The 60,948-nt window shown below is 48.0% G+C and overlaps 5 protein-coding genes across 5 annotated transcripts; 4 read left to right on the top strand and 1 right to left on the bottom strand.

The window, feature by feature from the left end:
* Window positions 1–1,325: 1,325 nt before the first annotated feature.
* MGAT3 (beta-1,4-mannosyl-glycoprotein 4-beta-N-acetylglucosaminyltransferase) lies at window positions 1,326–2,834 on the top strand (the record flags this gene model as incomplete). The annotated part of the gene is made up of 1 exon (XM_082006765.1): window positions 1,326–2,834. One exon carries the CDS (start codon window positions 1,326–1,328, stop codon window positions 2,832–2,834), a length of 1,509 nt encoding a protein of 502 aa, XP_081862891.1.
* A 13,799-nt stretch (window positions 2,835–16,633) lies between these two features.
* Window positions 16,634–16,846, top strand: MIURF (mitochondrial elongation factor 1 upstream open reading frame; the record flags this gene model as incomplete). Its single annotated transcript, XM_082013145.1, has 1 exon — window positions 16,634–16,846. One exon carries the CDS (start codon window positions 16,634–16,636, stop codon window positions 16,844–16,846), a length of 213 nt encoding a protein of 70 aa, XP_081869271.1.
* A 1,321-nt stretch (window positions 16,847–18,167) lies between these two features.
* Window positions 18,168–22,793, top strand: MIEF1 (mitochondrial elongation factor 1; the record flags this gene model as incomplete). Its single annotated transcript, XM_082002400.1, has 4 exons — window positions 18,168–18,316; window positions 18,470–18,650; window positions 20,638–20,900; window positions 21,987–22,793. The coding sequence occupies exons 1-4, from the start codon at window positions 18,173–18,175 to the stop codon at window positions 22,791–22,793; spliced, it is 1,395 nt and encodes a 464-aa protein (XP_081858526.1). The 5' UTR covers window positions 18,168–18,172.
* A 15,050-nt stretch (window positions 22,794–37,843) lies between these two features.
* On the top strand, window positions 37,844–39,415 carry ATF4 (activating transcription factor 4; the record flags this gene model as incomplete). The annotated part of the gene is made up of 2 exons (XM_082014200.1): window positions 37,844–38,060; window positions 38,568–39,415. 2 exons carry the CDS (start codon window positions 37,844–37,846, stop codon window positions 39,413–39,415), a joined length of 1,065 nt encoding a protein of 354 aa, XP_081870326.1.
* Window positions 39,416–48,941: 9,526 nt separating this feature from the next.
* On the bottom strand, window positions 48,942–50,717 carry RPS19BP1 (ribosomal protein S19 binding protein 1; the record flags this gene model as incomplete). The annotated part of the gene is made up of 4 exons (XM_082014485.1): window positions 48,942–49,076; window positions 50,036–50,133; window positions 50,442–50,582; window positions 50,669–50,717. 4 exons carry the CDS (start codon window positions 50,715–50,717, stop codon window positions 48,942–48,944), a joined length of 423 nt encoding a protein of 140 aa, XP_081870611.1.
* Between the last annotated feature and the right edge of the window lie 10,231 nt (window positions 50,718–60,948).

Here is a 60,948-nt window from a genome sequence, read left to right as displayed (position 1 = left end):
TCAGTGATGGTATGGGGTGTGTGGTGCCTTTCGCGAACTTTGGCCCTGGAAGGGGGACGGTGCCTGGGCGGAGAGCAGTCATGGCGGAGCGTGTCGTGAGGGGGCACAGCGGTGTGTGTTGTGCATGAGGCTCGGAGGGGGTCTCTGCCTCTTCGCCTGCCACTGCATGGAGGGCTCCACGCTCCAGGGAGGAGAGGACAGGACAGCCTCTGCATTGCAAAGGGCTTTTGGGTGACCTTGTTCCCCTGCCCACCTTTGCCCTAGACTGCAGAAGGCCTTTTCTCCTTTTCCTTGGCGAAACATTGGGTGAGCGTAATTTTTTTTCTTTCTTTTTTTTTTTCTTGTTCTGGATTGTAGTCTTCAATCACTTCTCTGCCTGACAGCAGCTCTGCTCCCTGCCTGGGCTGGAGGAGGGGAGATGGTGTAGGGAGAGATGAAGGCAATATTTCATGTTGTTTGGAGGAAAGGGCTCCGCACTGCTGTTTTTTTTTGCTGGCTTGACATGGATCCGTCGTGATGGCACAGTATTACCAGTGGAGACAGATAGATGTTTATTTTAGCCATCTTGATCCAGATGCAAAAAAATCTCAGCATTTGGTCCACAGAAAACAAAAAGCAAAGGGCAACATTTGGAGATACAGTGGACTAAAGAAGGACGGGAGAAGAGTAAAAGTGACAGAATCTTTTTTTTTTTTTCTTTTCTTCTGTTCCCCATGTGAACTTGGGTAGCATTTCCTAGGAGCAAGGGTGTGTGTTGAGCAAACACTGAAAAGATCTGAGGAGCGTAGGTGTTTTCCTGGTTCTGGCAGCCTGGTTAATGATCTCGGTCCTTTAAAACTGCCTCTTACACTGATTGTGTATCAGCTGCGTACCTCTTACTCCCCCTTGTCGCTCCTGCTCTCTGCTCTCTCTTCATCTTCCTTCAACCCTCTGGTGATGCAGGGCCTGAGGAGGCCTACGTTCATTCTGTGTCCATCAAAGAATAGGGACAAATCTGCCAAGTGCGGTGAGTTCACTAGATCATGAATTCCTATTATTCTGGATTTCCCATCTTTCTACCCTGTCAGCAGTGCCTTTTTTGTCTTTGTGAGGTATAAGACTGTGACTGATCTAGAAGAGAATCAGCTTGGTGTAACCCAGCTGAGGCAAAAGGCCCACTGAAGATGGCAGGGGGTGGGGTAGTTCTTGGATTCAAGTCTCGAAAGGTGCATGCTGAATTTGGACCAGCTTTCTGCCATTCACAACCTGTTTTTCTACCAGTGGTAAACTTTTTGCACCTCAGTAACTGTTGAATGTGACTTTCCTTTTCATGGCTTTTCCACAGGATGAAGATGAGACGCCATAAGCTCTTTCTGACTCTCTGCATGGCTGGTCTCTGCCTCATCTCCTTCTTGCACTTCCTCAAGGCCCTTTCCTATGTCACCTTCCCACGGGAGCTGGCTTCACTTAGTCCCAACCTCGTCTCCAGCTTCTTCTGGAACAATGCCCCTGTCACACCTCAGGTCAGCCCTGAGCCGGGGGGTGCAGAGTTCCTCCGCACACCCCTGTATTCCCACTCCCCCTTGCTCCAGCCCCTGCCTCCCAGCAGAGCCAGCGAAGAACTGCACAAAGTGGAGTTTGTGCTACCAGAAGACACAACAGAATATTTTGTGCGTACCAAAGCCGGCGGTGTTTGCTTTAAACCAGGCACCAAGGTGCTGGAGAAGCCACCCGTGGGAGGGAGGCCAGAGGAGCGAGCGGATGGCGCAGCCTCGGGGCGGCCGGCTCGCAAGCCATTGAGCGCCAGCGGGACCAAGCGGCGCAAGTGGGTGGAGTGCGTATGCTTGCCAGGCTGGCACGGCCCCAGCTGTGGGGTCCCCACTGTGGTCCAGTACTCCAACCTGCCCACCAAGGACCGTCTTGTGCCACGGGAGATCCCCCGGCGGGTCATCAATGCTATCAACGTCAACCATGAGTTTGACCTGCTGGATGTCCGCTTCCATGAGCTGGGAGATGTGGTGGACACCTTTGTGGTGTGCGAGTCGAACTTCACAGCCTACGGAGAGCCGCGGCCCCTCAAGTTCCGCGAGATGCTCCTCAATGGTTCTTTCGACTACATCCGCCATAAGGTGCTCTATGTCTTCCTGGACCACTTCCCCCCTGGCGGCCGCCAGGATGGCTGGATTGCTGATGATTACCTGCGCACTTTTCTCACCCGGGATGGCATCTCTCGCCTGCGCAACCTGCGCCCGGATGATGTCTTCATCATCGATGATGCTGATGAGATCCCGGCCCGCGACGGTGTGCTCTTCCTCAAGCTCTATGACGGCTGGACGGAGCCCTTTGCCTTTCACATGCGCAAGTCACTCTATGGCTTCTTCTGGAAGCAACCAGGTACCTTGGAGGTGGTCTCAGGCTGCACCATGGGGATGCTCCAGGCTGTCTATGCTACTGACGGGATCCGTCTGCGGCGCCGTGAGTACTACACCATGCCTGGCTTTCGGCAGTATGAGAACAGCACAGGACACATCCTGGTGCAGTGGTCGCTGGGCAGCCCCCTCCACTTTGCTGGCTGGCACTGCTCCTGGTGTTTCACCCCAGAGGGGATCTACTTTAAACTGGTGTCGGCCCAGAATGGGGACTTCCCCCGCTGGGGTGATTACGAGGATAAACGAGACCTCAATTATATCCGGGAGCTGATCCGGACTGGTGGCTGGTTTGATGGTACTACGCAGGAGTATCCCCCTGCTGACCCCAAGGAGCAGATGTATGCTCCCAAGTACCTTCTCAAGAACTACCAGCGCTTCCGCTACTTGTTGGAGAACCCCTACCGAAAAGCGGAGGGCACTGGGTGAGGCCATGGGGGCTCACGTGGGAAATCAGAACTTCACAACAAAGGGAAAGAGTCGGGTGTTTTTTTCTGTTCCTTTCTTTTTTTGTTTTCTTTGGCTACGGGTGGGGTGTGCCATTTCTCCAGGGTCTTTGCCCTCCCTCCCTTCCTTCTTTTTTTCACTTCATCCCAGGGTGATGCCTGGGGACATGAATTCCTCAGTCATGTGAAGGGAGGCCTGGGCAGGAGGAGGAGAGATGTTGGGGACCTGCTCTGGTAGTACTGTGAAGACTTTCCTGCATCTCCCAGGCCTCTCCTGCTGGCTGGAGAGAATCTCTGCAGCCAGCTGGTGGATTTTCCTCTGGGGGAGGCTGGGAGGGTCTCATTGGGAGAGAGGGCAGCTGTTCCCATCCACTCTCATCCTTTGTGGATCGGAGCAAGCACAGATGCGAGCCTGAGCTATTCAGTGAGCGTGTGAGTCAGCAGGCACAAACCGATGAGAGTGGTGACGTGTGCAGATGTGTGTCATGGGCATTTTTTGGATGGGTGAATGTGCAAAAGCATCTCAGTATGCGTTTATTTTTTGTATACCTCTATATTCAAAGACTATTTTGGGGAAGTGAAATCCTTTGCTTCCAAGGTGTTCTCCCCAGGATGCAGCCTCCTCCTGCAGGCTTAATGCATCTGTCCTGGGCTGTATCTTGCCCTGATGCTCTACCGATTCTGCAGCAGCAGATGGGAAGCAGCGGAGAAAGCTGTTTTCTGTTGTTTTTTTTTTTTTTAACTCCTTTTTTCCCCCTGCCCCCACAACACTGCACTGGCTTGGCCCACAGAAGCTGAAGCACCTTCCCTGCAGTATGTGCTTCTATCCCAGCTTCTACGTGCTGGGATAAGCTGCAGGGGACTTAATCAGATGGTGGGAGTGTATGTTTACAAGTGCATGGTTTCCTATGTGCATGAGTGCTTACATGCATGGTTTTGGTATGCATGTGGGCGTTTGTTACCAGTATTGTGAGGGAAGGGGACATAGTTGGGCTTGGGTGTGTGTGCTTTCAGGAAATGGTTGGGATCCAGAGCCACGGCCTCTGTCGCAGCATGGATGACTTTTTGGGGGATTCATAGGAGAAGGCCAGGGAGAGCATTGGCTCTGCATAGCAGTGCTACACACGCAGGACTGTTGCATGCCTCTCTGGTTGCCTCTGCAACCCTGTGGACTGTGCCTGTTGCAGGGTTGCTGCTTACATGTGCTGGCTATTCCTTCTTGCTTTGAGGTAAAAAGGAGAGGAGAAGGGCAAAGCTCTGAGTCAACATTGGGTGTTGTGGGGGAACACAAAGCCTGTCAAGGCACAGGATCCATCTGTTTGCTCTTAGGGTGTGAGGGAGCTCATGGAGAAATAGGCCATGGGCAGACTCCCCCTGGGGCCAAGAGACTGTTTTGGAACCATCATGCAATGGAGAGACCATGTGCAGCCCACATGTATGGCCTGGGCCATGCAGACAAGACCATGCAGAGGAGGGGGGATCTAGGAAGACACTAGTTGCAGCTGGTTGGGCCAGTGTCTGCTCAGAGTTTGCCCATGATGGGTAGTCAGGATCTGGCCTGTCATCGTATTGGACTGATTGGCTCATGTTCTAAGCAAAGAAGTGAGGATCATATGGAGGAGGAGGAGGAAAATGTTGGTGTAAGGAACAGTGATCCTGACATCAGGCCAGCTGTGCTGAAGCAGGAGGCTTTCCATTGCTGTTAACTCACTCCATCAGGGCTCCATATTCCTGTGTTGTCCAGCCCATTCCCATCCTTGTGCCTCATTCCTAGCTCTGTATCTCTCTTTTTCCCCTCTTATTCCCCTCTCTAGAGAAGTGAAAAACATCAACAAAAATAACTTGATTGCCTAAAAAGTCTGAGAGTGGAACAGAATGAAGATGAACATCTTTTTCTCATCAAACTGAGATGGAGTTCATCTTGGCTCCTTCCACATCTCATGTGTCATCATGCCTGCTTAGAAGAACTGAAGGGCCCTCTTTTTTTTTTTGTTTTGTTTGTTTTTTAGGTCACTCTTCTCACTTCTGTGTCTTCCCCACAGGTAGAAAAGCCCCTTTGGGAACTGAGTGGAGGGAGAAGCTTTGTTAGGTAGAATGCTTTTCCCCCGAAGGGAAGCTGTGGCTCTTCTAAGTCCAGACTTGTTGATGCAGCAGGAGTCATGGGGTCCTTGTGCCAAGTGGCTGCATGGTTGCCTTGGGCATAGAGAGATTATAGAGAAATGGGTACTCAGCTGAGAAAGGAGGTGCCTGAGTTGAGCAAGATGAGAGCAGTAGCACAGAGGCTGCAGCATGAGGGGAAGATGCTTTCCCCAGGGGCGGCCGGAGGAGAGCAGGTATGTTAGCTCATGGGATTCAGTAGCAGAAAAGCATGGAAGGAAGAAGCTATTTTTCATTTTTACTCTTGGAAGGGCACCTGAGGTCTACTCTCAGACCTTTGGCTTTGCCTTATCTCAGTGACAACAACACAAGCCCAGTGCCAGGCCTTGCTGAAGACAGGAGAGAAAGAGAAGTCAGTCTTTGCATGGGTGCTTTGGCAGCAGCGGAGCCCTGTGAAGCAGGGGCTAAAGTGCATGCGTGCTGGGGCTGCACCTCATTATCTTTTACAGTGGGAGCAGCCTCTCCTCTGATACAGCCCTTTCCGTGCATGGGTGTCCTTGGGAATTTTTAGTGCACTACAAGTCAAGTTTTCATTGCTGAGGTATGGCCCTTGTCTCTTGGGAGTTTCAGATGAGCTCACAGCTGCAATATCTGCATCTCTGATTCCTGAAGTACAGCCTGTTGCCTTCTCTCCCCTCTCCTCCATTATTTGCTCCATCGTTCTCCACCTCTCCCTCCGAATTGCCTCTCCCTTCTGCCCCCTTGGGCAGGAGGAGAAGGTCCTGCTGGAATAGCAGTGCTGGGACTCTTCTGCAGGACTCTGGCCCTTGCCTTCTCCTGGACTTACTCACTTCCTTATTCTTAGGAAATTAAATTTAAAGCAGACTTCTGTTGTGGTGGGAAGAAGGGGCTTTACAGATGAAATGCATTCTTTTTTGTTTCTCTTTGTCAGGAATCGTTTAAACATTTTTTGACTTAAGGCCAAACCAGTCAATGTTTCTGTCTAATTTGTCTGGCTAACCTTGTGTTTATTATCCTTAGGGAGGTAGAGTGCTTGTCATTAACAATCTTCCTTCTTGTCCCTGGAGGGGACGGGGACTAGCAAACTGACTTTTGCACAGTGATTTCCCAAGGTGGTGGCTTGCCCTCTGTCCAGCCTTGCCTGTACTGCTGTGCCAGGGCCTCCGCGGCCAGCGCAGAGCGGGTACAGCCACCCTCCCAGACAGCCTCCACAAGAGGGAACCCAAAAGCCTGTGGGTGTGTCAGGTGGTGAGAGAGGCAAAGGAGGAGGCAGGTTTGTATCAGATCCTCATTTCCCAATGCTGAATTCTGAGGTGAGCGTTGAGGCTCCTTGATCTTGTCTGAACCAGGTCCTGAGGTTTGAGAAGAGAAGGTCAAAAAAAAAAACCCCATCCTGCCCCTGGGCAGGAACTGGATCAGACCACCAGAGCCTGATGTCTGTTGGTTGTTGCAGCCATGAGCAGCAAAGCCACGTGCCCGCTGCCGCTCTGGGAGTGAAGCAGTCTGGTGGAGGGAGGGAAAGCACCCCGGACCTTTCCCTGCAGCCCTCTTCAGCTCTGTGCTTTTTCTTCCCCAAAACCTTTCCAACTTCAAATTAATTGGTGCAATGGAGGACCAGGTAGCAGGTGAAATAGTGTGGCATCCCCAAGCCACACACTCTTCCTTTTCTCTTTCTGTCTGCTCATCTCTGTTTTTGCCTTTCTTTGTGCTTCCCACCTAAAAAAGGGATTACTCCATGCATGGCTTTGGAGTGGAGAACTCCTCTTCCTCCTTCACCCCAAATAAAGGGAAGGATGTGGACCTGCAGCACGTGAGCTTGCTAAAGCAAAAGGAACAGGGCAGGTCAGCTGTCTTTGCCCCTCCAGAGGACAGGGGTAGTGCCATACCCAATGGACAGAAAAGTTGAGGTGGTTTTGTGCCTGTGTGGTTGGCATGAAGGACGACACTCAAGTCCACTATTGCCGTTGCTTTCTCTGATCCCTGTGTCCTGCTGAGGTGTTTGCTGTCGTGCAGCTTAGGCCAGCCTGCTCTTCATGTCTCTGTGGCAGGTAAATGAGGGGACCTTGTGGCCTCCAGGTAACATACAAGTGGGATGGAGGGAGAGTGTCAGAGCAGAATGGGTATTCGTTCCCCTCCACCGCCCTTGGTGTATCCTCATGGGATGGTAGTGTCTTTTCTCCTCCCGAACATCCCCTGGGCTCTGTCCCTGTCTCCCAGCTCCTTCCAGCAATCTCCACAGCTGCTATGCCTCTGCACTGTGAAGACACGTGTCCGGGGTCACTCCTGGTCTGATTAGTGAACACTGGTGGTGAAGAGGGAAGGGATGGCTCATCCTGTCTTCGCTGACCTCAAACCTTGTTGAGAAAAGAGGGAAGTGAGTGGGAGAATGGATCCTGAATCCCTCCATCGTTGTGTTCTCCCCACCCCCCCAAAAAGCCCTCCCTTCTGACTTCTGAGACATTGAACAAACTCGCTCTTATGGAAGGAGAGGGGGAGCTGGAGGTAAGGGGTGGCAGGAGGGGCTCGGATCCAGCACCAAGAAAGGAGAGGTGTTTCTAATGCAATACACTGACTTTTAAAGCTTTGAGGACTACAGATAACGGATTAAGAAGGGATCTGAAATACTCTTGAGACTAAGAATTCAAACCACTGTTTTTTCCTTCTTGTGTGGATGATGATGCAGTATCATCCTGGAGGTGGTCCAGCAGCACTTCCGAGCCTGGGGTCCACCTGGACCTACTGTTGGTGTTGCGCCTGGGGTGGCCCCAGAACACCCTGCTTTGGCAAAAGAATGCGTGGACTTGCCAAAAATAAACTAAAAGAAGAAAAAAAAAAAAAGGAAAAAATAAGAGCATCTGCAAAGCTCCTTTCCACTCTGTAATTTATAAACAGCAAGTAATAATGAATTTTTTTGTAAGGATAAATGAAATGTACATTCTTGAAATCATTTTCTCTGTAAATGGTTGGATTTCATTTCACCCTTAAAGGGATGCTTAAAAGGAGGAGATAATAATAAAAATAAAAAAATTTACAAAGTATGAAAGGAAACAAAGGTGTGTGTGTTTGTGTGAGCATTTATTTCTGATCACCTGGCAGAGGGGTTGCTGGAAAAAAGGGAGGGAAGTTGCTTCCCACCTTGGCAGGGCTGTGTCCCCGAGAAGGGAGATTGAGGGGGAGCCTGGCTAGTTTGGGGAATGATTCCTGATTTTGTGGGCCCAGGTCAGACCTAATCTTCTGCATGTTAGGTGAGTATGAGCACATACAGCACATTGTTCCCCACATGAGTGGGGAACGATGGCTGCCAAGCAGCTCATAGAAGAGCTGGTGGATGTGGGAACCAGCATCACCACTCATGAAATGGTCCCCTGTCACCATCTCCCCTCCCTTGGATGCATCCACTTTTTCAAGTAAAGTTGTGGAAACCCTGGAACCCCAAATTAAACTTCCCCACTGCAGAAATGTCTCTGTGGAGGATTACTTTTGGCATGCTGCATGAGAGAACATGACCTCCTCCTTTTAGCTTATTTTTAAACCATCTCGTGTAATTTTGGCTGTTGCTGTTAGTATCAAAGCCCAGTCTTGCTCTGAATTCTCTTAAGCATCTGGCCTCAGCAGTGCCTTTGGAAAGGGTTTTTCACAAGCTCGTGCCAGTCTACAGCTAATTTCACTTTTTACTTTAAGTGCTTCAGATTTATTCCTGGTCCCATTTAGAGATAGTGACTGTAAACATCATAGGTTAGTTTCTTTATAATCATTAGATCCAGCACATTCCCCCTTCTTTGTGTCTTCCCTGTCAGTCTAATGTTTTCAATTCTCCTCTTGTGGAAGGGTCTCCATCAAACTAGAGGCTTGCATTGTGCATTACTTAATGTCTTTCTGCTGCTTCCGTCTCTGGAACAAAAGGCCTGGAATAAACATGCCACTCAAAATTAACAATTAAAATTTTCTATTAAGAATTTTTAGCATTCTTAGTGATAGTTGTATTTTTGTGCCCGAATAGGAGATAATCTAAAAACAGATCATGCCAGAATGCCTGAACTTTCAATTTTTCAAGAGGGGAAGGTAAGTATATAAGCTTAGGCCGATAGCAATTTAGGGACACAATTTAAGAAATGAGAGCTGACTAGGTTAAAGGTTCTCCCATGTATTTTTCTTGCCTCCAACACGAAATCTTTTACTGACATTTGTATTACTTTAAGAACTATTGTAAGTGGCATTTCTTCAGTTTCTTACGAGATTTTTTCAAAGAAGGCATTGACAAAACCCAGGACCTTTTTCCCCAGAAAGCACAAGCTTCTGCTGCAGAAGCTTGAAGCGCCTCTGTGAGTGACGGGTTGACTCTTCCGCAAACCAGTCCATGGTGGAGACCCACATTTGCAGGAGCAGTGCTGACAGCCAAGTGCGAGGGGCATGTGGCTCCACCATGAGCCTTGTACACCATCTCTCAGAGGGTCCCTCAAGACATCAAAAAGGATCTTGATACATGCAGTGTGCATCCTGGATGTGGATATGGAGCCTTAAGCACAGTATTGAACCAGCAGCATGCAAGCCAAACGATGCCAAGTAAATCCCATGTGTTTTGCAGAGTTTCAGTATCCCAACGGGCATTATATAGCGAGATGCACCATGGACAGGCTCTGGCATGACCTGCCTGGAAATGAGATGTTTTCCCCAAGCTCTTGCTGTATGTCAGGGATGCCCAGTGCTCGTTGCAGGCACTGTGCAACACTGCTTGGTGGGGGATCACGGAGGGGCTTGCTCCGGCTGTTTCCTGATCGATGCCTGCAGTCCAGGGGATGGATGTGCTGTTTCCAAACACCAGGGTGCTTGGAAACAAAGCGACTTCAATACAAACTTACAGCACCATTTAGACAGCTGGAAGGGGGATACCAAGAGCCTGGCTTGCTGGCTGTTTGTTTTTGTTGCTTGGATACATTTGTTCCCTGTGTAAGGGCACGGCTTAATATGCTGCTTAGCGAGGACAGTTAATTTTTAATTATTAGTCTAATTTTATATATTTTTTTAAAATCTCACTGCTTTAGCGGCTCAGCTGAGGGAAGCAGTGAGGCTTCAGCTGGCTGGCAGGCAGCCCGCGGAGCAGCCAGAGAGAGAGTAGTCCCAGCCCTGGAGAGTGTCACCAGCAAATGGCTTCATGCTCACGTGCCTGCAGCTGCAGGCGCTGGCTGCCCTGCTTTCCAGAGCACAGCGACGGAGAGGATTTGGCCACAGCCATGGCAAAAAGGAGGCATATTCTTGCTCCTGGCAGTAGCACGTGTTTCTGTGGCTCACAGGCGCGCTCATACCCCAGCTGTGTCAAACCTTCACCTGGGAGCAAGCCTTGCGGGGCTTTGCTCTGACGCTGCAAAACGGCCTCAGAGGAGCCGTGCAAAACTGTCCCATCTGGAGAAATGGCTCCGGGTCACTGAAGTGAAAGGCTGGCATAAGAGATATCATCCGTGGATGCTTGGGAGAGGAGCTTGGCTTGGGGCCAGGCTGCTACTAGCTTTGCCTTTGTGGCTGCAGCAGGGAGAAGCACGGCAGCAAAAGGTTAAAGGATCAACCCACTTCAGCTAATGCTTGGGAAGCTACTGTAAGCATCTCTGAGAACCCCAAACACAAAGCTTTACCTTGGAACTAAGGAAAATTTGGCAATCCTGAATTTCCAGCGTTCTGGGCGTGCTTTTTTCTTTTAAGCAAAGTGAGAAGAGAAAAGAATTCTTACCTTCTTTTGAAATACATTATAGCTACGTAAGAATACAAATCTTTCAAGGCCATATCTCTCCTCACCCTGCCAAATTAAATACAAAATAAAACTTCATTGTCTTACTCTTATGTTTCCTGTGCCTTACGGCTTGAACTGTGGATTCTTTTGGCTGAAGTCCATCCCAGTAACGATTTAATTTGGGACCTACACTTCACCTTTCTAAAAATAAGGAAAACTGAGAAGAGCATCAACTAAGCTGTGCTGAATAAAGATCTAAAATGACTTCTCCAGGATCTCAAATTAAAGAAAATATGTTACCCAGAGAATGTATAAAATCAAATATTATAAGCCTGCCTCCATGCAGCAAATCCTTTCCTGGCATTTTAGCCCTCTTCTACAGTCTGGACCTTTTCCAAAGAGAGAGCAACAAGTCATCAGTCATACACCACCCCCCCCACCCCACCCCCCGCCCTCAGACACTTAGTAAGAACCAGGCACACACACAAAAATAAAAGAATGTAGAAAACATCTACCCACTTCTATTTGGTTCCCAGGGTTTTTAAAGCATTTGACTCAAACTGTTACCCAGAAGTGAATGTCAAACTACTGCAAAACCAGACAGATTTCCCCAAATGGGACAGAAATAAATCTATCTAAGGACCCTTGACTTAACAGGATGAGATGCGCAATAGGTGCCTTCACCTAGAAAAAGAAGAGACGCAGCAGGATATAGCAGCTCTGCCCTTATCAGGTTGTATATATGTTGTATATATGTACATGGGACCAAACCCCACATGATGCTGAGAGTCCAGACGCCCCTTACACAAGCCAAAATCCTGTGTTCGTGCTCGGAGGACCTCACCGCAGCATGCAGTGGGCGGAGGGGTACAAAAAGCCTGCAGTCAGCGTGTGCAGCTCTGCTGGGGGGGGGCTGGTGCCACCAGCTGCAAGCTCTCGGCTCTCTGCAGACAATTCAGCCACAGAAAGCCCACAAGGCTGTCAGAATGATGCAAAATGGCAAGAATAACAGCACTCACAAAAGCGGGGCCGCTGAATGGCTCTGGAAACCTTCTGCAGCACACAGCTGGTGCAAAGTGAAAAATGGCAGGGAGGGGAATCCTACTAGCTGGGGAATAAAAAAAAAGTCCCCATCAAACCCAGCCAGAGGGAAATTTGGTTGAAGAAACACAAGTTGTGCTAAGTATGAAGGTGTGCACAGACCAGCTGCAGAAATACTACAACAGCATTTTCAATTTGTTCAGTAATAAAACAGCTTCCTCACCGACTGTCAGTGCAGACCCTCGCAGCGCCAGCAGCTGTGCATCGCACAGAAGACCGCTTGCTGCTGCCAGTGCTTGCAGCCCACTGGGCTGCAGGGCTGGAGGTTGGGGACCTGAAAGGTCCCACCTGAGCAGCAGCTGGGCTGGGAACTTTTCCTTTTTTTCCCCCTGGCAAAAACATACCCTGAGTGTGGCTCCCCAGAGTGCCTAGTTATTCTCTGTCACTAAAATCTGGGTCTCGGCTGTAAATTGGGAATGTCCCTTGAAAGGTGGCTGCATGCCCGTGGTCTCTCCTCCTTCAGCACCCATCTTCCTTCCAACATGCACTCAACATCAAAGCTGCTGAGGGTTTGGGGAAAGAAGCCACCTGCACCACCCTTGGCCATCTGCCCCTCCTGGCTCATTGCAACCAGAGAGCAGGAGCCCAAATGCCATTATTCCCTGCAGTTGCTCAAGAAAAGTAAAGAAATAGGGCTGCAATGAAAAAGAAAACTTTTGAACAGAGTTAGACTGCCAAAATGCCTCCTGCAAGGTCTGTTTACTAGAAGACATTAAGGATATTAAGCCCAATCTCCGATGGCATTGATGGGTCACTACCCATCTTCCCTCTTGTGTTTTGGGATAGTTTTCTGGCTCCTGTAAGAGGTCAGCCTTCTGTTTCAATGTGCAGGTTTTTTCCTGGCCCTGCAGAGCCCCTCCAAGATGCCATTTGCAGCTCAGTGGGTCATGTTCATGTCCCTGCTACCCAAGGGGGGTTTGCTGGTTGGTGGCGGGCAGCACCGGGATGTCTACCTGGCTGGGAATGGTCCTACCCTTGCAAAATGGGTGATGGGAAGCCCTGGGGGTGGCACTCAACTCCCAGGAGCAGGGGCTGCAAGCTGGGCTCAGAAGCAGCAGTTCACTGGTGGCCATCAGGCCCTGTGGCAGTGGCCACTTGAGTGAGAGGACCAGCTGCAAGCATGAGAAGACCAGCAGAGGAGCGGTGGCTCTGGAGACTCCCAGGGAGGCGGGGGACAGGGCGGATGTCTGTGCCTTGTCCCAGGTAACAGCATGGGTTATTGTGCCCTGTCATCCATGCTGCCTTTGATATTTCGCAAGCGCACTTAATCATTTGGGGAAACAAAGGTTGTTATTGTTCTCCAGTCGCACAGCTAAGATGTGCTCACTCCTCTTCGCCTGCACCTCACCCCGTCAGGGCAAGTAAATTCCTTTTCTTGCAGGGACTCAGGCTGGAGGCACAGGGGACATCCCATTCCCAGTGGGTCCATGAGGAAAGAAGACACTAGGCAACAGGGCTTTGCAGGCAACAGGGCACCGGGGCCAGCATCCCATCAGGGCAGCACAAGTCTTTGGGGCTGCTGGGTGGCTCTCTGCCAGGGTGGCTGCATGCCATGGGTCAGGAGAGAAGCCAATTGGGTTGGGAAACACTGAGAAGAGAGGGGATGTTGCTTCACTACCTCAAGGAAGAGTTCAAGTTTACAACCCCTGGCATGTCACCAGGCATCTGGGTGCTCACACCGCAGCTAGGATGGCGTTGGTCATGGGTCACTCTGCTGTTGCACTCACCCTTCTCTTTGCAAGACAGAAGGGGCAGGTTGAACACCCATGCCCGCACGACATGGGCGTGGGGAGCCCACGGCAAGCAGCAGGCATGGTGAGCCAGCGAGTGGCCTCCCAGGAGAGGCCAAGACAGTTTGGAGGCACGCTGCGTGGCGTGGCCGAAGGAGTTCACAACACTCACACGCAGCTGCTGGCGGGGGGCCCAGGAGCTGGCGTCAAGCCTAGGGGAAAAAAACAGAAAGAAACAGTAAAACAGGCACAACCCGAGGGGGCCAGGCTGGGGATGGTGTGTTTATGGAAGCCCACAGTCCTCGGCTGCCATAGCAGGAGGGCAGCAAGGAAAGCCTGTCGTTGCACAGCCTGATCTGGCAGATCCCATTCATAGTGCATCAAGGGTTTGCTGCATGTAGCTGTGCAAATTTTGATGCAGACTTGGAAGTTTCGGGGACTGGGCTCATGAGTGCACCTGCCCAGAAGTGACAGAGCCCTGTTGTGAGGACTGAAGTATTTCTGTGGATCAACAACCCGAGGAGGAGGCAGGAAGCCATGAGGAAGGTTCAAAGATTGATTTCCATTCTGGCAGAATGTTAACGGTAGCAAATACAAATGCTGCCTCCGAGGTCCAGGATAGCTCAGTATATGAACTGATGATCTGGAAACAAAGATGAGCAGTATACCAAACATTTTTAGGAGATGACTCAAAGCTATTGACTCTTGAAGAGATCAGAAAGGACTGTAAATAAAATGCAAATGTGGCAAATGGGCAACAACACACATTTGCCAAGGCTTATCTAGGCATATGCAAAGTCAGAAAAGAGAAAACAAATTGCACCTAAGAATTAAAACGCCCCAGACAGTCTCTAGCATCTCGGGAAAGGATCTGGATGTCACACAAACCCTGGCTCTGTGAGTAGCTGCAGGTTAAAAAAAAGCATGCACAAAATATTAGCATGCAGAAGGAAGAAGAGGAGAATAATATGGAAAATATGATAATGCTATTATGTAAATCAGTAGCGTGGCCTCTCTGGGAATACTGTCTGCAGTTCAAGTAAGCCTTTCTCAGAAAGGACTGATTAGGGGCATGGCGAACTCGCTCACAAAGAGAGATCAAAACGATTGGGATTGTTTATCTCAGAAAGGAAATGAACAAGAGGAGATTGGCATGGACAAAGCCAGTCCGGCCAGTCTGGTTTTCTTCCTGCTCAATTCTATCACTGTCATATCTGGTGTCACTGAGAAATGCGTGAAGTGATGTGGCTTTCCTCTGTCACACATGGTTTTCTCTTTCACCATCTCCCCCATGGGAGGCACGGCACATGTGGTTACATTTTATATTTTGGTAGGATTTGAGGAGGAGATGGCTAATAATTACTCCCCAGAGTAGGCATATAGTAGAGAAGGTGAGAATGTAAAAGGGGAATTTGCACCTGGACAGAGGGGTGGAAAGTCCTGGCTTCAGGAGGCTCCTTCCATCTCCTTGGGCAGACCCCAGAGAGGCTGCCAGCTACTGCCCTTCTCCTAGAGACCTTGAGACTTCTAGATCAGGCCCTGGGGCTCCTTGGAGATAAATATAAGGAGCTTGAATTTGATAAATTATTCTGTAAAAAGCATCAGGGTAGTTAGAGGTACCTTCAGACACCCACTGCTCTCTGCTTACCCTGAAGCACCAAAGAAACCTTCTCTATTCACCTCCGCATCACCCTAGGCAGCCAGCACACAGAGCTGGGGATGATCATGACAGCCGGTGCTGTGGATGTCAACTAGCTGCAGCATGCTGAACTCTCCCCTTTCTTACACGAAGTCATTTGATGACATTCAGGCCTGTCAAAGCTAGAACGACAAAAGGAAAAACCTATTAGTGCTCCAGCTGTTCTGGGCCTTGTGGAACACACTCACAGGCACATGGAACCGCCAAGGCCAAGAACCCAGCCCATTTTGCCACAGCACATGAAGCCCAACTGCTAATGACACCTTCCATAGCGGAACAAGCCTGGTGTCCGGAGGTGTGTTCAGTGCTGGTGCCCACCCCGGCCTCGAGGGCAGCTGCAAGTCTAAGGGAGAAGCGGAGACTCCTGTCTTAGAGACTTCTCTAAGAGAAGGTGGGAAGCGGCTGCTCCATCCTGGGCTGTTCAGGCACAGCCTGGGTCCCTCCAAGCCGCACCGTGGGGGTCCCACTCACCCCCTGCTCCCCTCAGCCCTTCCCCACACCCTTTCAGGGTGTCCCCAGCACCCACCCTCCCCCAGCCTCTTCCCCACCGCCATCCCCACTGAGGAAGCTGGCTCATCACCGAAGTCATCACCCCTTGAGGGGCACGACCTCCTCAAACTGGACCAGCACCGGGCCCAGCCTGTCCTGTCCCAGCCCCAACTGGCAGCAACTGGAGGCGGCAGTCCTCCTCCCCGCCGGCAGGGGGCAGCCTCCCGGCGCGGGCGGGCGGCGCCGAGAGTCCCCTCCCGCTCTCCGTACGACGGTGGGCGTGGCGCCCCGCCGGCAGGGGGAGACAGCGCTCCGCCGCCACCCTCGTTCGTGCGCACGCCGGCCGGAAATCCTCCGCCGAAGGGGCGGTTTGGGCCCTGGCGAGCTTGCTCTATGATTGGCGGAGCCGGGGTCACGACTCGGTAGCAGATCGGCCATGTTGCCGGGTGACCCCGGGAGCGGTGCCGGGAGGCAGGCGGTGGTAGTGTCCGCCGAAGGGAAGCGGTTGTTGTGAGCGATTCAGAGCGCCTCCTTTTCCCCCTCCCCGGTCCTTCCCGGTGAGTGCGATGCCACCGGCTCCTGCGGGGCCTCTGGCGGGCTCGACCCCAGCACGGGACCCCGGCGACGAGCGGGTGCTGCGAGCGGCCCTGGGGCGGCCCCCCATGGGAAGGGCCAGGCCGGGGGGCCTGTCGGTTCCCTCGTAATAGGGTGTGCGGCCTCGCGCCCTTAGAGAGCCCGTTATCCCCGGTGCGCCGTTAGAGAGGCTGTCCCGTCCCTTCCCGGGCCACGGAGAACGGCGGTTTGTGGGGCCAGGAATGGAGACGGAGGCGGCGGCCGGTGCGTCCCTCGGGGAGGCAAAAGCTGACTCGGGTCCCGCACTTTGTAACCTTTCTCTAGGTCGCCTGTCCGCGCATCCGTCCCCCATGGCAGCGTGGTCCCGGGAGGCTGTTCTGACCCTCTATCGGGCTCTGCTGCGCCAGGGCCGTGGGCTGCGCTACACTGACCGGGATTTCTACCTTGCTTTCATCCGCCGCGAGTTCCGCAAGAACCGGGGGCTGCAGCGGCTAGAGGACAAGGAAAGACAGTTGGAGAAGGGGCAAGCTTTCCTGCAGAGCAAACTCGGGGGCCTGGTTTAGAGAGTCCCTGTAGCTCCTTTTGGCCCCACTTCCTTCTTCTTTCCGAAATTCCCTTGCCAATGAAAAGAGATGATTAACACTCCTTGCCCACCACTGTTGTGAAGAAATCTGGAAAGTGCTGCTACAGGCACCCCAGGAGGGCTCTCCTGTTCTCTTTACAAATGCATTAGGTCACAGGTACGTCATTTACAAAGATATAACCATGTGTTTCATGCTACTGTTACAGGTAGCTTTGTGGAAGTGTGTTTAATGATTTCTGAGTCATTAAGGCAGGAACATTCTTCCTGAGATTGTAACTGGGCCTTAGAAAAACCTAAGGGCAGTTTTAAACCACCCAAATCAGGCAGGCTTTGAACCTTTGAATGACTTAGAAAACAGATCTTGAGTTAGGTTGGAAGAGTTTCCTGCTGTTTTCGTGTAGGTTCACTGAAGATCTATCTACGGGTATGGTGGTGGCAAAGTCTATTTTACATGTGTAGTTGTCCAAGGAGATTCTTTAAGTTTAAATATCAAGATCAGGTTAAATTGGAATGGGAGAAAGCAAAAGTACATTATTAATGTTCATGTTACACATGACTTCTATGAGAGTCAAATCCGATGGTCTTAAGGGCAGGAATAAATGTCCAGTGAAAGCGAGGGAGCTGCTCCCTTTGTGGTGTATTGTGGTCTCTACTGTTGATTCTTGGGTGTCTTTGAAGTATCTGGGACCAGCCATTGTTCAAAAATAGTCTGGGACTGGATGCTCTGAGACGGCCTGTTAACTCTTGGGAAGATTCTAATTTGTTATGGACAAGCAGTTGACTATCCCTACGTTACCTTGTCTGTAAGCAAAATTACACGCATTAGATTGAGAAAATATATTGGCATAAAAAAGCAATGCTTTTGTTGAGAAGCACTAATTAAAAGGAAAAGACCTGAATGGCCAAAGAGTTTTACATAATATAAAGGATTTTACTGGAAAATATTGTAGAAGTGAATCTTATTTTCTTTTTTAAAAAGCATTAGATGATTGCACAATTAAACCTGCTTCAATGATTAGAAGCCCCACGTCAAATTCGGGATGTTTTTCTTCAGGTCATAAATGGAGCTGGAAGCAGAGAAATGCTGTCATTGCAGAGCTTGGTCAGTACTGTTCTGGTGCGTCTGGGAATAAGCAGCTCCTTGAGGGAAGATAATTAAAGAGGCTGCAGGGTTAGGTGGTCCCTTGCTATGGGTCCGTGCTAAGACCCCAAAAGCCATGAGTGTGGGGTGAAGGAAAAGGAAGAGAACCATTAGGGTTGCATATTTTGACCTGTTTGTTTAATGCTTCTGCTCCTTCCAGGTGACATGGCAGGCGCTGGGCAGCGCAAAGGGAAAAAAGATGACAACGGCATCGGCACAGCCATCGATTTTGTGCTGTCCAACGCGCGACTTGTGCTGGGTGTGGGTGGAGCAGCTATGCTGGGCATCGCCACGCTAGCTGTCAAACGCGTGAGTATGCAGGACAGCGGGGTGGGACCTCAGCACCAGGGCACTGGGAAGAAGGAGTGGGAAACAAAAAGGCCTGGGATGCTGGCAGTAGGCTGGGTAAAATGCAGACATTGGGCTTAATGACTCAAACTGTGCCTGATGGCGTTGCTTTAGATGTATGACCGGGCAATCAGTGCTCCCAGCAGCCCCACTCGCTTGAGCCAGTCAGGAAAGAGAAGCTGGGAAGAGCCAAACTGGCTGGGTTCCTCTTCACGGTTACTGACCCAGGACATGAAGACTAACCTCAGCCGCTCCCTGCAGACCCTTCCCACTGATCCTTCAGCCGCAGACACAGGTAAGGAGCAGGGTGATACTCCTGCATTGCAGAATCATCCAGGCCCGTAAACCCTGTATTCATTTAAGGGAACACAGGAAAGAGAATACTCTGTCTGGCTCAGGATTTTGATGTTTTTCTTTTAAGCAGGTCTACTGGTAACTTCAAGAATTAAAAGTCAGATTGGGAACTAGTGAATAATAGTCATCTATTTGCATTCTTCATTCTTCTCTTGACTTCATGGTCTTAAGCTTTATGCCCCTTCAGTCTTTTCTCTTTCAAGCTGAATACTTATCTGTGCAATCTTTCCTGATCAAAAGCCATTCCATTCCTTTCAAGTTCTTTGTTGCCTTTCTTTGGACCATTCCAGTTTCTGTCTTTTTTAAGAGGGGAATATTCAAATTGTGAATGTACTAGCAATTTATAACAGTATTACCTATATTATTTCTACCATTTTCCTAATCATTTCTGTAACGCTGTTTGCCTGTTTAGTGCTGCTTATCACTCAGTCTTCATCAGGCTAAAAAGTGACCTGCAGTTTTCTTTCTGAGTGGTATAATAAGTAATTTAGAGTTCCTCAGTGTTCATTATATGTGTTTGGTTGTTTTTTCTCACCGGTTTTACTTTCTATCCTTGGTCACTTCAGGAGATTTACACTTGGAGATTTAAAATAAAAAAACAGGATCAAGCTTTTAATTTGCTTGCAGAGAGTCTGGAAATAAAGTCAGCAATGGCTTTCTGCTGAGGAAATGTTAAATAATTAGTCAGCTGTGTTAAATGGGGTCTAGATCATTTGATTGGAGTCCCCAAAGATGAGGATTGAGGAATAAAACCATTGATGATGGCATCTTGCATTTTTGGCTTAAAAATGAATTAAAACTTAAGATGGAAAACTAAGTTTTTTCATGAATAGGCAATGAAGTCTGGTTCCCTATGGTTTTAGGGGCTATTTCCTTTTCATGCAAAACCTCAAATCTGTCCAAAAGACCCCAGTGGACAAGAGACAGCAGCTGCTGATGTTGGGTGAGATGGGTCTGTGTGCAGCTTGGTCAGCCATTCCGCATGTTGTGTGTGGCCAAATGCCTGTGGCCAAACAAATGTGCAATAGCTGATTGCCTTAATTGGGCCACTGACTTGGGGGTTTCTCCTGCACCTGTGAAGTACCACAGCCCTTCCAAAGATCTCTTAGATCTGTAGTTCTTCCTTAATTATCATTGATAACTTCTGAAACTCTTGGTCTATATTAAGAGAAGCTTAAAAGATAGATGGGAAGCGTTGACTTCCTTCTTCAGGAAACCAGTCAGAATAAAAGGGCCTTAGAAAATCTGTGCAGCTTAGACATTGTTTAATAACACAGATGGCAGCGTAAAGCATTGTGCTGATGTACTGTGCGTAAGAGTGTGTTCTCTGTTTTTTGGCCAGTGAAAGTTTGAGGGAGGTTTTCACTGGGGCTATGATTGCCTGAGCTTTGCTGGCCCCAAGGTCTTACTGTCCTGGTAAGTGTTGATCAGACTCCTAACAACTATTTCATTTCCAGGTGGCATGATCTCTGATCTCATGCCCTAGTCAGGACTGGGTTTTGCTGCTAATTTGTAAAAATCCATTATAATGTTAAAAACTTAATGAGATCATGATGGTTGTTCAAGAGTGTTTTATCCACTGGTCTGGCATCATGTTGAAGGCATCTGAACTCGTAACAGTGCTGAGTTTTTGATTAAATTGAACTGAGCTACTGCCCACGTAGCCATTAAAATTACTTCCTTGTACACAATGTTAGTCTTGTTCTGGCTAAATTCCAAATCTAGTAACTTGCTTTCATCCAGTTTGATGCTCGTAGTGGTATCCTTTGAAGTTTCTCAGCACATCCCTTTTGACTGGTACCTGTATAAAGCATGCAGAATGTCTGCTGAAAGCTTTTTGAGACCTGGGAGGCTGCACTTGTGCTGCAGATTTTCTTCTGTGGATTGCTTCACAGTGAAATACTGCAGACTATCATTCTGTCTTGCAGACTTTTTCCGACCCACAAAGCCCAAGCCATCTGCCAAGAGGAGTCAAGTGGAGCTGAAAAAATCCCGCCTTCGTCTGTCTCTGCAAGAAAAGCTCTTCGCTTATTATCGGAGGAAGGTAGCTATCCCAGCGGATGAGCAGGCCCGGGCCAAGCAAGCAGCTGTGGATATCTGTGCCGAGCTGCGCAGCTTCCTACGTGCCAAGCTGCCGGACATGCCCCTGCGTGACATGTACCTCAGCGGCAGCCTGTATGATGATCTGCAGGTAATTCCTGGGGATGTATGATAGGTCATTATTCAGAAGGCTGACTAGGCAGGGGCATTTCAGGCTTCCCTGTTGGCAGTGCTGGCTCAGCACAACATTCCTTTGTAATAAGGCTCCTGGTGTCACCTTTCCCACCATGGAGTCAGGCGTTGATTTCTGCAGTCCTGTTTTAACAAGTGTGACCAGGCTGCTCTGGCGTTGTCTGCAAAGCATTTACTTTTTGCTGTTTCTCCAGATTCTCTCAGCCCTTTTTTCCTTCCCCTCTGTCTCTCCCTTTAGCTGTGTTCTTCTTGCTGTTTCTCTGGTAGACTTCTGTTTTCTCTCTGTCCCTTCTGTCTCCTTCCAAATACACAATATTCCCTTGGAACTCCTGTGTATTCATGTAGGTCTTCCCTACTCTTTTTTTTTTTTTTTTTTAAATGCATGACAGACCTAGATTGGACAGCAGTCCCTGCTGCGTATCTCCCTGATGGCAAGATGCCCGTGGCTATAGTGAGTGATTCAGAGGCACACTTTTTGTTTGAGTCACAGCTCTGGAATGGAGTGTTGAGCATCCAGTGAAACTTAGATCTGGGGTCTTAATCACATTGGTAAAAAGGGATCTTTAATGACCTTTTTCCAAACAATGTGGCAGACTTGTTGAGAGCAGTACCTAGTAGCATGGGATAATTAAAACATGGCAACTTAAGGTTGTCTAGAAACTTAATACTCTGCCTCCTGTTTTAAATGATCATGTGGTGTTGCTGTGCCCTGGGCCAGCTGCATCTTGCATCCAAGGAGTGGACAACAGGAGGCAAAATGATTTGTCTATATGCAGTCCATGTCAGTATTTAAAGATGACTAAATAGTACATACCGTATAAGCACTAGCTTAGGTTATACCTTGGAGTTATCCCACTGATGATGGGAAATAGTCCTTCAGAATGTTTTGACAAAGGGAGGCTGTGAGTCACATGCAGAGAGGAGAGTGAGACAGCTGAATCCATATTCCAAGTTCCTTTGAACAGAAAGCTGACTAAAGGTGGTGAATAAAACTGAGTGTGGAGAGCGAAAGCTTGTTCTTACTGACTTTTCTCCCTTGTGAAAGGTAGTGACTGCTGACCACATCCAGCTCATTGTGCCTCTGATGCTGGAGCAGAACCTGTGGTCGTGCATCCCTGGGGAGGACACTATCATGAACATTCCTGGCTTCTACTTGGTGCGTCGGGAAAACCCAGAGTACTTTCCCCGTGGGAGCAGCTACTGGGACCGCTGTGTGGTGGGAGGTTACCTCTCCCCCAAAGCTGTAGCAGACGCCTTTGAGAAAGTTGTAGCTGGCTCCATCAATTGGCCAGCAATTGGGACTCTCTTGGATTATGTGATCCGTCCAGCAGCTCCCCCGGCAGATCTGACACTGGAAGTCCAGTATGATCCAGAACGGCATCTTTTTATTGACTTCCTACCATCCCTGACACTGGGTGACATCATCCTTGTGGCTAAACCCCATCGATTGGCCCAGAATGACAATTTGTGGCGACTGAGCCTGCGGCCAGCAGAAACGGCTCGCCTCCGGGCCCTGGACCAGTGTGATTCTGGCTGCCGTTGCTTGTGCCTGAAGATCTTCAAAGCGGTATGCAAGTCAAACCCAGCCCTGGGTCACCTCACTGCCAGCCAGCTCACCAATGTCATCCTGCACCTATCCCAAGAAGAGTCCGACTGGTCCCAGGACATGCTGGCTGATCGCTTCTTGCAGGCGCTGAAGGGGTTGATCCGCTATTTGGAGGCAGGTGTCCTCCCTAGTGCTTTGAACCCCAAGGTGAACTTGTTTTCAGAGCTCACCCCTGAAGAAGTGGATGAGTTGGGCTATACCCTCTACAGCTCTCTGTCAGAGCCAGAGGTCTTGCTGCAGACATAATGGGGCCTTATCTGGGGAGGTGTTGATAAGGTTTAGCCAAGGTGGACTTTGATTACTGCGAAATATGTCTCCTCCACTTCTCTCTCTCTGTCTCCTTTTGGTTGATTGTTACTTCCTGCTGTGGAGCTGATGCTCCCACTGAATTTTTGGTGCTACTGGTCCATTTCCACCATCTCTGCCTCAACAGGTACCCAGTGGCTAGGGAAAAGAGGCTAAAACTGCAGCTCTAAGATCTTCGCATAAATTCTGCTAATGTTTAAGTGTCTACCAAAAAAAATAAACCAAACTATGCTCTTCTTTCTCCTCTAGTACTCTTACTGCAACGAGTCCATTTTGGTCTGAAGAGGTGGAACTGGGCTGGTAAATCCAGTTATGATTTTAGCAAACTTGCATTGAGGTCCTTTCCTCCAGTCTGACTTTGCCTCATATTTCTTTTTCTCTGCTGTACCACATTGTCTCATTTTCCTCGCCACCTGCCAACCCCCCACCCCCCGGTCCTTTTGACTCTGTTGTGCAGGGCAGAGTGAGTGAGATGTTTTGGAAAGGGTTGGGTTTTGTATTTCTGAGTGGAGAATGATTACGCTTTCAGTATTCAGGGCTGTAGAGCTTAGAATAGGAGAACGCCTATGCCCATGACTCCTGCTCCTATGGAGCCTTCTCATCCTGTGCAAGCTGGGTTCAGGAGTAGGGGCTGAGGCTTGTCCAGTCTGCTGCAACACAACCTCCAGTATGGGCAATTCTCACAGAAGCTGTCGTAGGGGAGGAGGAAACCTTTGTGGTCTGGCTATGTGATGAGGCCGAAGGAGCAGGGCTTGCCATTCCTGCCTAGCCAGATCTGCTGGGTGTTGCTGGTGGGAATGGCGGACAGGGCAGGTCCTTAGATGTCTCTGGCCTAGAGGAAGAAAGGCTGATTATGGGGGAGGGGTGGGAGACATACATGGGAACAGGCTTTTTTTTTTTTTTTTTTTCCATCTCTTCCCCAAGAGCTTATGGCTGTTCTGGTTTATAGGAGGTGAAGCAAGACTGCATGCCTTAAAGGGCTTTGTGACAAGCACACCTAAGCCAGATTCTCACCAGCTATCAGTCTGTGAAGGTGATAGGGCTGAACTGGTATCATCAGCAAGGTTCTGTCCCATACGCTGGTATTAGGGACATATGCAGAGCTGGCATTTAGAGATTTGTTGGCTTTGCCCTCTGCTCTCAGTGTGTATTTTAGTCCCCTCCCCAGCCACCTCAGAACTGAGGTTGTCTGTCCCCTTCCTCATTCCCATGCGCTGACTTTCCAGCATTCCCGGTTTACAATTACTCTTAGAAAGCTGGTGAGGGCACACCTTCCCATTCTGTCTGTTTGGACCTGTTGGTAATGCAGTTCTGCTCACTCCTGTTTACGGCTGCTGTCAGGCCCTTCTCCCTTGGCTGCCCTCCCATCTGCTGCTGGACTGTGGTATGGGTTTCGGGGGGCAGCTGCTGTACTGTTGGTATCTCCTAAACTAGCCATGTAGACTCTGTATACTCTGCATTAAGCCTTCTGGCCTCCTGCCTTCAAAAAGGGGGAGGGAGGGTGTCCTCCCAGGGCTGGGGCTGTATCTCTCTCAAAAGACCAGTGCAGCTATCATTACAGAAACATACTTGCCTTTTCCCAGCTTTAGCACCTTTTTTCCCCTTGCTGTCCAGCCTCCCTAGCCAATGGAGAGGGGTACTGCAGCAGCAGAGTTTGGAGGGAGCAAGAATCCTTTTCTCCTTCCTTCCTCTCAGGACTTTCTGCCTCTTTGACAGAGAAGTTTCAAGGTGAGTGGAACCATGGAGGGGAGTCTTTAGCCCTTATTTTCTTTTTAAAGGCAGTGCTGGTGAGATGAGGGAGGGAGCATCTTTCTTGGACAATCCGTCCATTTTAGCCAATGTGTCAGATGGTATTCCATATACAGTGATAACACAATATTGCATTTTAAATTATTTAATCCTTAGGGCACTGGTGTTTTCTAGACTGCCAGATGTGTACTTTGAAGTTCGTGTGTGTATATAAAGTCCGTAGTCTATAAAAGGTTAACAGAAACTATGTTTGTATGATTTTGTGTTTTGTAAATTTTGCAGCAGTCAGTGTTGGTCAGCTGTTGATTGCTCTTCACTCTGGTTCCCAGATTTTTTCCCCTCTTCCTTTCCCTGCCCTCCACTGCCTTTCTGATGTCAGCCTTCCTACCCTAAAAGCAGACAGATGAGACTTGGAGCCTGTAGGCTATTGTGGGAAATTCCCCTTTTAATTACTTGAAGGTCAACAAAAATATTAAAATATCTGGGTTGTCAGGAGTTCCCCATAATTTCATTTCTTCAGTGTGATCTCACCCCTCCCTTGGTGCTGACTCCAATACCATGGTCTTTACACAGAATTGAGCAGCAACATGGTTTGGAATGTTCAAAAGTATAGATACAAAAAAGGTGAGACATAAAAAGGAGGAAGCCACTGTCCAAGCTGGCTTGAGAACAGTTGCCATATACATATCTGTATATAGAATTTTTCACAGGAATGCTTTTACTTCTTCCTGGCAACCTAATGAATTAATATTTTATGGCCATTTCTTGCTGCTATTGAGCTCAATTTGTGTATCAAATGGAGACTGAAGCTGCCTTTTTGCCTTTTCTGTAGACTTTGCTCCTCTTCACTTGGATCACTTCCATCATTTCTTTCCTTCAGTTTTGCCCTCCTCTGAGCTAGCCACAAGCCTGTTCTCGGGAGGCAAATGCTTACTTCCTACAGGCAGCCACCACAGCAGGCAATAGCTGTCCTGGCAATGGCAGTCTCAGCAAAGGCCAAAGATGTAATGGGTCACAGGGACACTGCAACTAGGAGTGTTTCAAGACCATGGTCAGGCATAAGGGCAACAGAAGCAGGGAAGAAGGAGTAGGGTAAGTATGCAGGAAACTTATACTAATGCTGTACCCAGCCTGCGTGTCAGAATGTTGCAGAGTCTTTTAAACTGGCACCTTTCAGTATTTAATGCAGTAAATGTATGGACATACAGCCTGGAGGACTGACTTACCTATCGGTGGGCTCCTTCCTAGTCAAAGCTGTAGCACAGAGCAGGAAGACCTAAAACTGAATGTGAAAAGGGCAGCTCTCGGCCACCTTCCTGGCAGAGCGGCTTGGAGACAAATTGATTGTAAGAATCCCAGAGCGGGTGTTGGGTTGGTTGCTGCCTGGGCTCCAAGAATGCCTCGGTGTGTTCTGCTATAGCGTAGTTCACACAAGCTTCCCATGAGATCGTCATCTTGTTCCCTGTAACCATGGGATGAGGACCGCTCAGCTGTGGGGTTTCACTGAGCTCCACCACTAATCCTTCAAGTCAGATGGATTTCTTTTCCCGTGTTTAAAAGCAATTATGGAAACAAGAGGCGGCTTTCTGCCTCCTGGTGAGCTGCCATCACGGCCCTCACTCTTAGCATGTGGGTACTCGCAGTGAGACGAGATGATGCCCCATCTCTCCCAGGCCTGGAGGCTGTGGATTTGCAATGGGGAAAGTCTAAGTGCATGGTCTGTGACAGAATGCGTGAAATTCTGAAATAAAATGACTTTCCACAGTAACCTGGTTGTCTCTGGTGTGTTTGTAAACAAAGGAGTGTCTCTCTGCTTTTGTCTCAGTGCATCACCTTGATGCTGACATAATTCTGCACCACACCAGTGCTTGGGGACTGACATGCCCCTTGCTGATTCACCTGCTTTCCCTTGGCAGCTCTGGGCGCTCAGCGCTCTGCAACTTGTCTTGAGAGAGCAATCAGCTCGGTACTGCAGCGTGCTGGCTCCTGGCAGCATTCGCACCAGTCACAAGATGATGTGTAATTATGGTGCTGTGCCTCCCATCCTTTCTCCAATAGCCCTCGTGCCTGGACAGGTACCTGCTTTTCATGTGGCTTCCCAGACTTCACAGGCTTCCGTGCCTCTTAATATTAAACTTTCCTGTGCAGACTCCCCCGCCCTTGCTCAGTCACACGCTGGTTTTTATGTGCCAATCCTCTCCCCCACCAAATGCACTCCTCTCTTATCCAAGAATCAGCCTTGAGGCAGTGAGGAAGCTGCTGTGCCAGGGGCTTGTGTCTGGTGTATTGAAGCTCTTCACAGTAAGACCCAGTTTTAAGTGCCTACTTGGGAAGGTGGGGTGGATGTGTTGGACGTCAAGCATGAAGTGATGCTGCTTTTGATGGATCCCAGGCTCCTTAATTCTGGGAAGACATGCTATGGTGACAACATTGTCCTGTGAGATTTGTTTTAATGAGGACTCTGCATTTAACATTTAACTATTTCAGAAGAAATGTTACGATACAAAGGGAGTCTACATCTCTAACTTTATTTTTTTTTAATACACCTTGCCTGTGTTGTTTCAGGTTTTTTCCTTTAATCTGTTCTGTGGTAGAAACAGATCAGATGAAATCAAGCACATTTCCCGTCATATGGAGTCTTATGGGAACAGCTAAAATGAGCTGCTCTGTGGAATCTGTCCCAGGTATTACCCCCTCAAGTTAATGCCCCTGGAAAGCCTAGAGCTTGCAATACATGTTTAATGTATGCAGTGGTTTGCACCTTTGCATAAAAGCTGTCCTGGCATGAATAAGGAGGAAAGATCAAAAGATATGGATTTGTGTAATGTAGAGAAGAAATAATTGAGGGGAGTCATGATAATTATTTCAAGTATGGAAAAGGTTGCTACAAAGAAGAGGAGCATAAATGGTTCTCCAGGCTGCAAAGACTCAGCATCTCTTTTGTTCTTAGCCTAAGGAACAAACAGCTTAGGAGGAAGGTGAATTTTGGAAAAAGCAAAATATTTTACGCACTTATTTATATAACCACTGTCCTGTCCTGGAAATGAATGTAGCTGAGCTTACATTTTACTTATTCATTTTTGCATCTCTTCATTTAAAAAAAAAAAAACCCAAATAAATTGCAGCCTGACTAGTCTGTAGCTAATCTCAGGCTGGGGAAGAGAAGGTGACTGTACCCCAGATTTCAGATTATCATGCTAAAGTGTTGAACAGTATGATGAATGTTTCTTTTTTTTTTTTCCCAAATACTTAAGAACCTCTGTGGTTTTTTTAAGGTTCATTTTAATATTCTAAACTCCAGAAAAGCTGCAAACAGCTGCTGCTTTTTCAATTTAGTCTCATGGAAAAAAGAGGAGCCTCGAGCAGTTTCTCTTCCAGATGTGATAAAATATGTTGGCCCACTACCCGCACTAGGTATGATTCAATGGCTCCAGCATGGCTCACTGAATCTGGGACTGGATCTTGAAAAGTTGGGCTTTACTCACAGATGCAGCAAGCAAGAAATGGGAGATGCTTCCCTCCTACCAGCAAAACCCAGTATTGACTTCCAGCCCTAGGAGAACTGCTGCAGTCTAGACACTTGGGGAACTGTTTGAGGTATCTGGATTTTACCTTCTTTAACCTTGTCAGGCTGAGTTATGATCTGAGTTTATGATCTGAGAGATTCAAGAAATATCCTCCCCTTCCCTTTTTTTTTTTAAGATTCAACACCACCTTAAAATAGGTCTTATGTAACAAGTGTGTCTCCTACACAATCAGGGATAGCACAGTGTAAAAGTTTTACTAGCATACTCTGAGGAGGACAGCATTATTCACAAGTCACAGAGCCAGAAAGGTGGTGGTGAGCAGGCTAATAATATCTTTATAGTATGTGATCCTGTGGAGTAATCTTGCAAATAGTAAGGCAAAAGAGGGTGGTCAGACCAACAGGTAAGGCAGCGAAAATCTGATACCATTCTGTACGTAGAAAGTATTCTTGTCATTTTATGAATAGCAGGAGAGTGGGAGGCAGAGTTTGGCTCACAGAACTCAAACTTTTCATGATCTTAAGCTTTCCTAAGTACTCACGCAGAAGCCAATTCTGAACAAAATCACTTTAAACACACTAAAAGTCAGATTGATTTTTATTTTGCTGCCCTGGTTCAATTTCCCTGGCTCCAGTGGCTAAGTAGGTCTTTGATCTGTCTGTTAACACTCAGTGCTAAGCTTCTCAGGGGAAATATATATATCTCAATTCATACTCTTCATGAAAAGCCTTCTCCAAACAAATAATGGGCAAAAGTTGCTTGCTCGAGTTTTTGGGTTTGTTTTGGATTTTCTTTTTTTTAGGCAACAGTTCCCTTGGTTCAGCACAAGCCCATCCCTTCCCCTGCCTGTCACTGTGGTAGAATTATCACTGTTCCACAGAGGCACAGGGGTGATATACTGTCCCATCAGACATCCCACTACAATGATCCCAGTCCTGCAAGACTGTCTTGTCTCATTCTGCTCAGCACTGCAAAGGACAGAGACCCAACAGGCAACAGACACAAGGGCATAGATGGTAAATGATGCACTGTGATGGCTCTTTACCTGTCCCATGACAGACATTACTTCAAAACTTGTAATGCCCTGGCAGGCTCCTTATTCCCTTTGAAAGGCAAGAAGCAATTGCTCCTGGAAGCAGTATGGCAGAGAGAGATTTTTGCCTTCAAATTCTTGAATTTATTTAGCATAGAGGATGGTTACAGCCTTGGACGTAATAACTACCGCCACTTACATAGATAATGTAATCTGAATTATGTTCGACTCCTGGTGGTTTATAGCAGTGGTGATATGCTGTCAGAGGGCCTGAGATATGCTGAAGCAAAGGTAGTACAAGACACAGTAATCCCACAGGCCACAGAGCCACAGCTCCCATGTTGCTTGTTAGAGAGCATGTTGGCAGGGCTCCCAGCTTCCTGGCATTCAAGTGGAGGTTGGTTTTTGCTGAGGCACGTGCATGACCAAGGCACAAACCATCTCTTTTCCAAATCATTGCCTGTGGCCGTGAGAGAGACAGTAGAAAGCATCTAGTCCAATGCCTTTTCTTGAACAATCAGATAGTGATTTAAGTTAGGAACCTTTCTCCTCTTTTTTAATTTTGTAATTTATTTCTTATGTAAGAAGAGAAAGTTAATAAAAAGAAGAGCGATCCACCTTCAGTCCATCACTTTGCACTGCAAAGGAAGATGCTTGGTGTCACCGGCAGACTGGATTCCCGAGCCTTGTGGCCTGGGACAGACTTCACCCGTTTGTGGTCAGACAGAGCCTGCCCTGCCTAGGGGAGACCTGTATTTCTGATAAGTGCTCAGCATACAAATCACTGAGACTGCATGACTAAGGTGGATGGCTCAAATGTTACCTTCCTGAGCAGTGCCTACATTTCCTCAGACCCAGAGGAGATGTCCACTGCCATCGCACTCCCAGGACAAGGACTCAACGAAGTCTCACCCTCTGAGTGCCAAAAGAGCAGGCCAGCAGCACGTCCCCAGCAGAGGCGGGTTGCCATGGCTGGTTCCTCAGGCAGACCTGGCTTTAGTCTCAAACCAGTTTTCTTAGCAGTCAAGCACAGAAACCTCCTCCTGTTAAGAGAACTGCAGACCTCCCTCACTAAGCGCCACAGTGGTAACAGTGAGAGGGGCAGTGGATTGAGAAGCCACAGCACCTACTCAGTACGATACTTTGGCCACAAAGACTTCTTTGGGGACTATTGTCCAGCTTGCCCATGGCCAGTCCCACTGTAACGCACCTGAGGAGGCTCTGCTGAGGCCACCCACAAGCCCATGAGCAAGTGCAGGGAGCAGGGCAGTCTCAGTCTTCTGAAAGAATCTTCTTTCTGACACAGTTTGCCAAACCTCCTAACGCAGAGACCTTAGGAGGGAAAACGACAGTCATTCAGGAAAAGGCTATAAACTCAATGATACCACAACTGCGTCAACATCTGCCAGGAATTTCTCTCTCCTTCTCCGTAAACAAGTATATATTAGAACAGATTGGTCTGCTGGTAAATTCCAGCCACTGAGCAGCTGCTGCCTACGAAGTGTAGAGAAATATTACTGAGTAATGTTTGCAGTGTTCTTCCCCAGGTCCCTGGGGAGATACAGTCTCAATGGTGATTTATCCCCAAATGAGTTTCAGAGCTTCATCTGAACTACCTGCTTTGTCAGTGTTCCTGCTGAAGCTGCCTGAAAGCATTGGAGACAAAAAGATCTCACACGCACACAAGTATCCCCAGGATTCTGTTTTATTTCATTAATAGGGTATACCCATTCACAGCCTCTCTTCCTGGTGTTATCAAAACACTCTGAAGTTATGTGAAGTTAAAAACAAATCCCCAGATGGAGCCGACAGAGTGTAGTCTGGTATTATCAGCCTTTCATTGTGCGTCCCCCCTCACGGAACAGAGAGGCTGAAATAACTCAAGCTCAAATAACTTTTCCACCTGCTTCAGACGAAGCTGCAAGTTTAGATGCCAGGTTCAGGAGTGCAGCATAATTGCTGTTGGACTGATACAGCAAGTCCTCATTTTGACGGGTCTAAGGGGCACTGAGACAATGAAAGACAGATCCACTGAAGTGGCGACAGGATGTTAACTCACCCACTGGTGTCTGTGGCTGTCTGAGATGCTGCAGTTTCATAATCCGTACCTTGAGGTATGTCAGGCCTCAGCTCTTGCTAACTTCACGCTGCTAGAAAAGAAGGAATGTGTATTGCCAGACTCCTCCTCATCCTATTGCACAGAAAGGGACAAGGCACCTGGCATGTGTGACTCCAGCAGATGCTGATAATGTACAGATACATACATTTTGATATGCACTGAACACACAGTCTCCAGCGGGGGTCAGATTAGCTACAGCCACGTGAAGAACAACAGTTGCCATGAGGTATGTTTCTTTCTGGTCTTCATTGCTTGGGCAACTGGAAGGCTTTTGTTTGTGTGCTAAACTGATCCCACGTGTCCTAATATACATGAGGGATTATTCTTGACCCCCAAGTCCTTTCATCGTAATAAAACAAGGCTGGACAATGAGAAAACCAAAAAAATCCCACAACGGTCTGAACGAAAGTCAGCACCCCAACCTCCCCCCCTTCACACATATTTTTTGCTAAACATCATTTTCAACCAGTTGTAGCTTTGCTTGGGAGATTCATGCTTGGGCAAGTTACAAGTTAAAACTCACCTCCCTCTTACCAGATTTGCACAATGTTTTTACTTGTGGCAGCTGGCCACCGCCTGGCTGATTCTGAGTAACTAAGCCTCCAGAGAGCCATATTTTGCGAGCAATCAGCATGGGCTTGGCATGTCCACGTTTGTTCAGTACGAAAAATGTAGGTGGACAGCCAGGATTGTTTCCATATCTGTCTAAAATAATTGAAATGTAAGTTGCAAATGTAAATTGCAGATTTAATCCTTTTTTTTATTAGTCTTATTTCGAATGTCAGTGATATTTACATAACAAGATGGAAACAGAAGACAGTGAGGGGGTGGGTAAGCAATGAATGATTTATTAGAGATTCCATTTGGTGTACTAGTCCAAGATAAATGAGGCAGAGCATATGGCTAACTTATTTTCTGTTTGTATGTAATAAAAGATGGATGCTAATACCTCCCAGCCTGATCTTTAATCACATATATTTGCTTTTCAATCTAGTTTTAAAACAGAATGCCTATAAAGCAATCCCTAAAGAACTTATGATGAGAATCTGGCAGAAAAGATCCTTCAGATATCTGTTTGTGACGCATGAGGAGAGAAGCAACCGAGCACTGCGAATTAGCCTGTGCTGTAGAGGTTGTAGGTAGTTCTCCCTCGAAATTGCTCAAAATGTCTAGTTTGCCTTATTCCTCCGTTGTGTTTCCCTTGGCACTCTTGTCTCCAGGAAAAATTCCTGCTGGTCTCTGGAAATGCTTTGCTCACTGAAGTGCGGAGTAAGGCTTGCTGTCCCTTCTGATGGAAGGTTCAAAGGACAAAAATAATACCAAGAATCCCCTTGGAGAACTTGCCCTCACAGTCACCCTTCTGCAAAGTAGGCAATGCCCCCTCCTCCCCAGCCACCCAGCAGGGCCCAAGGCCAGCCAAAAGCCCATCTGGCCCTTCTATGGGGCACCAAGGTTCAGTGGGGACCCAAAGCCACCTGCCCAGTGCCACCATGGGGGTCATGTGCCCTCCTGATGCAGTGTCTGCCAGACCTTCTCCCTGGCTGCGGCTTTCCCCGCACTCCAGGAAGGAGCAAACATCTCCATCTCCGTTACTGTCACTGGTTACCCCCCCGGCCCCAGCAATACGTGCTCCCACCACCCTTGCTTGTCCGCCCCAGAGGCCCATGGGTACTTTCCCCCCACTGACAGTCCCTGAGAGCATCCTATACAGACAGTCTAGACTGTGCGAGGAGATGTTACCATGGAAACATTTACGTCTTCTCTGTCTTTTGTGTACTTAATAACATGGCATTCAGCGTGTTTACCTCCTGTATACTTGCTGGTGGAAAAAGAAAACCTCTTTTCCTTTACATCGTTAACTTAAAAAAAAAATAATAAAGTCCATATATTGACCTTCCATCTTAATGAAGGAGGAGCGTGAATGGAAGGGTACTAGTTTTCTACCTCCTGTTTGGCCGGAGGTGGCTTTCTGCAGTGCTGCATTTATCAGGGCAGTTCATCACTTCCCAGCAAGGTCACTCTGGCCTCTATCCTGCAGTGAGCTCCGCACAAGCAGCTCCTTTCGTCTGTGGCTGGCCCCTCGCTTCTGGGTCGGGATGGATCTTACTTATCCCAGGAGCTCTCTGCCGAGGTACGGTACCCAGGGCAGGAAAATAACATCCCACGGTGCTAAAGCTGTTAATGTGTCAGCAGGAGTTCATTGACCATGCACACAAATTAATCTTCATTCAGAAGCCACCTTTTTGTGCTGTAAATTCAATTTTCTTCAGAGCTGCCAGACTTCCCTCCTCAGTCTCTGAGCCACAAATATATTCTGTAATACTGGAAAGGAATGCTTTTTAGGCACTTTTGAGTTAGGAGCGGGTAGCTAGTAGTTCTCTGCTTAGAAAATACCTGTAATTTTTTTTTTACAAAAACTCCCAAGGAATTTTTACTTGGGCTTAAAGAAGTGTCTTTTACATTGGTCAAAAACTCGAGACACAAGGGAGAAACCTCTGACATAATATGTGCAAATGCAGACAGAAGATTTATAAAGGAATTGGAGATGTAGCTCATGAAATCATGTAACAACAATAGTTCTGCCATCCTTCTGGAAACAGGGAAAAATATGATGTTGACTGAATGGCTGGCTTCTGGTTAATTGATTTCACTTTTGGGATTGGGGATTGTTAAAAAATTTCTGTCTGGAGGTTGTAACGCAGACAAATGTCCACATAAGTTTACACACAAAATGGAAACCAGGCAGCTAGGAAACAAGCAGATCTGGGTTAAGTTCCTCATTGCATATTTCATTTTTGCTTGCGTGAGTCTTGCTCACACATACCCAGAGTCCTTTCAGAGAAATCTATAATTATCGTTTCAAGATGAAGGATTGGGTGTGTATAGCATTTTTGTTTATTTGGCTACGATTACGGTTGTACAATCATCCTTTTCTTTTCACTTAAAGGAGGGGCAAGCAGGCACGGTAGGAGATGTGAGAGCTCTCCTGGAGCCAGTGAGGACACGGAGATGCTGTCCACCCATCCACCCAGCCAATCACCCACTTGGCTTCTTTAAAAGCTGCTGCATCCTCCAAATTTTGCTTTGAAGCAAGATCTGCCTGCTCCATGGTGTATTTATCAGTCATCTTAGATTGCTCGATTGCTACTGTGGTGTTTTCTGGCATGGGAGGACGTTTTTCTCTGCCTCCTCCATTTTAATGAGTCATTCCAAAATCCGTGCTTGCTTCTAGGCAAAAAAACCAAACCAAACAAAAAAAACCTGACACACGAACATGGAGGAAAAATTGCCTTTTTCATCCAGCAGCTAGAGTTCAGTTTACAGATGTGGAGTGACATACTCTGCTTTGTAGTGATGATGGTAACATCAGACTGCTAAAAGTAGAAACTGGGTCATGCCCGTCCTCACAAATTATCAGTCAAGTTGTTTAATAAGTTCCAGGCAGTTACACCTGAGCAAACTCAGTGAAGGCCATGGCTTTACACACTACCGAGGCCCGAACTGGAACATAGTGGAGCCTTTTGCAGAAGTAGCCAAGAGCAATTTGACCTGCCGGATGGTGATGTTCGAACAAGCAAGGACCCACCGCAGCTCTCGGAGCTGACGGCACGCTGCGAGGTTTGGCAAGGTGGTAAAGCAACCGTTTGAAGCTGGGTAGCCCTGGCACAGTGGGGAAGCACACAGGTACCGATCCTCCCAGCTCACCGGAGCTGGCCAATGCTTCTCTCACCCGAGTGAAATGATGAAGGGACTGAAACCAGCAGAAAACTGTTGACTCCCATGAGTTTCCTGCTGGGTTAGCTGGCTGAGCTGGCTCACTGAGGGCCAGACCAGCTGATAGATGGTATAGCCAGGAATAGGGTGGGGGAAGAGGGCTGCCTTCTTTCCTAGCAGCAAGTGGGTTTAGATCAGATAAAACATAATGTGAAACTGCACTTAAACAACTTTCCAAGGTGACGCTGCCCTTTACAGCTGCGAGGCTATGTAGGCGATCCATTAACACTCACATCAGTCTGCACAGCAAATGCAGAAGCAACTGTGTCAGTGTGAAACTGCATGGCAGGAGAGGAAGTTCTCATTCCTCAGCTGGGGAATAACCAACTTCATTTTCAGCTCTTGCATACGTTCAAGGCACTCATTAGACCCATGCTCTCGGCTGCTCAGCAGTGCAGCTCTCCAGTAAAGCTCTGTATGAGCCACTCCAGGTCGATACTGTGCCACGGCCGCCACAAGGCAGGCAGGCTCAGGTCAGAGATGCAGGTGCCCTCATGCACGCAAACACAACAGCCCGTGCCCCAAAGCAGCCATATCTGAGCTCCGCATGTGTGGGGCAGGCAGCAACAGAAGGCAACGCTGCCCTGGGCTGACACGTTATCTGAGGGAGCAGGAGGCCATGGCAACCCGCTACCTCGGCGCTTCAAGGGGAGCCATGCCAGCGCCTCGGCCTGAGCAGCGGCCGCCAGCTCTGGCCTGACCTCAACAACACTTTGTGTAGAGAACAAAAAGGGCCGTTGGAAATTAAAGGGGGGAACACATGTTGCTTCGAGAGGGACAGAACAGCGAAGGCGTACGGCTGCGCCCCGCTGCGGGCGCCATTTCCCTGCCCAGATGCCGCTTCTCGCCCCCCTCCCGCTCAGCATCTGGCCTCCTCCGGGCCCTGGCCAATGACAGATCACAGTGCACGTGCACAACTCCCCTCCAGCCAATGAGCGCCCCCCTTCCCACGTGGCGAGCTGCGTGACGCCTCCTATGCGAGCGCCTTGTCTTTGTTGGCGGTAAACTACCCCCCCCGCCCCGCTCCCCGCGGGAGGGGGCGTCCTCAGCTGCTCTGATCACGTGATGTGGCCTCGCCTGGCGGAGAGACGGACGGCGCGGATGTACATCATATAGTTCCTCCGCTGCTGCTCCGTCCTGGAGTGGTAGCTTTTGTCTGTTGCTCCCGCGATTAAACGGGAGCAGAATGGCCGGAAAGAAGGACAGAAAGATAAGCTACAGGCCGGCGGGCTCTGGTGAGAGGCAGGTGACGCTTGGCGGAAGGACACATCACAGCCGGATCTTGTTTTGGTTAAGGTGGATGCTATATAAAGAGCGTGCGCGGGCGGTGCCACCTCATTGTGTGTCTGTGGCCGCGAAAGGTACTAGTGTGTGTGCGCGCGCAGAACTTTCCCGCGCCGCGCGGACCGGAGCAGCCTCCCCTCCCCTGGCCGCCATGGCTCTTTAAGGGCGGCAGGGCCAGCGGCGGCATCGGCCAGTGCAGCAGGCGCAGCAGCAGCGGCGGCGGCCTCAGCACATCCCCGGCATCTGCAACCATGGCGTGAGTATTGTGTGTGAGGGACGGGTATTCCCTCTCCAGTGTGTTGTTAGTCGCCCTCTTCTCCCCTTTTAAGTGGCCTTTGGGGGCGGGTTTATCACCTGTATGGTAATGGATAGTATCTCTCGGAAAAAAGTACCTGGGTAATAAGATGGGGGGGAGAGGACATCTTTGTGGGGCTCGACCTCCCCGGGGCGGCGGGTGTCAGAAATGGCAGGAAATACCATTTCAGAAGAAACTACGAGAACTTTTTGTGTCTTCTGTCGTTCAAGAACACTAGATTCCCAAAAGTTGGGGATTTTTTCCATTTTGTGGGAGCAAGAGTCAGTACATTCCTAGGGAGGTTTTCTTTATTCTGCGTGGGGGAACGCTTCTGTAGCTGGGGAGAAATGGGGTATCGGAGGCATCGAGGTTCTGAGAGTGTGAGTACTGTTTCGTATATAGTCCCGAGTAGGTTAAACGGGGGCTGTTTGTAAGTTGGCAGCAGTACTGTAATCCCTTAATGCTGTAGCGTTGTCTGCCCTTGGTTATGTAGAGGGGTTTCGTAATCCTTTGGAAACAGCAGTAAAAGGTGTGTGAGACACTCGATTCGGTTTCTTGCTCAAACGCCCTATTTTGTGAGTGGGTTTATTTCGGAGAGGTCCGTTGTCCTTTTCCACCTCGTCTCTAGCACTGAGGACAAATACATCTTCGGTGTTAAGCGGGACTCGGCCCTGACAAGCCTCGGCGGCAGCCGGAGGCGCCCGGTCTTGGAGCCCCGGTGGAAACGTGGCAAGATACAAAATGGCGGCGGCTGCCGGGGTGGGGAGAGGGACGCGGCAGGATCACGAAATGGCTGCGGCTGCTGGCGTGGCCGTGAGTCATGGCAGCGGGTGGGTGGGGCCGGCGCGAGCCGTGCCCATATTTGGGCATGAGGAAGCCAGGCCGCCCTTGCTGGGGTGCTCCCACCTGGAGCCTGCGGCTGGCTCTGGCGAGCCTTTAGTAAGAAATTAAAAAGTGCAGAGGTGTCCTGTTGCAGGCAAACGGCAGTCCCGAAAATGGAGAGGTCATACAAGTCCATAAGAGTACCACCATACTTCCTGAAGTGGCATTGCTTTTAAAGAGCTACTGTGCTGATTGAACAAGTACTGATGAATTAAAGTTCTATTTGCAGGTTTTTCAAGGCACCGCACAGCAGCATTGCTGTAGTCGACAAAAAGACCCTCTACTTGTCTACATCCTTCGACATCAAAGCATTAAAAACTGATGAAGATGAGCCTCTTGAACAACGAGATGCTGTTGGGGGATTCATTATCCCCCTTCAGCCAGCCGTGTTCGGTGGCTGAGGAAAGTCTGGGACTCCTAGATGACTACCTGGAGGTGGCCGAGCCCCTCGGTTCGCATGGGTTCTCCAGCGAAAAGGCTAAGGCAGTCTCCTCCAATTGGCTTGCTGTGGACAGTTTAGGCAACACCATAGATAGCAGCCAGGGTAAGGTATTATTTATTTGCATAAAATGTTTCTGTTACAATGGCACATAACATTTATTAACACTCCAATTAAATAAAATTGGTAGGTTTTCATAAATGTGAAGGTAACCTCACACACATACCTCTGCGTGGAAAGCATATGTGCTGCACTGCTTACACAGTACGGAATTGCTGGTTACTGGATTGGCGTTTGGTGAAGTGACACTTCTGTTGCCCTTCTAATAACATACCAACTGTTATGGTACTACTCTCTGGCAGAGGTCACAGGAAACAAGCATGGCTGTATATTTCACATGGCTCTGAATTCTTCAGGTGTTGGGTGTAAGAGCGATGGAATGTGGAACAGCTGATGGCTTACATTGTACCCTGCAGGCTTCTGCAGCTAGTGGCAGATTTTTCTGATGGTTGTATTTTTTCATACCAATAAGAAGAGATAGGGAAGATGTTCTCAGTTTTTCTAGATTACTGCTGCTGGTTTACTGAAATGGTAAATTTTTTTCTTGTACAGAGGATGCCTTCTCTGGCATGGAGTGGATGGTGGAGAAGATGGATCTGAAGGAATTTGATTTTGATGCCCTGTTAGGTATGGAACATCTGGAAGCCACCGTCTCACCAGACGAGCTGATGGCCACGTTGGAAGACACGTGTGATCTATTTAACCCTGCCATCCAGGAATTTCACAACAAAGAACCTCCACTGATAACTGACCTAATCACCCATCTCCCCGAATCTCCAATTGGAGCAGATCCAATGGCCCCATTGGCTTCCCTTTGGTCTTTTCCCCTCTCCCCAGGGTCTCTGACTTCCACTCCAGACCATTCATTTAGTTTAGAACTAGGTAGTGAAGTGGATGTTCTGGAAGGAGAAAGAAAACAGGAGGGCCCCACCTTTGTGGTAGTGATCACCAAGTCTGAGAAAGAGGAGGAGAACCATTCAGATGATAGTGGAATATGCATGAGCCCAGACTCCTACCTGGGAACACCCCAACATAGTCCTACCAACTCAGTTGGATCCCCCAATGACAACCAGTTCCCTACAGATGCCAGCTGTGGCTCTGTGCGGTCCAAACCATATGATCATCCTGCAGAGAAGGTAGTATCAGCCAAGATGAAAGGAGAAAAGAAAATAGATAAGAAATTGAAAAAGATGGAGCAGAATAAGACAGCTGCCACACGTTACCGGCAGAAGAAGAGGGCAGAACAGGAGGCACTGTCTGGGGAGTGCAGGGAGTTGGAGCAGAAGAATCAGGCCCTGAAGGAGAAAGCAGATTCCCTTAGTAAGGAAATTCAGTACTTAAAAGATCTGATTGAAGAGGTCCGCAAGGCCAAGGGCAAAAGAGCTAGAGTCCCTGAGTAGGGTAGTCAGCAGGTTTTTTGTGCATGTATATAAGCTTGTTGCTTAAAGCTGTGTATTGCTGTATAATAAATTATTTTATAGTAAAGTTGCAATTTTCTGTGAGAAACTGGGTACCTGTAAAACATGCATAGCTTGTACCATGCTGTGGTGTAAATGCAAATGCCATAAGCTCTTTGGTTTACTATTCATGTCTTCAGAGAAGACAGTGAGGTAATGCCATTGTTGAGTGCTGCTTGTTCTGGCTGCAGTGGACGTGCATGAAGAGTGCTTGGAACCCTTCTCAGATAATACAGTGATGTGTGGCATCTTGCCCACATACAGTTATGTGAGTGGTACTACATCAGTAGATACACTGAAATGAGCCAGGTGATGCATCATACCGCGGTGCGCAGAGCTCATGAGCTGCGAAGGCATTGCATTTGAAGAATTAAACATGGGAGTCTACGGAAGATCTCGTGCACTCATCAGGAAAAGATTAGATGTTGGGAGGGTTTTAAGTTTTTAGGCTTGGCAGAGCTGAACAGGCTGAAGGTGCAAGCTCCAGGGTACAAAAGGGGAGGGGGGAAGGGATAGAATTGGTTGTGAGCTTAAGTTGGAAGAACTGAGGAGCTTGCTAGGAGATCAGGAGGAGCAATGGCAGTGTTGAACTGGCTGTTTTTTCATCTTGTGGGTCCCCAAACATGTCCAAAACATGAGCAGGAGGTGTGTTTCCTGGACCCATATGGGTGGGGTTGGGGTAGGGGCTGCCCTCACTGTGGCATGTTGACTGGGATGAATGGGTGGGGTTATTAATGCTCTGAAAGATGGAAGACATTTGTGTACTGCAGTGCGAAAGACTTGAAGGCTTCTTCAGACAGCCACCAAGTAGTGTCAGTCACATTCTAAGGTGTAAACATACATTTGACTCTTCTACCAACGGAACAGATGAGTTGGTGCGTAAGCCAGTTCAGCTCTAGCCCTGTGGCAACCGCGCAGCTGGTGAAGCGAAGGTGCCGGTGTGCTGGCGCAGCGCCTGTGCGCTGGGGATCCAGGTAGGGGTTGTTGACAGTGAGCTGCAGCCTTGGCTCCTGGGGCTGGCGTTGCTCCGTGGGGCTGCGGTAGGCGAGGTAACGCTCTGGTGCTGGAGCGTGGCAACAGAAAAGATGCAACGGGGGGGGGGGGAAAGTCCCACCCTGCTGTGATGGTGTCTGCTGCAGAGAACGTGAACACAAATATGGCAAGCAGGAGCCTGCGTAGCAGGGTGGTTTCTGCCAGTAGATGTTAATTAGTGACCTTCTGTTGGTGGGTAAGTTTACAGCCTTGCCACTCAATGCAAGGAAATTTTTTTGTGGTTGGTTCAAGTTCTGTGAGTTCTAGTTCTGAATGATCAGTGAAGTTCCACATCCAGTGTGGCCATACTCTGTTAATAGAAGCTTCAGGATTTGGGACATGCCATTTGTAATCATTTTGTGTGTGTAGTTTTTTTATTTAGCCACTGATGTGCAGATTTACCAGCACCTAATCCCTGCTTGGCCTGCTGGAGCTAGCTTTGGCATGTGGACAGGCACATCCTTCCCTGGGGAGTTAAGATTCCATCTCACTTGGCACCGGCATGACCCAGTAAGCTGTCCAGCTCAGGCACCTGCACGTCCCAGCCTGGCTGGCACACACACACAGTGCAAGGGCTTCGGGACTGGCCTTAGCAAGCCTTGGGCTCCAGCCGGTGCTGGTGCGGGGAGGGTAAAGGTCCCTAATGGTATTTAAAATAGAAAATTGTTTGTCCAGTCACGGCCTTGTGGGGGTCCTGGCTTCTGACACTTAAGCTCCTTATGTCCTCAAGCTAGGGCTGCAGTCTTCCAGTGCTATTCATTGCCCAGGCTGTTAGCTGATGTGTGACTGGGGCTAACAGCCCGTGCGCCCTGGGACCCGCTGTCTGAAGGCTCCTCCAGCAGGCGGGTGAAGCAGGCAGCTGCTGGCAGCAGGCAGCTTCTTGCCGGCAGAGAGAGCTGAGCCAGCCAGGCCCTCGGTGGTGATTTGACCTGTCTGCACTTACAACTGGTGCCTGGGTGACATGGATACTATTTCAATTACAGTGAAAAGACTCCCTGTCAGGAGTTAGGGCTCGTGCCACGTTGGAAGTGATATAGGTAACTAAGACTTTGGTATCACAAGACAGCAGGTTCCCTGTTTGAGTAGTCGCAGTCTGGACTCCTTCGCCTTCATGGAAGCATCTGCTCCGTCTCTCCCACTTCCTGGGCAAGTGCTCCGACCACTATGTACGGTACAAATGGGAAGCATTGTAGACTGGCAAGCACATCACGGTCCTGCATTAAGTGGTGCTTTATTCTCCAGAGCTTTCTGGTCACTGCGTGCAGGGGTGACGCACTGTTCTGTTTTGGAAGGTAAACCAACCTAATAGGTTCCTTTCACATCAGCTGGACCTGCAAGGCTAGGGACAGGGATAATTAGAGGCAGGAAAGTCCAATGAACAGGACAGTCTTGCACTTGATGGGTCAAATCTGCATCTGAGGTGACTCTTAATGTGCTTGGTCTCAGCTGAGCCACAGAAAGACATGGTAACCTGTATGAGTGTACGAGCAAGTGTCTTCTCTGTGCAGGGCAAACCCCTCCTCTCCTCCCCAGACTGATCCTCCTTTCCAAACACCTCCACTTCCCTCAGAGCTATGCAACTTCAGCTAAAACCGGGCAGCAGCCCAGGCTGCGAGGGCAGTGGGTGTATTTTGCAGCCCTTACTCAGCTCACCCAAAGCCTGGAAAGATGACAATACATTTATCGCCCACTCCTGAGTAAAATAATTTTTTTCTTTGAGCCCATGCTCTGCAGGCAGTCGAGGCTGCGTCTGTGCTGGCCAGTAAATACATGATTCTGGTTTCTACAGCCCTCTAGAGAGCATGTAGCTCCAATTTACCAAATTACACTCACTCCAGGGAAGGAAGATCAGAGCTGGAACAGGACACAGGAATGCATGATGCACCCGTGCTGCTTTGCTCTCTGTCCTGTGTCCATGTGTGTGTTTTATAGGGACTCCTTGCAGGAGAACCAGAAACGTGCCCTTAAGAGCGGCTGCTGTCCTTACTGTTTGCTGAGGCTCTGAGCTTGCAGCTTCTCAGAGGCAGCCAATATGGCAACCTTATACAACGCCAGCTGAAATGACGCCGTGTTTCCATACTTAGTAACTTAGCTAAGATTTTACACTGGCTAGAGATTAGGGCTGACTCTTCCTCTGTGTTTTGCATTTAGCCTTTTCCTCCAGGCTTGTGTTAGGCACAGCCAGCATCACGCCACTTGGCTCTGCAGCCCGGCAGCTTGTCCAGCCTGCCGCAGGAACACTGGGGACACCGTCACATTACAAACCCCTGCCCATGGGAGAAAGAATCTGATGGCTTCCTGCCTGGTGACTGATTTTACATTTTGCGAACCGCGGGAGCTGTCTTCTTTTTCTCACAGTCTCTCAGAACAAATGTGCTTCAATCAAATCCATGTGGCTCACATACAGCATGATACCATGTCCAGAAATAGATTGTAGTGCATGAAATGCAGGCTTTACCTACCCCCGGGGCAGCCCAGTTCTTCTACATACTTGGAAATGGCAGAATTCCCCCAATCTTCATTATATAAAAGCTATTTGAATCTGAGGTTGGCGTGGCTGATGGGATTTCTGTCTTGGTTAATTTTCCTCTGAATTAAGGGCAGTGAAGAGGACTTAACACACACAGTGTGCATGACCCTCAGGCTGCTGATCCCTTAGCTGACTTTGTACTATGTATGTGGTAAACCGGAGTCCAATATTCCCATACACAACCAAACAACCCCCGGCGGTTCACTGCTCGCAAAGCTGCTCTGACAACATACAGCCTCGCCTCATGAGCTTGTTTCTGCTGTCATCACGATATTTATAACTACCTTCCTCTTTGCCCTGCCTTTAGAGAGACCCAGGTGGTTGCACTTTTTGCAAACAAAAAGAGGAAACCACCACTGCTGACAACTTCTTCGCAAGCCTGTGTGGAGAACCAGATGCACCTTTGCAGGGCACTTACTTACTTACAAAAATAAATCCCCAGCTGCAGCTTTGGAGAATGAAGAAAGAATGACGATAAAATCTTCCAAATAGCTTTTGCCCTGGCAGAAAGCCCAGAAAATAGCTGCAAGGACAGGCTGTCCTTCGGGAGATGAATGCTCTCTCAGCGCTGCTGAGCTGGACTGGTAGAGAGAAAATGTGGGTTATTCTGAGCGAAACAATTTCACACAGTAGTAGTCTGCTCACAGCCCCCTCTCTCCCCTGGCCCCAAAGCCGTGTGGTCTCGAGAGAGGAGTCATGTGCCTCTCGCAAAAAATACACTCTTTGTTTCGCCTGCATTTCCCACAGCCCCATTAAGTATTGCCTCACCTTTTTTTTTAGGTATGGTTCAGCTTCTGTTCTTGGCATATCCATATACTTTCTCTGTTTTGAGATGTCCCTTGCTTTGTCAGCCCTCACTGCTGTGTAGCCACCCTTCTTGTCCACTTACTAGACCTGTTTCTAATTCAGAAAGCCTTTTTGGGGGGGTGGGAAATCTATACATTTTTCATCACAATAACACCAGTTTTCTTTATCTTTTCATAGGCTTAGTCCTTCAGAAACAACAGGATCTATATTGTCCTTCCTATATGCATAATTTCCATCTTGTCTATAGTAATTTTTTCTTAATACAGTTTGAGTAGCTTCTGGAGACAGCTCACCTTCCTCTGTCCTCCTGCGTATTCACAGCCTTGCTGTGCAGCCAGCACATATACTCCTGTTACACTTCATTTCCAGTGCAAAGACAATCTTGGGATCTTACCGTGAGCATCCCTTGTTGGGCCAAAAAAGCTCATATTTGCTGACTTTCCTATTGAAATGCTTCAGGCTGTTTAGTTGGGCCTTGTGAATTAGCAGAGGAGTTCGGTCCTCCAACCTAGGCAATACTATTTTGACTGCTCAGGTATCCCAGGTATGCTGCCTTTGCATTATTTTCAGTGCAGTCATGCAGTGTCACAAGCCACCGAATGAAGCTGGCTCTACCCACAAGCTCCAATTTCCCTATTACATAGGTGCATGTTCTCAAAGTAATGGCTAGCCGCCTCTCACTTCTCCTTCAGCTGCTCTTTTCCTCTCTTTTACATGTACACACCCTTTTAAAAAATGGCAAGGAGTGAGTTCCAAGCGCAGCAGATGCGTCAGCTTAATTTATATAGGGCAGAGAATCTCTTAGTTCTGTAACTGCTCTGCATCTCCATTGCAGCACGCGGGCAGTCGGAGAAAGAGTCCTAGTCTTTGCCTCCCATTAAAGGAGATCAATGAACTTGCTGGCACGCAAACGGTGCAGCTCAGGACAGACCAGCTTGGCTAGATTACTGGTTAGCCCGGCCGACAGCTAATTCGTTCAGAAAAAGGTGCATGAAACCTTGTAGACAGCTGCAGAGCAACCTTCGTGCTTTTTATTTCCACTGCCCCCACCAGTTAGTGGTTGGCACTGTTAATCCCATTTAATGTAACTATGGATAGATATGCAAACCTTTAATCTGTCTCAAACCTACTAACCCTTCAGCCTGGCTTGGCTGGAGTTCCATATTTTGAGCTGTAAGCAGGCATTAGGCAACCTGCCTTCTTTTACACTCCTCATTTTTAATTAAATTGATGGGTCTTCTTGTCTCAAAATGAGAAACTTCCTTTAGCTGTAACTTTTCTTTTATGAGTTATTCAGGGCGCTGCTGCTGTGCACCCTTTCTACAATAACCAGGCCCTTACCCAAGGTGTTCAGGAGCCCGTCAGTGTTGTAGGTGCTGATGCTGTGTTGGTCATCATCAAGACTGAAATGGAAGTCAGTCATGAAAAAGAAACCAGAGACTGAGATTCTCAAAGGCTTTTAGAACCTTCCCCTCCTGCTTTTCCCCCACAGCTTTTTCAGCATTTCAAGTCTTGCTTGCCTGAGCAAGTTTTACAGTCTGCCTTTGTTCATTCACAGCTAGGTTTGTTACCGCTATGTCATTTCAGAGGGAAGAAGTTGATTAGTGTCCTGAGCAAACACATTGTCTTGTTTTACATTTGCAGTCCTTCCTTCTCCCAATACGCATATAACGCTGGCAGTAGCTGTTGTTGCTTTCTACTTTAAAGAAGTAAAGACTTGCTGATACAGCAGAGGCTGTATTGGCTTACATTAGCTTGTACCTGTCTGAACAAATTTTCCTGTTTGCTTTCCATTCACATAACAAGGGAGCAATAGGCCATTAACCGGCTTGATGAATCTTATTCACAATAAGCTAGCTCAACACTGAGCATCTGGGAACTATTCTGCCTCCTCTGAACCATTTCCCTGGAAAGATTCTGCCACATTAATAACACTCCAGAGCTTTTATTTGCATTTATATTAAAGGTGCTGCTGCTGCCACCTCCCATTCTGATTCCCTGCTGCATGTGGGTGGGGATGCACTGTAAGATGGCACCCTCCTCCTTCTTCCCTAGCTCAGCTACCTCTATTTTCTGCTGCAGGATGCTCAGCCGGTGTCGCAGAGCTGGGAAGAGAGCCAGCAGCCCGATGAGCTCAGCCAGCATGTGTCCCTCACCCCGCAGCAGCGGGACGCCTCCCTGCGCCGCCGCTTGCAGCTGCATGGGAGAGAAATGCTGTCCAGCAGGTCCGAGGGTTGCGGGCTGCAGCATGTTAGCTTCCAGCGTGGGAACTGGAGGCTGGAGGCCAACTAGGAAGAGCAGCTGTGGCAGCTGCTCCTTCCTGAACCCCCTCTTCTCTTTTACATGGAGCAGAAAAGTCTTCTGGCTGCAAGGAAAAGAGAAATGGTACAGGTTGCTCTAAGATAGGCACCTCCTGGAGTCCCAGCACAGCTGAGGAGCTGGCACGCTCTAGGCATGACTAGACCATAACATAGGCAGTTGGGAGCATGAGGAGTTGCTTTAGCTTACCACCAGGCCCATCCAACAGGCTGGTACCTATTCACCCCTCTAGCTTAAAGACATTCCTCTCGGGGGCTAGCTCCTGTCCTTATCTACCCAGTGTGCAGGTGGCACTGCTGTTCTTTCATAGGAGCTCCTGCTCTGCTAGAGAGGGGGAAAATCAAGGCTAGAACACATCAGATCTTTACCGTTGCAGAAGATGGTTTATCTAGAGCCACTCATTCACTTCTGCTTGCTTTTCCTTCCTCCTGCAAAATAAGTTTAATTTATTTAAGGATACTCTTGGCTGTACAACCAAGTTTGATTTCAGATGGCAAAATCCAGTCTGTCAGGTCGCTTTACCCTCTTCAACAATGTAATGCCTCATGACATATAGCCACAAGAAGTATGTTGATTACTTATGTTGCCCCTAATAGTCTTTCCAGCCAGTAATGAGAGCTGCCATCCAACTTTAAAACTCCACAGATCTAGGTGTTATTATCCTTGGGGAAAACTGCTCTGGGCCCCACTTTAAAGTTCCTCATCAACTTTGAAAGAACAGCTTTCCTGTTTGCTTACATTTGCAAGCAAACAAGCTGGGTTTTGTACAAAGAGAGTGAAGTGCATTACCCTAGTGCTCCTTTCTGGAGCAACAAAGGATGGTTTTGCTTTCCTCAGCCTACAGAAGAAGGGCCCAGGAGCTGAACAACCACAGAAATGAGGGTGCATAGGAAGAACTGGTAGAGGAAGCGCAGGGGCTGACGTGAAGGACCTTTATAAGGTCAAAGGAAGTGCCAAGTACCAAAGATGAGGTCTTGAAACAAAGTAAGACCCCAGAAATCTACCTCTTTCAAAAGTCAACTTGTGGCATGACCAGCTTTTTCACATTGTTAATAGTCTCCATGAGAGCTCCACACAGAGCTGCATGTATCAGACCAGCTAACACACACTGCAGCAGGCACAGAGTGCACAGATTTTAAGAAGACATGTGCCACGTACACATTTTCAGACAATAGTGCTTCCGTTCTTTTAAGAAGCAAACAGTCATTCTCTTTTTTTCCAAGTCTCTTATAATTTTGGGAGCAAGAACAAACTTTAAAAGAAGGGAATTGGTCTTTGAACTGTTCTATATTTACCACTTTTGGCTGCAGATAGTTGAACTTGATCCTATGACAAGAAATCCCCTCCCATGTGCTATTACACAATTTCCAGTATAACCACTTCAGTATGTTCACTATTTATTTCCCCTGTCTGGACCTTGTACATCTGGGTGACCTTCCCTTCTGTGCAGACAAGAGGGAAAGAACACAACAGAGGAGGCACAGACTTAAGGGGTTGGCACAGGAATTATAATCAGAGGGCAGGGAAAGGATACCAAATTCCTGCCAGTGCTGACATCTAAGCAGCTGTCACTAAGGTCAGCCAAGCCCCTTGTTTAACCAAAGCTTGGCATTATTCCTTCTCCTTATCCCCTTTTTTCCCAAAGGGAACACACTTCCCATCTTCCTAGGTAAGGGTCAGAAAAGGGCAGTGGCAGGAACTCCCCAGGACGTTTACAGTGGTTTAGTGTGGAAGTGTCTGGAACAACACTCCCACCTGCTGGGCCTTCTATTTTGTTGCAGCCGGGAATTTAGCAGTAGTCTGACAAATTCCCTTTAATCCAGCACCACAACCTCTGGCTTAGAAGATTTTAACTTCATGCTGAGGCTAACATCTGGGTCACAACCCCTCCTGGCTACAGGAGCTGGCAGCACCCAGCAGCGGTGCCCTCCTAGTGTGGCTGAACCTCAGCGGGGGGCTCAGATGTAAGCATCCAAAGGGCAAGGCCTTTTCCTTGGAGAGGGGAAGACCGTGAGCAGGCAGAACAGAAAAGTCGTCTCCATTCCAACCTGCACTCTTTGAAGGCCTGAGCAGGTCTGAGAGATTAAATACATGTGTCAACATGAATCAGAGAGAGGCCATTCACACAACTGAGTAATCCTAAAGAGAGGGATACTTGGATCAGAACAGTGACACGGTTTGTCTTCATCAATCACAGTCTGTCATAATAATCACTATTAGAAACAGAGGCAGTGTCTGCAACAATTATTTAATCAAATGGTATATACAAAGTTTTTGCAATGACTGGAAAAACTGACAGAGGCTGCAATAAGAACAAAAACTGCAGGGCTACTCAGGTTTGACAGTCGTTCAAAGCGTTCTTCCCTTCTGACAATTTATTACTGCTGATCCAAAACATTTCGCCATTCAGATACGGTACTGTAAATGCTCCCTGCCAAGTAACACAGGTAGCAAAAACCTTACATCCTGAGGAAGGGGAACAAGATTTATATTTGGCTTGGTCCACCCTTCTACATTAAGAATGCAAGATATGCTGGCTGGAGGGATACAATTCTAAGGACAGCGCCATCTCAGAGCCAGGAGAACCTCCATGGCTCTAGCTGGCCATTCACAAGTTCTGCACAGATGCAGCACTGCTCTGCAAATGTGACATTAAAGCACTTGCTGACAGAGGCGTATCTCCTATGTCCCACCTCAAACAAACTGAGGAAATATCCAGTCCTGTGTGCTGAGCACTCAGCTGCAGAAAGACCGGAGCTGCGAGAATCCCTGTCATGTTGTTTATGGTCTCCCAAAGTATTCTCTCTCAAATTTACGGAAATCTTCCTCAGTAAAGACAGTGCCCTCGGGCTTCTTCTTTGCTGCCTTCTTTGGAGGCTGATCTTTGGACTTCCTCCCTCTGTTCTGAGCAAGAACCTTCAGACAATAAAAAAGGAAAAAACAACAGTCATTGTTATCCAGACCAAACTGCAAAATGGTGATTTTCAAGCCCACTCGCAGCACCCCTGCTATTCTACTAGTATCCTGCTATATCCTGGAATGCCTCCAAAGAAAAGTGAGAGGCAATCACTGATGTTAACCAAAGTTGGTCACTGGGACAACAGCAAATACCAGCTTAGTATTTGGAGTCAAATATGAAAACTACTCTCTGGCCACTGTCACAGAGATAGAAACACTGATTTCAATTCAGCCCTTTCTGAAGCTGTGAAATTCTTTTACCCTATCTCTCTATGAGACAGCCTGAAAACCCAGCAAGTTGGTGGAATTCCCTCAGCATTTTCTAATACACCATCACCTCCTTTCAAAGTCTCCAGCCTGAGAAACAGTGGCCTAAACCACTTGTTTTGTTTACCTAAGTTAATAGCCTGTATCTCACAAAAGATTCTAGCAATGTCAGCTCTTCAGATCCTGGCATCCCCTACCTTTTGGGGGAGACCACTGCTTAAATTCTCAGGTTATGAGAAACATCATTCAAGATGCTATGAAATTCCTATTACACGAGCCAGCACCACATCTGGTTCCTCGCTCAACAGCCTCCAGCTACAGAGAAGGCCAGTTTGATCGACAGTAAGGAAAAGGTCTGTTTCTTCTTCCTCAGCTGAAGCTATGAAGTATCTTTGGTAATTAAGAAAAAACAACAGCTGTCAGTACATTTTAACTAGTATCAGAGAACGCCATAGAGGACAACATATCAACAGGAGTTTAAAGCTTAATAAGTTGTTTTGCCAGTGCACACAGAAATTCCTCAAGGCCACTTGCAGACAGAAACTTGAGTCCTTTGCACAGGATCTAAGCTGGAAGATCTGGGGATGATTCTCATCCACCCGTGTTCCTCAGCAGAAGCAGAACCCCAGAGAAAGAAGTTACCGTCTTACTTGTTCTGTGATGGCTTTGTTCGCAACAAATCGCCCCTTCAACATGTACTGTAGGTTTGCTTTCAAGTGATTCACGGCCTTCTTCTTATGATACTCCTCTAGGTCAGAGCAAAGTGAGACAAAACACATCAGCTGCTCATTCAGGCCACACACAAGAAGAGACACAGGAGGATCAGGAAGGCCGCAGGAGAAAGAGACACCACTGCAACTCAGGGATAGGGGTGCTTCCACAGATCATGCTGTGTTTAAGCTGGGGACACCAGGAGGGCACCCAAGTGGACAGGAAGGCATGGATAAAAGCGACCGGGGAGGGGGGCTCAGGGACACAAGGGGACCTGGCGCGAGGGCTGTGGAGGGCAGCAAAGCTGCTTCCCCCCGCCCTCCCCGGAAGCGGGCCGGGACTCACCTATCGCCGACTTGACGACTCTGCCCTTAACCGTAGCCTTGTTCCTCCCGCGCTCCGGCACCGCCTTCCTCCGCCTCGCAGCGCTCGCCGCCTTGGAGCCGTCCCGCCCCCGCTGGAGTCCCGGCGGGGCCTTTCCCCGGCCTGCAGCGGGAAGAGGGGCGGGGTTACTCAAACTGTTCGCCGGGAATACGCTCCCACCCCACATCCCCCAGTCCCTGCGGGCCCACCGGGCACTTCCAGCAGCTCCAGGCCCCGCCGCAACAGGGAAGCCGACATAACCGCGCACACCCCCCCCGGCCCCGACGGTGGCCAACTTCCGCCCACGCGGGACGCCACTTCCGTTATCGAAGCGCCAGCCTTCCGGCGCTGTGCACGGCCTGGCGCGCATGCGCAGAGGGAGCTGTGGCGGGGGCTGAGCGGGAAGAGCAGTAGCGCCATATTGTGGCGCCGTGTTGTGTGGCGATGACCTGAGACCCGTACTGAGCTCGCGTCGCCCGCAGCGAGTGGGCTGTGTTCTTGCTGGCGGCCCTTATTTATCGCCCTTCTCTCCCACCTCTTGCAGCATGTGGCCTAGCAGCCGGCCCGCAGGGCCTCTGTGTTACACCATCGCGGAGCCCTTGCAGTCAGGCCAGGACTCCGAGGGGCCCCTGCCATCACGGAGATAATAACAGGCCAGGCGGAAAGGGGACAGCCAGCAGCAGTGTCATGTTTTGTCCTGACAAGGCCCCAAAACCCAGATTTTACTCTGTGCTAGACTCCTCAGGTGCAGAGGTCACTCAGCCATAAATTGCATCTATTATTCAGTATTTATTTATTTAAAGCTTTCCTATCCTGTTTTTGCCCCTGTAGACTTGATGCTAATATCTTCTAAATTTAGTCATCATCTGAATAAAGCTTACTCAATTATAGCCAGTGCTGGCAGTATCAAGCTGACACTGGAGAAGAAGGAGAGATGTTTATTCTCCCTCAGACGTGTCCTGCAGGGAGAAAGAGATACAAGCATCTCTCATTGTTTCTCATAGTAATGATCTCTAGTGCAGACTGATAGCAGTTAAACCTTGGTTCATTAAAAGACACTCATTCTCTGGAACCAATCGTTTTCCAGCCTCTGCAGATGTCACCTCAATGCCTGTTTTTTTATTATTCGTTCTCTTCCGAATCCCCTCCCTGTGGGGTTCCTGGCATCCTGTGTCTGTATCTGCTGGTGTGATGGTGCTAATACATTTTTCTGGACACCACCTACTTGGTGCTTATTCCTGGCTTTAGGGCTGGAGAACATTAACTGTTTACTACTTGTTCAGCATGTCACTTCTAACTCTTAATTTTCCTTTTACAATAATGAGAACCATTTTTTGATTGATTTGGAGGCACAACCATCGGGTGTATAATGCAGATCACTTCTCAATTTTCTTGTTTCCTGTTAGTAGCTAGTGGAAGATAGAGCTTGCTCAGCTTTTAGTTCCCTGCCAGCTTTGTCCCTCCAGTTGTGTGAAAGCTAATGAAGTTATGAGGAGCTTATTGTAGTTTTGCAAAGCAGAAACTGAACAAGCAATGAGTTAATAGCCTATTGCTGAAATTGAAGAGAGCACTAGAGAGCGTTTTAGTCAGTGGAAGATTTGTTACTTCTATACTCAGATTATCTTTATCTTGGTCAGAGTGAGATAAATGATAGCTGCCAGTGCTCTTTACCATGGGGAAAGTGTTTCCAAAGATACCTCATCAGTCAAATACTCTCTTTTAGCCCCTAAAATACAATTTCCAGGTTCTTTGTAAGCTGCTCTTGGTTACATTGTGTACTATATTCAAGATAGCTTATTCTACAGGTTAAATGCTATATTTGCATCATTTAACTTTATTAGGATCACCTAATACAGTTACACATGCTTTGTGTCAAAACCGTGTAACCTCGTAAATGTCTTATAAAGGCACCTGATACAAAACCATCTTCGTTACCAACACTGCAAAACCTGTTTAACAAATTAGTGTGGTACAAGCTGCAATGATTTATTGTCCTGTTGATGGAAAGCAAATGCCGTTTTCTACCTCAAAAGTAAACCATTACCAATACTATCCTATTTCTATTTCTGTTGCGCCAATTAATAAAGCTCTCAATTATGTAGGTCTCTCAGAAAATCTGACTCCCTTCTTATTAAATACCTTCAGTAGCAAGAAACCATAATACAGGCAACGCCTCCTTTGACCAGCAAGGTTGAGTGCAGACTTGCTATGATTTTAGTCAGCAATTACCTGCAGAATAAAATTTAATGAGTGCACAGGGGTCAATTTGCTGAAGAGGGAGGGCAAGGCATTTTCTTCAACTGCATTCACAGTCTCCTGCCTCAGAGTCTGATCAGGCTTTTGGAGCTAGTTAGTGCACCAAGAAGTTAAATGGATGTGTGCTTCGTGGTGTGACTCATTCCCCGGGTTTGGATGTGTTACCAAAGATCACGGTCCAATATGGGCCATGGATTTTTTAACACTTTGTGAAATCATGTACGTATTATTAAGACATTGTATTTCTTCAGCTCCTTTTAATAGGATCTGGCAGCTTTTCTCAGGGCATGATCATTAATGTTTCTCCTAACTGCGTTCTGGCTTCAACTGCGCTTGGTCTTGCCAGACACGGTGGTAATAGCGTCTGTCATGTCTCTATCCGGGTGACTTTGGTACAACTAATACCTGTCATGCTCCTGCGGACACAGGTGCAGAGTCTTCCCTTGCTCTTTGACTTTAATAGATAATTATGCTTACCTCTTTTCCCTGCAGTGCTAAACAAAATCAGTTTATTGACTTATATGAGGAATGTACAATCATATGAACTGGATTTTGCCTGTGTATTATATGTTACTTTAAATCTGTATATCTGTAGAACTTAGGCATTTGGATCACATAATCTCTTCTCCTACATGTCATAAACCAGAAAATACCCTCTGCTGACCTTAGATTAAGTCAACTAACCTGCCTTTGATAAACCTGCTTTGTGCTGAGCACAGCATATAAAATGCTGTATTTCTCTTTGCAGGAGCTTCCATGGCTTTATCACTCTCACAGTGATGATATACTCCTTTACTTTGTCATGATACATATGTTTAACTATCACTTTCTTTTACCTAAGTCACTGCTGAAAGCAGCTGAGCAGACCGTACAAAAAGCTTTTTCCAGACTAGTATGTACTATTAAAACTTTAATGTTAGGAGACTTTGTGTGTAAAAAAAAACATTGGTATTTCTTTGTACTGTTTTAAGGCCCCTGCTCAAATTAAAATTTCATACAAGAAATCTTCATCACTTTGTAATCCCTCAAAAATCAGTGCAGTTAGCTCTTTGAAGCACTTTGGGGACAGAACGAATGTCAAATGGTGTTCATTTAAATGTATAACATCCAAATAAATCGCTATCTGAGAGCCTGAATAATCTAACTTTGGATGGCAAAAACCACAGGTGCTGCATTTCAGATTGAGAATGTCTTTGTTTCTGAGAGTTAAGCTATCTTCAAAAGCTTTCTGATGCTAATGTTCATGTTTTATAGCTTTCTTTAAATCTCATGCCTCAGTGGGTACCCATGAGCTAGCTGGCTTTTCAGTTACAAATAACCCAGCATACAGATCAGTTTAAGTTTTAAGTAACTTCCATATGTGAATATTATCAGTTCACTTTCTGCTTTATTTCTTATAGCATTGAAAAATGGAAATTCTCCTTGTTTTAATATGTTGATAAAGTTTGTGGTTCATCTTGGAGTGACTGTTCTTCTGCCTTTTATTCTAGGCTTTGGAAAATGGCTGGGATTATTGTACATTTGGCCTGTTCCACCTTCTTATTCTGTACTATGTATTAACAGAAGCGTTAATGATATTAATGGTTAATTATTTTGCTGTCTGTGGCAGTTCATAATAGCTGTTTATTTGCTCTTACTTTATGTTCCAGCTTCTGGATTTAGGGGGTTACATAGGAGTCTCGGTCTGAAGGAATATTATGAAGAATGTTAGAAAACAGAAGCTGAGGGCAGCATTAGAAGTAAAATACTACAATCACAAGCATTTATTTAGGTTAGGGCTTTTTTAGAAACAGTCATGATTTTGGGAAACAGGATCCTAATGTTTGAACATTTGGTATTATATGATACCTATATCTGTATTTTCTCTTCTAAAATGAATCAGATCGATTTTCAAGCTGATTTATAACAGATTTTAACCTCTGCATGTTTCTTCACATGTGGATTGTGGAGCGTGGTTTGCTTTAGACAGCGATCCAGTTTGACCACATCCCATGTTCTGTATCTTCTCTTGAACAGCAGTATTCAAAGCTGCTGTCAATATTTAGCTGCGTTTGCCAACTTGAAGCAGTTTGTGTTGTGGTCACTGTTCCTACAAAGAACCATGGATAACTGCCTGCCCTGTACCTCAGGTACATAGTAACCTTTGTGCTTTTACTGTGTGACATGCCTTTGAAAAGCAAGTTGATGTTCTGGCCTATTGAATTTGAGCAAGGGATGGACAATGCTTTGATTCATACACTTGCATGGATAAGCGTCTAGTTACTTTAGACTGACAGAAAGTCTTTTATTTTGATTTTGATTTTTTTTTCTTTAATCCGGTGCAGATACCTACCTCTTCCATGCACTTTTCAGCCTGTTCCAGGACACCAAGAAGCTGTCTCTGCCTTGCTCAGACTCTGCAGATAATGGCACCAGTTAAGATTAAATTGGTTTCCCACCATACTAGATGCTGTAGTAAGAAATGAACTCTGCCCCTGAACCAGACAAGAGTTGTTATTCTCCTATACACATGAGATAAGGAGGCACAAGGATTAAGCAACTTGCAAAGTAGCCGAGACAGGATGAATGCTAGATCTTCTGAATGACAATGTGGAAGCTCAGCCCAAAACATAGCCGTGTTCTCCACCTGCTGTTTTTTGGCTCCAAATGGGAAGAGAGCAAGCATCAGTATCTTGGCTGAAGCTGTAAGAGCATGCTTTGTAGAAAGAAGTAATATTTTTAAGAACTTAAATGTTGTATTTGGAAAAAAAATACAAACGAGTCCTTCTTCATGGCTTAGAATACCAGAAGAAAGCACTTTGCTAGTAATATTTTGCCTATAATACAGAGTTGGTGTCACAAGCTTTTTGTGGTCAGAAATAATGGGGTTTTGCACTCAGACTCACAAAAATGCCTGAACTTCCAGTACCCTCATACCTTCTGTCTTTGCCTGAAGGGAAAAATCTCTTCAAAGGGGCATCTGCTGCTCTTGCATGCCTCCTAGAGTGGAGCAGGCAAACAGGTCTGCAGTTGGGGGGGAACGATTTCCCTCTGTGTTTCCCACCACTATCCTTAAATGTCAGGAGAGGGAGGAAGCAGTAGCAGGGTCCTAGAGCTCAGAGTGACTGACTTTTCCCTGTTCCTTCTGTGGGCCATGGACATGGTTTCTGGGTCTTACTCCTTCCCTCCCCACCTACTTAATTCCTGCAGCATCAACTCTGGGAGGAAGTGGCAGAGTTTACTGCCACTGTTTCCTCCAGTCTAGAAGGCCAAAAGGTATCCTGCTGTACTTGCTTTTCCTTTTCCCTAAAAACCTGTGAAAAGAGGATAAAGATCCTTTGGTGGAGCAGGGATGGGCCTGAGTGAACAAAATGTAGGGGAGCTGTGGACCACAAACTGCTAAATGCTGGAGAACAAGTGTAACAGATGGTGGACACAGGCAGGAGGCAAAGGCAGGACTGATAACAGGGATTGGAGTGAGTACAAGTTTGCTTTATAGATTGTCAGGCTGAATGAAATGCATTATAGGAAGGTGAGTAAAGCATGGACAACACCTACTGCTGTATGTACGCACTGGGGATTATTGAAAAACTTGAGAGCTTTGGGCCCATATCTTGCTTTTTGGGGACCCGACTTGTTAATTTTTGTGGTTTTGTGTCACTGGCACTGCTGGATCAGCACAGCTTCAAGGAGTTATGAACTGTTTGGTGGAAGCCCTTGAAGAATATTCCAGGACATCTTCCCTTGTCACTTTGAAAGCTTACAGTTAATGATGAGCTTGATGAGACTTACATCTCGGTTACCAATGTCGGAGCTTCCAAGCTTACCAGGAGCTTTGTTTTCCTTTCAAATCAGCCTCAACCAGCTGTACTGTTACCTGTTGACTTTAGTTTTTTTCCTTTTCTTCCCTCTGGATTTCAGCCTATCTTTTCTTTTTCTTTTTTTGCTTCTAGACTTGGTCTGTCCCTTTTCAACTGCAGACTGGCCTCCCTGGCTTGACACTTGACCTTCTTTTGTTTCATTTTTGGCTTTCAAATTAACTCTTTATTCTGCCATTAGATTGTTTGATTTGCTCTTCATAGCTTTACTTTATGTTTTAGTCAGAACTATAGGTATTCCATGCCAGAATCTGAGAAATTCACCCCTAAAAATATTCCCCTGATGAATACACAGAAAATGCACAGAAATTGAAATAGCGATTTTGAGACAAGGTTCTGAGTATAACATTCTTTAACTAGAGGGATTTGTAACAAGGCAGTGGTGGTTCTCGGTTCTGGAAATATTGTGCCCTTTGATGAAATAAAATCTTGTTTCTTCCAGGAAGGATCTTTCTTCCATTTTATGCTGATTACAATGGGAATAATGATTTCTTATGTAAAGAGCTTGGAAATACACAGAGGAGAGGCTGTAGTAGAGCTGAGAGCTTAAGTATCCTCATGCTGTGCAGATGTGAAATTGGGGAATGTCAGTCCACGTTGAACATGGCTACTTTCAAAGCAGTGACAAAGAGCTGGAAGGTTCTGTGTTTTGTTCCCAGCCTCTCTGCTCCAGGGCCTTAAAATGTTTACAAGCACTAGAGCTGGCTCTGGATGCCGCAAAGTTTAGCTAGTTATGCTTGTCACCAACCATTAAGGGTTTGGAGACAGACAGGAGGTAGGCTGGGGCTGTCACGGGCTTTTGCTGCCTTAGGCAGGCGTTGTTAGTGGATGTGTCTGCTGCTTGGTGCACAGCAGGGCTGGTGGAGCTGGGGGCTGCATTGGCTGCTGCTGCAGCTCCTGCCTGCTCCGTCCTGTGCTGGCACCGGTCAGACCTTCCCATGGCTAAAGGTGTGTCATGTCCCCTGCCTGGTTCAGTGGCTAAAGTTGTATCGTGTGCACTTCTGTTCCTCAGACAATAGGAAAAACAGGGGGAAGTGGAGGAGGGATGGGTGTTGCAGGGCAGGGGACAGCCAGCGTGCTGCAACACCAGCATGCATCGGAAGGGAGCGGGTCAGATAAACTGATCTCATCCCCACTTGCTTCTGACGTGGGGAGTGAGAGCAAGGCATCACCGTGGATTTAGCTGCAAGCAGCAGAGGGGCTGGCTGCATATTGCCACAATGCACACTTCGTGGTTTCCTAATTTGTGGGATTTTTTTTTTTCCCCCAGAATTGCTCAGAAGCCTGCAGAATAGCATGTGAGGCTTGCCCAGATCAAGGAGGTGTTCTGTCCTATGGCTGGCATGCTGCATTTATCAGCATGGTGCCAGACCTTTCTCCCTGCACTCTGCTTTTGTCATTTTTCCCCTCCCTTTTTCTTTCTTTCCTTCCTTTGCTCTTTCTCTCTAATAGCTGTATTCTGTCTTTCCTTGTCTTATTCCCTGTTTCCTTAACTGTTGTCTCTCTTTGTAGCCCTTGCTTCTCCAGACAGGTTCCACAATTTCTGAGGCTATGGGAGGGTGCCAGTTCAACCTGACCTTTTACCATTTGTACTTGACTCCCAGCAGTTGAGTCCCTCAAAATTATGCAGCTGGCTCTCTCCTCTCTTGTCTTCCTTCCTCTTCCTTTCCATCCAGCTCTTCTCAGCAGAGTGCAGAAAACACATTTTTAGAAAACACTGAAAATCCACAGGCATGTGCTTGGGGGACCCCCACTCTCTCGGGGTGCAGGGACATCCTTGGAGATGCTGGGTTCCTCGTTCCCATATGCTCACCACATGAGTTCCCGTGGGCCAGGCTACCTTCTTCTCCCGGGCCACATGTCCTGCCCTGCCTCTGTCTTCTGAAGTCCCGGGAACAAACGCCAGCGAGAGAGCCGGCCAGGCTGCCATTTCTAGTGCGGGTGCGTGGTGCCACAAGGGCTCTCCTCACTAGATGTCACTATGAGGCTGGGTTTCGCCCGGCACAAGTACAGCAGCCAGGAGAGATGGGTGCTGAGATGGGTGCTGAGCTTTAGGAAGGCCCTGCCAGGAGCAGGGGGAGGGCGTGGAAGAGGTTTGTAGGACAAGCGTTGGGTTGCTATAGGTTTTACCCAGCCCTGGCAAGTTTTCAGTACAGAACTAGGAAGGTGCAGGAGAGTTTTGGGGTGCAACTCCATACCACTACCTTCGAACACCCCAGCCTGTATCTGGTAGTCATCAGGGCCTTTACAATCGGCCACCATGACTTTTGTCTGAGTAGTGCTCATCTCCTGCTGATCATGATACCGGTCTGGCAGCAAGTCCCTTGCTAATGCTCAGCCCTGGCTCACTGTTCCCTGTCCCCATCTGCCATCACCCATCTGTAGCCCTGGCCATAGCACGCTTCTGTGTGGTAAGTGGCCTTGCCACTGCCTCCCTGTCAGGGCCATGGCAGAGAGGACTCTTGGGGAGGCACCATGGTAGCCCCCAAAGCTGAGATGGGAGCTGGGGAGCTATGGTGAGTGGTGTAGGGAGGCTTGCCAGAGGCTGGCCTTTTCTCTCACCAAGGAAGCCAAGTGACAAGCCAGCCGTGTGGTCCCTGTTACTGAAGACAGGGAGCATGACTGCAGGGTGGGAGCCAGCAGACCCAAGCACACATGGGGAGTCTGGCTTGCATGAGGCCTCCCTGTGCAGTGAGCGAGGAGACCTTCTGTCCCACAGTCGGCATGCACATTTCTCAACCTGGTGGCAGGTGCTTTTATAATTTCTTTTACTTGCTTCATTTTTTGGGGCTTTCCTTCTTTCACTTTTTCTTTCCTTCCTTCACTCCCTCTCTTTTTTGATAGCTGTCTTTTGACTTGCATTGCCTATTTCCCTCTCTTCTTGTCCTCTCTTTCTCCTTCTAGCCCTTGCTTCTCCAACCAGGGTCAGCAATTTCTGGGAGTATGACAGTTCAACCTGACCTTTTATCCCTTGATCTTGACTCTCAGCACTTGAGTCCCTCTAAATTATACGGCCAGGTCTTTTCTTCTTTCTTGTCTTCCTCCCTTTACTGTTTGTTCCCAAAACTTTCTATTGTGAACTGGACCTTGTGATCATGTCTCCATCCTCTGACAGGTCCCTACTTTGCAGGACCTGTAAGCTGTATCCTAAGGTAGATGAACTGGCTAATAAATGCCCCATGAACCACCATATCTGTGGCATGGATGGCCTTTAGGAGAATTACATGGCTTTATTTTTAAGTTAATCAACTGCAAGCCAGAAACAAGGGAACGAGGGCTATGTGGCAAGCCATCAGCTCTGGGAGTGTTTCGATTTGGTTGCGTGTAGGTATACAGCCTCCTGTCTTACTGAGTACACCATGATTTACATTAGTATAAGAGCACACCCCATATATGTGTTAGCATCCATATGAGTTTCTACCTGGGTGTACTCACATGAATGGAAATGGTGCCATGGGATGTACAGTGTGTGAGCTCCTCAGCATGCATCCGTGCTCATTTTGAACAGCCGATTCACTGCAGGGCTGTAGGTAAATGTGTGTGTTTGTGTGCAACCTGGGTATGTGCATTTACACATGCATGTGCATCATGAGGATGTGAAAGAGATTGGATGCCAGCGCCCAGGACGTGCAGCCTTTGGGGCTGGCCAAAGCGGTGGGGAACCCCAGAGACTCCGCTACCGGGCTTGCCTTGCCATGCGCGTCCAGCCGTGTGCTGTGCTGGAGGCTGAATCCAGCTCCACTTGATCGCGTGCCAGGGTGTATTAACATTCGCTCCATCACAGCGCAGCCCAATTAATATTTGATTCTGGCAAATGAAGGAGGGCAGAGAGATTAAATGGGGTTGCCAGCTGGGGTGGTGGGAGTGGCGAGAGGGAGGCATGCTCTTTTTTGTGCAGCCCAGAGGAGTAGGACTAAAAGACACTCCTGGAGGAGGAATCAGGATCTCCCCTCTGCAAGAAGTAGGTCTGAATGGTCTGGCCTGGTGCCTGTTGGACGTGAAGCTGTGTTGAGACCAGGTGGTTCTAGGGATGGGAGATGGAGCTTTTCACCACTGGGTTTCTGCTGACAGCTGGGCCGACTGCTGGATGTGATTGTGGAGGAGGGAGGTTGCCTGAACCCACCGGCACCTAATTGTGCAGATCTAGTGGAGTGGGCATGGCCAGTTAGTGCTGATAGGAAGCTGCAGCGCTTGAAGGGGTTTGCTGACCCCTTGGAAAGCTCTCCAAGGCACAGATCGAGGCCACAGAGGTCCTGGGGAGGAACTTCCCTGTCGTCTACTTGACGCATTTCCAGACAGCGGTTGAGTGTCGGTGGTGCCCTGTCGGTGGTGCCCAGCAGGAACCGTGGCTTTGCTTCCACATCCCAGGCAAGCGG

The sequence above is a fragment of the Phaethon aethereus genome (genome assembly GCF_964289735.1).
Source record: "Phaethon aethereus genome assembly, chromosome: 1".
Lineage (NCBI taxonomy): Eukaryota > Metazoa > Chordata > Aves > Phaethontiformes > Phaethontidae > Phaethon > Phaethon aethereus.
This window is presented reverse-complemented; position numbering and strand designations above follow the sequence as displayed.